The sequence below is a fragment of the Haliotis cracherodii genome, unplaced genomic scaffold, assembly GCF_022045235.1.
Source record: "Haliotis cracherodii isolate W230 unplaced genomic scaffold, xgHalCrac1.p SCAF_3, whole genome shotgun sequence".
In the NCBI taxonomy this organism is placed as follows: Eukaryota; Metazoa; Mollusca; class Gastropoda; order Lepetellida; family Haliotidae; genus Haliotis; species Haliotis cracherodii.
This window is the reverse complement of record NW_027266286.1, coordinates 69,051,106-69,123,194: the sequence shown is the minus strand read 5'-3', so window position 1 is coordinate 69,123,194 and position 72,089 is coordinate 69,051,106. Positions and strand designations below refer to the sequence as shown.

The 72,089-nt window shown below is 40.5% G+C and overlaps 4 protein-coding genes and 1 non-coding gene across 5 annotated transcripts; 2 read left to right on the top strand and 3 right to left on the bottom strand.

Moving 5' to 3' along the window:
* Positions 1–7,662: 7,662 nt before the first annotated feature.
* LOC139473871 (uncharacterized) lies at positions 7,663–9,923 on the bottom strand. Its single transcript, XM_071256655.1, has 3 exons — positions 9,686–9,923; positions 8,463–8,630; positions 7,663–7,892 (listed from the first exon to the last, which is right to left on the bottom strand). Exons 1-3 carry the CDS (start codon positions 9,921–9,923, stop codon positions 7,663–7,665), a joined length of 636 nt encoding a protein of 211 aa, XP_071112756.1.
* A 13,195-nt stretch (positions 9,924–23,118) lies between these two features.
* LOC139474958 (uncharacterized) lies at positions 23,119–24,219 on the bottom strand. Its single transcript, XM_071258161.1, has one exon. The coding sequence runs from the start codon at positions 24,217–24,219 to the stop codon at positions 23,119–23,121; it is 1,101 nt and encodes a 366-aa protein (XP_071114262.1).
* Positions 24,220–27,810: 3,591 nt separating this feature from the next.
* On the bottom strand, positions 27,811–27,883 carry Trnac-gca (transfer RNA cysteine (anticodon GCA)). The gene has a single exon. It is a non-coding gene; the product is annotated as a tRNA-Cys (tRNA).
* Positions 27,884–32,634: 4,751 nt separating this feature from the next.
* Positions 32,635–44,934, top strand: LOC139475663 (acidic leucine-rich nuclear phosphoprotein 32 family member B-like). The gene is made up of 2 exons (XM_071258851.1): positions 32,635–32,658; positions 44,638–44,934. Exons 1-2 carry the CDS (start codon positions 32,635–32,637, stop codon positions 44,932–44,934), a joined length of 321 nt encoding a protein of 106 aa, XP_071114952.1.
* Positions 44,935–57,556: 12,622 nt separating this feature from the next.
* LOC139475662 (uncharacterized) lies at positions 57,557–63,301 on the top strand. The gene has a single exon (XM_071258849.1). The coding sequence runs from the start codon at positions 57,557–57,559 to the stop codon at positions 63,299–63,301; it is 5,745 nt and encodes a 1,914-aa protein (XP_071114950.1).
* The last annotated feature ends 8,788 nt before the right edge of the window (positions 63,302–72,089 follow it).

Below are 72,089 nucleotides of genomic sequence, written 5' to 3'. Positions count from 1 at the left end.
TAATTCCGCTTTGAGCATGATTTCAGCTATACAATATATCATCGAGTGTCAGCTTGATGAACAATAAATCATTAAGACAATGTCCATGATCATAAGAAATCCTTGAGTCCATTGTACGATTCCGACTAAACTGACGTCCAAAAGAAACTTTACCTGAGTTTGAAATCACTCTTGCTCAAAAACAACAAAACATACATGCATGAAGTAAAATGTATTGAGAAGATCAATATATCAACATAATAAACACTGAAAATGACAAACATACCGCGACCGAGAATGACCCAAAGTTGGGTGTGGTACAAAACTCGAGCTTTCAGAATCATGGACAATAGGCAGAGTACATAAACAATCGGTCACGTTCAATAACAAGTCATTAGTAGCGTTTGTGACCACCAAATGCCTCAATACACGCAAAAACTCTTCGAAGCACAGAAAAAGTCAGTCGTCTGATAATGGCACGTGGGATTTGACGCCATTCTTCTTGGAGGGCCAAGATCAGTTCTTGCCGGTTGGCTGGAGAGTGTGGTCGTTGGTGAACACGACGATCCATCAAGTCCCAGAGGTGTTCTATGGGGGACATGTCGGGTGAGCGTGCAGGCCAGGGCAGGGCGTTGACGTTGTTGGCTGCGAGGACGTTAGTGACAATTCTGGCTTCATGGGCTCTAGCGTTGTCATGTTGGTAAATGACACCACGTGGCTGCTGTTTGAGAAATGGTAGGACAACTGGACGGAGAATGTTATCCATGTAACGCTGAGCTGTCAAGTTTCCGTCAACGATGACCAGCGGTGTCCTCTCCTGCCCACAGATCCCTCCCCGCACCATGACACTCCCTCCACCATATGGTATGACCTCCTGCACGCAACACGCCGCCGTTCGTTTACCCCTTCGGCGGTAAACACGTTGTTTTCTATCAGCCCTAAACACACAGAATCGACTTTCGTCAGTGAAGACAACCCTCTGCCAGTCACCTCGTTGCCAACGTCGTACAGTCCGGGCCCATCTCAATCGCAGACGACGATGTTGCGCTGTCAAAATCTGTACTCTGTATGGTCTAAAAGCACCTGATTCCATGAGCCCTGGTCTCCTGGCCACTGTCTGTCGACTAACCATGTGACCTAAGAAATTTGTCGCCAATGACGTCACAGGTGCAAGGTACGCAAGTACCGGTCATCATGGGGCGTGGTCACCCTGGGTCTGCCTGTTCTTGGCCTGTCAGCGGTCAGCTCTGTCTGTCTGTAACGTTGCATCAAGTTGGTAAAGGCAACACGGGAGCAACCGAAGGTTCGTGCAATATGGGCGTGGGTGGCTCCCATCTGTACCATACCCAAGGCTCGTTCACGTTGTTCGACTGTGAGTCGTGGCATTTCTTTTGTGTTATTTTAATCACTGTGGATGTCTGACTTGCCGTTACAATCGTTTTATACCCTTACCCGCACGTGCATTTCACTTTTTCGCGTGTTATCTCGCAAACATGTAACAGACGATTAACATTTTCTGCATACACTATTGTTGTATTTAGGTTATGTGTTTTAGATAGACTTCATCGAAAAAAAAATATACTTTGTTTGAAAATTATATTTTCAGTTGGTAACGTTTCTTTTGGACGTCAGTTTATATCATAACAAGTATTTATGAACCACTACCAAATAGAACCCGTGAAGATCCGGGGTAGAATGCTTGTAATAAGAGGCGACTAATGGGATCGGGTGGTCAGGCTCGCTGACTTGGTTGAAGCATATCATCGATCCAAATTACGTGGATCGATGCTAATGACATTAATCACTGGGTTGTCTGGTCCAGACTCGATTATTTACAGACCACCTCCATATGGGTGAAATATATTGCAGAGTGCGGCATAAAACAACCAACCAAGCCAACCAAATAGTGATGTTACCAGGTGTTCCCTACATTTCCACACATTTCTGATTATATCATTTATGAAAAATTTCTCAAAAGTCTGTGACCCAAGACTCCAGCTTTAAATGTATTTAATCAAATCCCGCTTAGCATCTGTGTTATTGCTGAAATGGGTGGACATGATCATTCCCCTTGTGAGAGATAGAGCAAGATTGAAACATTAATCTGTCACTTTCATCTTGGCCAAAACGACATCAATCTGTCTGATCTCTCTTCCAATCACATCAGACTCGCTGACTTGGTTGATGCATGTCATCGATCCCATTTGCGTGGATCGATGTTCATGATATTAATCACTCGATTGTCTGGTCCAGACGCGATTATTTACAGACCGCCGTCATATTGCTGGAATATTGCTGAGTGCAGTGTTAAACAACAAATCAACCAACCAACTCTTCCCAAAGGATATGCTGAGTAAAGAAGTAACCAACAGTTTTGATCAATGTATGAAATAATAGTCAATCATGATAATGTTTCATTTCTGTTTTCAATGGAACTTAAAGACTAACTTCTCAAAGAAAATTGTTTTGACGATGATATACTCACATGACTGTTTCCCAAATTGGTAATATTCTTTATAGTTTGACGTGTGACTTTCCCAACGCACTCCAATATATAATGGCAATGCATCTCTTCTGTTGTCAATTCTAGTCAGTCAGTGTTACAGTCAGTCCCTCGGAGATAACGATTTCGCATGATATGTGTATTTGATACATAAATAGGTAATACCGTTGCAATCGTTTCAGTTAGAGAGGTTTGTTGAAATAATCCATTCAAAGTGTTATGTTTAACTTTAATTGGCAAGACTGTTTAGATTGTTGCTGCTGCTTCGGTGGTCTAGATATCTCAACTGAGGCGTAAAGAAACTATACATCCCAGTTGATTATAAGGTGTTGCAGGATTGAGTGATGGTTAAATAGATATAATGAAATTTAACAACAGTTCTTTACATGTTCATAAGCAACAAACTCACCATACTTTCTCTTGTCCTTAGTTCATATGTCGACGAATTCTACTGTACAGTGTTTTGTCCCATTGCTCGATTCCGACTATATCATAAGCAAGTATTCATGTATTATGAAAGTAGATGTTGGCAAAATGTGTTCAGTTGTTCCTCTGAAAAAACAGGAGGTCATATGGCACAAGTCATAATAGAGAATTCATTGGATATCACCTATGTCACTGGTGTGTCAAATTGGGAAATGCCCCCACGTATCAACAACAAAACTGTTTGAAATCTTTGAGACAAGCATCACTGTTCTAAAAATTAGTGACACGAAAACTAACCGAAGTCTTCTTCAAAGAGACACTGAACGTAATTCAATCACATTAATCCTGGAATAGTTTGCACCCTGATGGCACATATTACCACATACAGACCAGTGTTGCCGAAATCCGATTCCATGTCGAACAAATGATTTCTTGCTGTGGATACAACGAAGCGGTTTCGAACTTAAACCCCGGCTACCGCTTGTCACTGTAGTGTGGTCATTAAAAGTCTGTAACTTAAAAAGATTCTGTACTCGATAACCCTGGGATTTAGTGATCAGGTTAAGACTTAGTTGATTTCATGACATCATTCATGCTTTCAGCCACTGGTTTTACCTGGCTGGAACCGATTTATTGACAGCCCAATGTTCTGTATAAAAACAGTAGGGTAAAATTGGAAATAACTTAAAATGTCAAAAACTCTAAGAGATAATAGTTTCTCGTAATAGCTGTATGATAATAATGAACGAATTGGGAACACATCACGACCAATGATGAAGTATGACAGTAAATGTTATGACCGTCAAAGATCTTGAAGGACGATAGGGGGGAAGATGGGGAAATTCAAACTTGAATTATTTGGATCAGTAATGACTAATAGCGCGACTTGTCAAACATTCATTCACTCGACGAGGCATACTGCGTCTCCCAAATTGAGTGAGTGAGTATGGTTTTACGCCGCTTTTACGAATATTCCAGTAATATCACGGACACCAGAAATGGGCACATCCCCCTATCATGTCCCAGACGTGTTCATTGGGGGGACACGTATGACTGCTTTCGCTATTTCTAAACAATATGTTGGTGGAAAAATGACGAGATTTCGTATATAAATATATTTCCTTCAAACAAACAAGTCGTCACGGTTTACAGAATACTGACATTAATCTTAAATTTTCTTTTGACATTGTATACATAGTGTTTGTTAAGTGCTTCTTTGAAAGATTATTAATACAATTTACATGTATGTTATATGGGTTTGATGTTGACCTTGATCCAGTCAGTCTGAATGCACACGAGAGTGATTTGAATCCTGGCTCAGGTCACTCGCGAGTGAATATTTTAGGGATTTGTTTGAGCCTGATACACTGGTGCTTGGAGTGAATGAATGAGTGAAGTGATTTGGGTTTAGGACCGCCTTGAATTTTACAGTGATGAAGCATTACGTTTTATCATCAAATCCACTTAGACTGGATTAATATTTTATTAAAAATGTCATTGAAATGAGAGATATTTTGATAAATTGTAAATTCGCAAACGATTTATAACATCTCTTCAATAAGCCTTGTAAATGAAGTGGATGTCAGTAAGCACATTGTCAATTCTAGAAAGTCTGCAGGACATATAACGACATTTGTTTGTAGTATAGGGAGCCAGTTCTATCATATTGTAGAATCCCCGCTTGGCTGAAGAGGGAACATGTAATGTATCACCCTGTCACAGGGTCGTAAAACCAGTCTAGTCACGGTCTAGTGACCTCATCGATTCCCCCTCGATTGCCCGGCGTCGTCACTGTTCGGCAAAGTCCGGGGGTTCCTTCACATTCATTGTAAGATAATTAATTATCCGTAAATGTTATTCTCTAGCGGTTTAACTGCATACTTTCACCATGTATTGATATAATATACGGTGTGTGATATAGGTTTATTATGTATTTAAGGTCAGTTGTGCCACTCAATAACTGTAGATATCTGGTTGTGAATCTTGAGTGGTATCGTTGGATAGCTATGTTCAACGCTCAACATTCTTACTTCCAGCTTCCTGGTTTTTCTTATGATAGAAAACACAATTTGGTTATCGCGCCAGGATATTGCATTCCCTCAATTGACCAGGTCACATTGTCCTCTACGACGTACGCGCACACGGGTTAAAACTCTTTGCAAAAATCATGTGTCTTCTTGTCAGGCATCGCAAGACTGTTTACGGGTCGATTGGATTCTGCGAGTCCACGGTCCATAATATAACTATGGCAACAGCAGGTTAGAGCCGTTCTCGTAGTATCATGTTTGTTCTAAACAGGTTGCCAATGAGGCCAAAATGTCCAAACTTTCTCCCTTTTTGTGAGCAGGGCGGCATGACGTCAACGAATGTCTTCTGTGACATCCTTAGCATAGCCGGAGGTTATATCTTTTTATATCAGGGTCGTATCAGAAGTACCTGATAAATTCCCTTGAAATAGTTCAAATTACTAGTTTCTAGAATGCAGACACAGGGGTAATACCCTAAGGATCTCAAAGATGTGTTTGGAACTTTGGAAAATTTTCCGCGCACACCTCAGCCTGATTCAATGTATGTGCGTGGACGTTTGTCTTTAACTCTTTGTCACATTTTATGCCGTAGACTTGCTTTGTGTGATTTGAGATCACAAACCAGGATCAGCAATTCCCGCAGATACTATACTGTGAGGGTTTTTCGACATTGGTCTTGAAGTATAAGGGGTTACTGATAGTTAAAAAAACCTCAGTAAATTAAGATTTTCCAAAACTTCAAATGTCTTCATTATTTTGGTGGCTTAGTCGTACTGTCGAATGCATATTTTCAGCAGCTTTCCATACATCTATAACATGGTATGGTTTCCAAAAGGGGGTTAGTGACAGCCACTGAGGCATTATGGTAGGAAGTTAGATCCGGGTTTAGACAGTACAGATGATATAAGTAATACTACTCATAACGGTGTAAAAACTGAATCAAAGGGTAGTTTCCTTGTGTTGACATTAAGCCATGATCAATTAAATATCACAATGTCAAAACATTTCCAAATCGAAGACATATTTTTTTATAAATTGATTATTTTCGATAATTGCCTCATCGTACACAACACGTACAAGCATCACGCACAGCATATACAGGGATCGATTAATAACACACAAGCATTGCTATGTACCAGACTTGATTATTCTGTGTAAAGATTCAATTATTATCCAACATTTATTTACCATCCTTCATCTATAATCACACCCTGATGTCTTCCTTTTGGTTAAAGGCACCACACCCACCCCACAAACCATCCTACACCTATGATCATGAAAAAACGCTTTATGACGGTAAAGGTATTTGCATCAAAAGATGGGTTTGGGTTATCTTGTAAGCATATCTTTGTTTTCTCAAAATGTCGAGCGTGACACTGACCAAGGCGGAGGTGCGGAACGTCACGTGGTCTTGACGTCGTAACTGAAACAGGATACCCCTTCTCTCCACCTCTGCCGTCTGCAATTTACCAGACACGATTGTAAATTCGCGGTTTACTAACCTTCTGGTCGCTGTTACTATTTTAGTAAGTAGAAGTCACTAACTTGTTTCTAAGGGTAAGTGGGGGCACGGGTGGCCCAGTCATCTAAGGCGCCGCGATTCGCTGTGCAGAGTTGCGTACCTTGGGCACGCCAGAAACCTATGATTGTGGGTTCGAATCCCGGATCGCCCAGATTATGTTTCTAGGTTTGTCAGCACCATACCCGTGCTCGTGGGTTTCACCGAAGTGGTAAATGTCTGAGACCTGCATCACTTCGGGCTTTCCACCCACATCAAGCTGACACGCCGTGATATAACTGGAATATTGTTAAAAGCGTCGTTAAAGCCAACTCACTCACTCACACTAAGGGTAAGTACCTGAACGCTCGGGGCACATACGCTTACACACAGCGTACATCACAACCTATATCACTCGAGACCTTTAACATGTTGATGTTGGAAGGGCACGCAAGCTTCTCTGTTCTGACACACGACAAACTCTGTCATTGATTTAAATTTGTCGTATAAATTCTTACAATCATAATGGATGAAGACCTTGTGAACAATGTCATAATGCGTGTATAGATTTTCAGTGAATCCGTAAACTGTATTCTTCATGCATGCCAGAATTTGGAATAAATGAACAGTAGTCGATGGAATTTATGAAACACTTTTCGTGGTGATGGATGACTAAACATGGTGGCATTAAGACCCGTGTCATTCATGTCCACACAGACCCGTGAAGATCCGTGGTAGAATAGATCTTCAGCAACCCATGCTTGCCGTAAAATGCGACTATGCTTGTCGTAAAAGGCGACTAACGGGATCGGGTGGCCAGGCTCGCTGACTTGGTTGATGCATGTCATCGATCTGAATTGCGTGGATCGATGCTCATGATATTAGTCACTGGATTGTCTGGTCCAGACTAGATTATTTACAGACCGCCGTCATATAGCTGGAATATTGCTGTGCGGCGTTAAACAACAATTAAACAAGCAAACACTGTCAAGGTTTAGATGTGTTGCAGAACCGCTTGCAGAGAGAACCTGCCCGTTTTGTACGGGTGAAATAGAACATGAAAGGCATGTTTTATCATATTGTCCACACTATGAAGACCTAAGGTTTTGTCTTATTTCCAAATACCGTTACATATGTTCTGATTTTGATAGTTTTAGTAATTTACAGAAAGGTTTCATACTGTCCAGCCCAGGATTGATTTATACAACTGCCAAGACCTGTATCAGATTCTAGTAGTTGCAATATGATGTTTCCTGGGGAATTGATACCTCACAAATGTACCATCTGGCACTAGCGCATACGTCCGAGCCCCAGTTTGGCTTTGCTATCTGCGCGGCCATACAGTCCCTGCCTTGTATCGGGTGCGCGCCACTCCATGCCAGAAAATCGCCGAACGATTTGCCACTCGTCCATTTCCAAATGCCAGAGGAGAGATGTCCCCCGATCCATTGACGTTCACCTACAACAAATATCATTTGTAAGGACTACTTGTCATTCTTAAAACGAGTGTGCTTCAACGCCGCTTTGGACTGTCCATGGCTTAAAAACTTCGAGTTATCTAGTTTTTGATGAAAGCGGAATTATGTATGTTACCAGGTCTAGTCTATAGAGGTTTGGAAGGTTGTTCCAAGGATGCACGACGCCAGCGTTGACAAACCAAACTTCATATTAATCAGATCATATCTTAAATTCGAAATCATTACCCCCAGAATATGTCTAAGGGATACATCTCTGCAAAAATGGTGCATTTGATGACGTGAAAGTTTTCAAAGTAGCGTTTTATCTTTTCTTATCAAACTTCTTTGCCCAATCCATTTCTTAATCGATAGAGATTCAGAATGTAAGAAGGTTGTTCAATCGGTAGACATTTACCAGAAGCGTTTTGATTGATTGTATGTGGTTCAAAAACTTCGACAGTCATCTAGTTGTGGATGAAAGTGGAATTGTATGCGTTACCAGTTCCAATCGATAGAGTGTTGGAAGATGTTTTCAAGTATGAAAGACTTCAATTCATGTCTGCATCATTTACCGTAGCGTGAAGCTATGATGTAAGCTTGATCCACCTTACTCTGGGTGTTGGCAGTTAAGAGGGAGCAAGATGCTTGTGCTGAGCTGTGTGTCATCGCAATTTGAACACCATAGAAACACAGCCACGAGGCCCTCTGAAACGTCCGACCTGCTGACTCATCACAGCCTTCTGAAAGTATACATGAAACATCTGCATATATAAACATCTAACCATGGGAAGATCTGTGATGTGTCCTAATGGCATTATTTATCAGCTGCCATAAACCACAAGGTCGCACATCATACATTATCTGCGTCCAAATGAGACGACCAAATATTCGAGAAATATCTGACATGACACTAGTCGTAATTTTCTCGATTGCTTGAACTGATCAAGTGTATTGGTGCTTGATGTATATTCCAACTATGTGGGCTTTGGTGGGGAAATTTAACATCAACATCAATAATACCTCAACTTGAAATTAATGCATATAGATCTATATCTGAGTGATTAGTAGAACAGTCTTGATGTAGCACCAATACATCTATCTGTGTGATTAGTTGAACCGCTCTGTAGCAGCATCAATAAATCCAGATCTATATCGGAGTGATTAGTAGAACAGTCTTGATGCAGCATCAATGCATCTAGATCTAAGTCCGTGTGACAGGTAGAACAGTCTTGAAGCAGAATGATTACATGTGCATGGTTATTATTTGTCTTCTCAATTGTCCTCGGCTGGCTGCTATCCTGTGGGGATTCCAAGAAAGAATATGCCCCTAACAACCTATTCTTGTCATGACATACAAACTCAAGCGCATCAGGGGTAGAGGCTCGGTAATTCAGCTGATTGTGTGCCATCATGCCCCAGCTGAGTGGTTCGTTGCACACTTGCTTGTGTGGACCAGACTCGACCATACAATTGGTGGAGCATCCGCCCGGAGAGATGAAGGTCGGGGTTCGATCCCCGGCCACGTCATACCAAAAGAGGCTACAAGATCGTACTTGTTGTTAACATGCCCGTCGCTGTATAAGTGCGTTAAAATTGTACGCGACGTTAATCCCCATTCACCTGACGGGTGATGTAGCTGGACTCTGCAACCGTCATATAGCTGTAATATATGGTAACTGAAGAGCTAAATAAAAAGCCATTGATTGTAACACTACAAGGTTCATACTTGCCGTGATAGTTACGGGACAAAACCCTACACAGCGAGTTGTAGTGAGATTCAACAATTCATACACACCATGCTTCCACTCGTAGTACAACACGCCGTCTAAAGGGGTTAGAGTGTCGCTCACAGCAGAGTAGACAACAGTATTCAAGTTACAGGTTCCATGGCCTTGGTTGTAGAAGAAGGAGGAACATGATGTGTTGTGGAAACACCTGGAGCTGCAGTCAACCAGGGATTCAGGTATCCACGACATGAGATTGTGGACAACAAGATTCGTCAGGGCGAGAGACAGAGTAATAGCGGGCACCATCTCCTCTGAAAATGAAATTTTATTAAAACTTTAATAAAACTGTCGAACAATGCCAGTCAAAGCTTTTCACTGATGTTGCTTGAAAAATATTGTCAGTAGATATATTGATTCATATTATTACAGACAGACGGACAGACAATTACAGACATTGTTCACATTATATGCTAGGAGTTGTAATGAAATGATATTTCTGTGGAATACTGCGACCTGAAAGCCTGGATTCTGTGGAAGTGTAAAGCTAATAAAAAAAAAGTAGACGACCCGTGCTGTCTGCTTTTGTTTTCCCAATCAGCACGCAGGAGTGCTTTACTTATTCTAAACAACAGGCGGTCGTGAAATCAGGCGAGACCGTTGTACCGAGGGTTCACTCTAATGTAATTCCAAACGGACTGCACTTTTACTAAGTACGAGGACTGGTCAAAATGCTCTGCGCCTGGCTAACTTTCAACTATTGGCCATAACAAAGTGAAAGTCAATGAAGTACATTGTTTGAGTAGTCCATTGTAAGTGTATTTGGTCTCTTGGGCCCATTTGTATGTTAGTGACAGCCAGTTGAACGTGACAGTGGTCCAAATGGACACAGAAATGGAAAAGAATGAGTACCGAACAGTCATCAAGTTTTTGACTTTAGAGAACATTTCTCCCCCAATAAATTCATGACCGCATGTCACAAGTGTATTACCATCGCTGAACTTGAGAAAGACACAGGTCTAAGCCATGGATCCACTGAAAATATTATTCATGAATATTTACAGATGAATAATATATCTGCTCGTCGGGTGCCAAAGTTTCTAAATTCTGATCTTAAGGAAAAACAGAACTGCCATTGACAGAGAAAATTTAGACCTAATTAAAGAGGGTTTCGGCAAATGCACAAAGAGATTAGTGAAGGGTGATGAAACACCACTGCGATCCCGAGTGAAAACGTCCATCCTTGGAATGTCACCATTCCACCTCTCCGGCACCAAAGAAATTCAAGTCTTCAAAATCAGTAAAGAAAGTTATGGCCACTGTATTCTGGGATGCAAAGGATGTGGTCCTTGTTGATTACTTAGAAAGTCAAAAGACGATTACCGGTGCCTACTATGCTGATTTGCTTCATCGCCTGAGAGATTCAAACAAAGAAAAGCGACGAAGAATGCTGACTGCTGCAGTTCTACCGACATGCAAAGGCTGCTGTGCGATTATAACGGTTCGAGGAGCGACCTCACCCTCCATACTCTCCAGACCTGGCCCCAGATGATTTTCCCCTGTTTCTGAATGAACAACTTCGTGGAAATCACTATGACGACGACGATGACATCAAAGCTGCCATGGATAGGTTTTTCAGGGTGGCTTTAGAAAACTTCTTCTTACTGGAAATGAAAAGCTTCACTATCGATATGCAAGAGTGTTTTGAAAAGCAGGGCGATTCTGTTGAAAATTTTTATATCAACACTTTTGCAGTTGTTGGTTTTGTTTGTTAGGCTGAGAACATTTTGACCAGCCCTCGTATTAGGATTTCAGAAAAAGATAATATTTAGTTCAAGCCCTACCCTGACTATAAATAGCCCACAAGGTGGCGATGTTTCAGTTCCGAACAGTGACTGTCAACGTAAACACAACCGAGTGTGGAGAGAACTGTACGGAAACACGATCACCAAAGACCGCCAAACTTCGTATCAACTTGAATGACAAACCTTGGATACCACAAATGACACCATATCTACAATTTAAGTCAATGAATTGTTTGTTGTTTTATCATAAAAAAATTAATCGATCGTGTTTGAGCGTCTGCATCAATCACAGAGGGCGGAGCTTATTTGGGGTTGTGCTCTAAATAGCAAAGCAAATGGACATGTGTACGGGTGAAACATTCGATGCATTTGTGGTCAAATTTTATTATGGTGTATATATTTACGGCAGAATGGCAGCACAACAACAGTTTCGGTAAATGCAACAGTAACGATACATAAATACGAAATTGACGTTAGTTGCATAAGTATTAGTGACAAGATTCTTTCAGTTCAATCCGAAAACGACAGATTCGCGTAGCATATATAATTAGTCACTTGCATTCAACAGTTATACCACACAAAAATCAGATTATATTCCTAAAGCTTAAAAGATTACACTGACTTTTTAATTAGTGTTTAGGAAGTGACCTAATTTAAAACACTAGAAGTAGCGCCAATATTGCTTAGCTTGACAACAATATATGAATATGTCACATGTACAAACATATATCAACAATGTATATAACCAACTGATAAGGCTAAATAAGTAACGAAATAAAACTCGATGTTTTGACCAGCATAAGGCCTATCTAGATAATATCGTACTTACAATAAACGAAAAATTCAATACACATATTCCAAGACAATTTTAATTATGGATTTCCTTTTCTTTCACGCAATCTTTATCTCATTAGATCTACGTGTGTCCCATGCATTTTTGGTTCTTTTGATTCGGATACACTTCGCGCACAAGTGTTGAAACACAATCTGGCATCACTTCCTGTTTTGTCCACACCAATCCTTGATATGCTGCTACGTTTAATGTCCGTTTCTTCAAGTCCAAGTATCTAGGATCTCCCCAAACAACTCGTCTATTCGGCTCAGTCCTGAAATATTTGTAGCGTTGTTTTAGAATCGACGAATTTCTGCAGCTAGGCGGGGCACCATTCCCAAACAACGATTGCCTGTGCTGTGTCACGCATGGTTGACAAAAGCAGTGTGAACTGACATCATCTCCTTCAACAGGCTTCACAATGGAATCTGGTTGTGACACTGATCCACAAATCCCAAGAATCGGCACTGAATTTGTCAAAATCTCTGTTGCACTTGCAAGGACGGCAAGGGAGGAGCCATCTTGTTAGTTCGAGTTGATATCAGGAAGGATGTATTCTTGAATTGGACGATAAAGTAATCAATTTCACAATTAAAATGACCAGAGGCTCCCATAGTCATCTCGAACAACTCTTCCGTCAAATTAAGCGTCACAGGAAAATGTTTTGTTTATTCATATTAAAGACAAGCGAAGTTGCAAAGTACTTGACAGTTGTCCTAAGCATTCATCCAATTTGGATGAGGGCACGGGGTGTGTTAGGAAATCGTGTGGTCGGAAAAGGGACAAACAACAAGTTTGTGAAAGTTATGAGAAAGAAGCCGCGGTTCAATCCACAGATACCATATACAGCATGTTTTTATAAGACTATTCACGGAAACATCTTTTCGAAAAATGCAAATTAATTCATTATTCCGAGGTCTTAACACTAATCACGAGTGTGTGTTGCAGGAATCTTGTGATGATACCGTGAAAGAGGCTGTGTGTATCACATTGTTGAAATCTATTGATTAGGAAGATTGTCGAGGCATTGACATTATGACAGATGCTCGTCAAGGATGGAGAAAATATACATCTGTGAAAAACATTCTTGCTTTGAGCAGCGAGACCATAAAATGTGTTCATGCCGATGTAGTAACAAGAGAAGAATTCCCCCAAATTAAGTAGACACAATTTATGGATAACAACTTCTTTAATACTGTAAATGCGACGTTTCGGTATAGCTACCTAAGCCGTTGTCCTTGCTTGACAACGGTATAAGTATCTATACCGAAACGTCGTATTTTAAGTATTAAAGAAGTTGTTATCCATAAATTGTGTCCACATATGGATGACCTTATGCAAATGATACTCTGCGTGCCACAAAAGGAATCGACAGGGAATTAAATCTGGGTCACAGGACCCGCAGTTTCGGCACAAAGAATGCAACTGTTTTGATAAACGTGAGCGTCCACATCCTCGCTCTTTTGACATGCGCCATGACGCTATTTGCGGGATTTGTGCAATCGATGATTGCGGGAATTTATGTCAATATTGCGGGAACTCCCGCGGTTTGGATGATGCAACGAATATGACAGTACAGTTGATCATGTGTCATTTGTCTTCTCTGATATGAGGAAGATAATGATGAAGGAGTAACCATATTCTCCGAAACGTTGTGGTCCTCATAATAAAGAAGTTGACATCCATAAATTCTCTTCCTTGGTGTATCACTTCTAAATGCCTTTCTAAGACTCCCCTCTTATGCATGACACATACTAAGGTACATCATGCATAATAATGTCGCGCCCATGGCACGATCGAGGAGACAGTAGTGTAACAGGGAATGAAGGAGTGGTTTAATTCTTCTTTAAACATGATTTCAGTTATATCACGGAGTGTCAGCTTGATGACCAATACATCCACAAAACCGCAATCATCAGAAATCCGTTGTACGAATCCGTCTATATTATGAGCAAGTATTTATGCACCACTATCAAATAGTGATGATATGTTCCCTACATAACCATACATTTTCCGAAAGTGATAACTTTATAATTTATGACAGATTTGTTAGAAGCATATGATCCTAGACTCGAGATTTTACGTTCAATAAAATTTAAGCAAATACAAATCACGCCCAGCATATTGTGTTTCTGATGAAATGGGTGGACCTTATCGTTCTCTTTGTGAGAGATAGCCACACTTTAATGTTTCCACATCTATCTTCTTGACCCAAAACGACATTAATCTGGCTGGTCTCTCTTCACAAATGATATGCTGTATTGCTTAAAGTGTTGATCGGTATGTAAAATAATAGTCAATCATAATAATTGTGATTTCATTTCTCTTTTCAATAGAACTAAAAGACTAACTTATCAAAAAAGAATTGTTTTAATAATTGATATACTCACATGACTTTTCCAACTATTATTCAATAGTATTATAGTATGACGGGGGATATTTCCAATGCACACCCATGTATATTCACTGTGCAACTGATTTGTTGTCTCCACAGTCAGTCCATCCTGCAGTTGCTCCCTTGGAGATAATGATTTCCCATGACGTTTGCACTGGATTCTAATAAAAATAATATCGCTGCAATCGTTTAAGTGATGGAGTTGTTTTTTTAAAAATTTCAATCAATGTGCATTGTTATATTCAAACAAAATTGGTAAAACTGTTTCGGTTATTGTTGCTGCTTCTGTGCCCAAGACACCTCAAAACTGAGGCGCAAAAGAAACTATCACCTCAATTGATTGTTTCATAAGTTTGATTTTTAATTATAAATATCTTAAGTTAGCGATATTATATCCAAAGAATGAATAGTACTTCAGCTTAGTCAGCATTCAAAGAATACTTCTACAGTAAACTACGGTTATAACGAACACGCTTATAACGAACTAACCGATATAACGAACTGACTTTTTAGTCACGACTATATGCTGTAGTTATGCTGTATATATGCTTATAACGAATTACGGTTATAACGAACTAAAATTAGTAGTCCCTTTGAGTTCGTAATAACCGTAGTTTACTGTACATTGTTTTTTTTAAATACTATAGTTTGATTTAAATCTTTGAAAAAAATATATAATAATTTCACATGATACACAACTGATCGTCTTATCTTTGAAAATTAATACATAATCTTTATTATAAAAATAACCTGTAATATAATGAAAACTTGTAACAAAATTTAAAATTTCGCATTATACACAACACTCTTAGACATTTTATCTTTGAAGATCCATTAATTTTGAGTGAGTGGATGGATGAGTGAACGAGTGAGTGAGTGCATGGGTGAGAGAGCGAGTGTTGTTTTACGCAACACACACTACTATTCCACCTTTATGACATCGGCCTGTAAATTTTCGAGTCTGGAACGGTAGCTTCCCAATGAGCCTACAATCCTAATGTACCTGCAGTTTTAAACAACATGATATGGTCTGATGGTCAGGATGACATGGACGTAATTTACCAATAATAATTGAACTTGATCATTGAAAGTGTAGGCAATCTGGGAAATGAATACAAATAGAGAACAATGTCATAGTCATAGTTTATGTTGTTTTATTCATGTATCATTTTAGTTTTTGTGTGCAAAATGATCAGTCAAATCACATCAAAGTAATACACAACTTATTAATGTCAATATGAAATATGTAAATTCACAATATGAATTTCATATTATTGTGTCATAGTCACAGTCAAATTCACAAACCTAAAAGTTTCTGGAGTCAAAGTTCACAAACTATTTTGCTAATTTAATCAAATGTCCAGAAGCGTCTAGGAACTGTAATGAGTCTTTCTTCCAGTCTGGAAGTGCTCTGATAAGTCTCACAAGCCTACACACTTACGAGTCCTAGGAAGGGGCACCGAGATCAAGATGGGCACGTTTGACCTTGTCCACAGCTTCAATGTTGTTGATGTAGGTCACAAAGGGCTAGATGTTTGGATGGGCCTTGGCGATACGATGCTGGAGTTTATTGTGCCATCTTTCCAAGTGATTCTGATTATGGGACCAAGTTTGCCATACTGTGTCCAGATTCGTGCAGGAAAGAATGCGCCGTAGTCCACCCAGGTACAAGTGATGTAGTCGTTAAAGTCTTCTCTGAGTCAGGACCTCCTTCCATAGCTGCAACCCATGGGTCTTGGACTAGGTCAAGTGGAAGAAGTGGTAGGGCAGCTGCTCCTCTCACATGGGCTTGGACTTGTGGCATCTTCTTGTAGTCAGGCGTGAGTCCTTTCTCGGCTACATTACTCCACACGGCTTCCAATCGACAAAAAACATCCTCGGACCTCCGCATCTGGGTAAACTTCTTCAACTGCCCTGATAGCCGACACCGCAAAGTCTGTTTGAATCTCATCAGGCGAAAGTTCATCTCCAACTCCAACCTTCACTACATCATTCAGGACCCGTGAAGATCCGGGGTAGAATAGGTCTTCAGCAACCCATGCTTGCCGTAAAAGGCGACTATGCTTGTCGTAAACGGCGACTAACGGGATCGGGTGGTCAGGCTCGCTGACGTGGTTGATGCATGTCATCGATCCCAATTGCGTGGATCGATGCTCATGATATATATCACTGGATTGTCTGGTCCAGACTCGATTATTTACAGACCGCCGTCATATACCTGGAATATTGCTGAGTGCGGCGTTAAACAACAAACCAACCAACCATATCTGGTGTCCCCCGCCGTGATATTACTGGAACATTGCTAAAAGCGGCGTAAAACCATACTCACTCACTCATTCACTGTCTGATGATTGCTTCGTCTGACAAATGGATTGTTTGACAATTGGGAGTTTACCCATTCAACATCAAATGGACCCTCACGTACAGTGATTAATCTAAATCAATATTAATTACTGTATAACAACACCTTTCAATGTTGTTCCGTTATCGTTTCGTCAACCAAGGCTTGGTTCTGGTTCCACACACAAATTATTCAACAAGAAATCATCCTTCAGAAGAAAATATTAGTAAGTAAGGATGCAAGTTTCTTCTATTAGTAAGTAAGGATGCAAGTTCATACCATCCCATCATGCGTAGTGTCTTTCACATTGTGTCAATATTCTCTGAGTGCAGTGGGTTCAACCTTGTGTCACGGAGCTATTCTCCTCAGGTCAGGATGCTATTATTCAAGATATGGAAACGTGGTAATAGGCTCGTGAAGTTTTATTATTATTAGCTAGTTGTAAATATTGATGAATATAAACCGGATCAAAAACCCAATTTACCTTGACAAAAGTGATCACTGATTAACTAAACCAGAATAATTATACAAGCAGATTTTCTAAGCAACTGTATAGCGGTGATAAAAAGAGTGTAGCTAAATCAACACTTAGACACGATAGTGGACTAGATACACAGACAGCCAATGAGGTCGACTGCGACCAATTAAAACTTGAAAGATCATCAAGTGAATCGAGTTCAAAAGTTGGAAATAAACACAGAGGAAGTATGCCTAAAATATGTCTCTTGGACAATAGAATAGACGAGAACGCCCGAGTGAGTGAGTGAGTGAGTTGGGTTTAACGCCGCTTTTAACAGTATTCCAGTTATATCGCGGCGTGTCAGCTTAATGTGGGAGGAAAGCCCGAAGTGATGAAGGTCTCAGACGTTTACCACTTCGGTGAAACCCACGAGCACGGGTATGGTGCTGAAAAACCTAGAAACATAATCAGGGCGAACCGGGATTCGAACCCACAATCATAGGTTTCTGGCGTGCCCAAGGGACGCAACTCTGCACAGCGAATCGCGGCGCCTTAGACAACTGGGCCACCCGTGCCCCCGAGAACGCCCGAATATCAAACTAGTCTGAAAGACTAAAGACTCTCACTTTGACTGGGCAAGGAAATACTAGACTTCTTAAACATACTAGGCATTTGACTTAAGGGATATCTAGACTCACAATCATTAAAAAAGGGTACTTGACCAAAAGAGTAACTTGATTCCAAATGGTAAATAGGTACTTGGCCTAAACTTGACAATCCCGGGGATGTTGGTTGTCCACGGATTACTGGAAAAAAACGGGATACGAAATATAAAAGCATAGTCAATAATGTTTAGCTCACAACAGCCAAGTCAAAGAGAAAAATGACCCATAACCTCTTACTAACGAGTCTAGAAAATCCCGCCACTGCGAGTAAATCAAAGTTACAAAACATTTTCCATACATGAATATGTTCGCATACATCTATGAGATAACATATATCAAATCAATACATGCTCTAACTATACAATAACACCGCTAAACGGGGCACTAATCTCTTACAATGAACGAAAAGACAAGGCGTACGGCGACCGCCGAATTTTGCCGAACGGTGACGGAAGCAGGGCAATTCAGAGTGAGGGAAGCGGTGCGGTCACAAGACCGTGATTAGACTGGTTTTACGACCCTGTGACACATGCTTTCAATAGTATTTCAGTTATATCATGAGTGTATCAATGAGTGAGTGAATTTGGAATTAACGCCCTTTTGTCGGAACCGTACTTCAGTGATATTACGGTGTGACAGATTAATGTGGGAGATGAGGTGTATATAGAATACTAAACGAGATGATCGTAAATCCCATACTTTAACATAGGCTTATAATAGTCGTTGCTCTGAGATTGCTTTGTGCAAGTGGGCCCAGGACATATTTGTTTGTCGCACAAAGAAAGGAGTATCTTCGGGGCAAGGAACACCCCTAATACTCCATCCTTGACGTAAGACCAAATAACACTGATATGATAATTGCATATGTTTTGTCATTATATTTTACAATGCTACTTGGATCGTTCCACAAACCAAAGGTTTAAATTGTGCCAAATAAACTCGATTGCTTGCAGTGAGTATGTGATTTGGGTTGAACACAGCTTTTGGACAGTATTTCAGTTATACAACGACATGTCAGCTTGATGTGGGAAGTAATCTCTCAAGCATACAGTTGCTGGACAATCACCACTTTGGTCAAACCCACGAACACTTGTATGTGGATGACAAATCAAGAAACACAATGAGGGCGAAAAGCCATTCGTGAGCAACTCGTGTTATTCCGGGACAAGCCGAATAGAGACTCGTGCCCCTCTCGTGGCCATTTTGGCGAGCGGGTTCCGTCTTTGCGCAAACGGGCATACCTGAAACAATTTTCAACTCGTTGCGTAATGGTTCACAAATATTTCCCCACATATTATGTATATTTCAGATGTAATTAAAAGCACATCGGGACATGCGGATTTATACAGTATGATTGAACACATTTAACCGTGTCATGGGTATATTTTTAGATGCAAGACATATGTAAAATCAAAAATTGTTTCTGAGGGATTCTTTGAAGAAGAACTTGAAATCATACGCGCATTCTGATTGGTTTGTCGTATTTTCGCACATAACATTCATCGATAGGGGGACGAGTCTTCTTGCAGTTTACGGAAAGGGGCGAGTGGTGACGAATGGGCGAAAAGCATTCCTGCCCAATCGTGTTATTCCGGGATAAGCCGAACAGCGACTCATAACCCTCGCGTGACCTTTTTGGCGACTGGGTTCCGTCTGAGCGGTAAGGGGCATAGTTGAAAGAACTCTCAACTCGTTGCGTATTCATTCACGAATATTTCCCCCATATCATTTATATTCCAGATGTTATTTAAACACATCGGGACTTATGGTACTTATACAGTATGATGAAACACATTTAACTGTATCGAGGGTATATTTATAGATGCAAGACGTGTAAAATTAAAAAAATATTCCCGATAGGTTCATTCTTGATTGGTTTGTCGCATTTTCACACGTTACATTTATCGATAGGGGAACCAGTCTTCTTACAGGTTACCGAAGTGGGCGAGTATTAACGAATGAGCGAACTGTCAAGTCATGTTACCACCATAGCGTTCGGGCACGCATAAGGGACGCAACTCTGCACTGCTAATTGTGGCGCTTCTGAAGGTTAGACAACTCTTGCACTCGCCACCATTTGAAGACCACAAATAAACATACTATGAAATAAGAAACTACTTTTATTTACAGTAAAAGGCAAAAACTGTCTCAAAAGTCATTACATGCTTGTGACCAGGAACGGCATTCGTGCATATTTTATTTGTACATACACTTTAGTAAATGATGGATATTTAAGGTATGCATGCCTGTTGTCAAATGAGGTCTAAATATAGTATGAGTGAGCGAGTTGGGTTTAACGCCGCTTTTAACAGTATTCCAGTTATATCACGGCGTGTCAGCTTAATGTGGGAGGAAAGCCCGAAGTGATGCAGGTCTCAGGCTTTCACTTCGGTGAAACCCACGAGTACGGGTATGGTGCTGACAAACCTAGAACCATAATTGGGGCGAACCGGGATTCGAACCCACAATCATAGGTTTCTGGCGTGCCCAAGGGACGCAACTCTGCACAGCGAATCACGGCGGCTAAGACGACTAGGCCACCCGTGCCCCCTGTCTGAATACAGGGTCTTGATAATATTGTTTAACGAAAGGAACGTAATACAAAGTTTGATTTCTAAATGCAGTTGAAATCGATTGATTCTAGGGCTTTGTTCAAAACTGGACAGACAAATTATACAGTTTAGCGACACAAGTTGACATATACTACTTAAGAGATTAAGGATCATCCAATTCTTTCCTATCACAATATGCAGTTGGTCATGCCAGATTATTCATAGTGATATGAAAGAATAAGGTTTTCTTAAGGTTCGTCTGAGTAGTATGTCTTATTATATACTGAAAGATGACAGTAACTGACCAAACACTCCTTTATTGATAACTGAAACATGAAAATACTACCATATGGGCTATATTTTTATACAGACCGAGTATCCGTTGATTGTTCACAGCGAACCAGTCATCACAATCGACAACGGTAGCTTAATGTCGTTTTAATTCGTGTAAGGTAAGAACGTAAGTCACAGCTATATTAAGGAATGAAAATATACCACTACAACCTTTGGAAATAGATGCTGGGCAGAGCTTGGATTTAAAACATTAAAACGCCTTTGAATCTTAAAAGAAAAAGAATCATGGCGTTTTGTATTGTGTACATACAAATTCCCAGGATTTGTGAGTGAGTGAGTGAGTGAGTTAGTTGGGTTTAACGCCGCTTTTAACAGTATTCCAGTTATATCACGGCGTGTCAGCTTAATGTGGGAGGAAAGCCCGAAGTGATGCAGGTCTCAGACGTTTACCACTTCGGTGAAACCCATGGGCACGGGTATGGTGCTGACAAACCTAGAAACATAATCGGGGCGAAACGGGATTCGAACCCACAATCATAGGTTTCTGGCGTGCCCAAGGGACGCAACTCTGCACAGCGAATCGCGGCGCCTTAGACGACTGGGCCAACCGTGCCCCCCCCCCCACCCCCCACCCCCCCCTCCCCTCCCCCTCCCCCTCCCCCCCCACCCCAGGATTTGTGAGTATACATGCATACTGCTTGGTGGGTCAATTTTGAATTCCTATATCATCTAAAGATAAAACAGATATTGCTTAACTGTAAAAGTAATCAATATATGCGTATAAGGTAAGTAAAATGCACTTGTAATAATAAAACATGTTTACTTCAACATGGCTTTCTCCCTGTTTACAGTGGAATGTACCATGTGGATCAGATGCACCTACACGCCTCAAACTATTATGGACATGGAAGAAATACACGAAAACTGGAAGCCATAGTGACACGATTCCTTAGGAAAGAAACAATGATCGTCTTTACGTACACATACATCCGATAAAACAATGATTCTGAACCTCCGCAGCTGAGCTACCCCGTCCCCCAATGCAACCCCACCCGTTCTATTCCACGTCCCTCATGACAACGGTAATCAAACTACAGTGTACTACGTTTATAACGAACGCGGTAATAACGAACTGACCGAATATAACGAGCATGTTTCTAGACCTTGAAATTTGTTGCATATACGATATATATAATCGTATATGCAAGAAATTCCCAGGTCTAGAAATAAGCTCGTTATATTCGGTCAGTTCGTTATAAACGTAGTTTACTGTAGTTTGATTATATATATACATTTAAAGGCCTACAGTTATTACGAACTAAAATTAGTGGAGGACAATAGTTATTGATTTCGACACAGGATGGGAAAAACGTAGCACTATTTCACGGTGTATTGGCAAGCACTAGAATAATATAAACATGGTGTCATGTGAGCGTCCCTTTTGTTCTAATCATCGCCAATAAAATCGATACGACTTGAAAACCACACCTTCCCACTGGTTTGGATGAATACAATTTGAAATGGAAACATTCCCGGGAAAAATTGCCATACAAAGAAAGATGAAACAAAGACAATACAACCTCCAACAGATCGACATTGAGTTTGATATGAATTTCTATTGTCTGTTTTAGTGAGTGGGTGAGTTTGGTTTTACGCCGCTTTTAGCAGTATTCCAGTTATATCACGGTGTGCCAGCATAATGTGGGAGGTAAGCCCGAAGTGATGAAGGTCTCAGACATTTACCACTTCGGTGAATCCCACGAGCACGGGGATGGTGCTGACAAACCTAGAAAGATAATCGGGGCGAACAGGGGTTCGAACCCACAATCATAGGTTTCTGGCGTGCCCAAGGAACGCCACTCTGAACAGCGAATCGTGGCGCCTCAGACTACTTGACCACCCGTGCACCCACATACTTGAGTGATCCAATCATACGGAGATGTTCTTTTCCTCTCAGAGCATCGCCATCTCGCTAATCCGGACGATCCGTGCCATGAGAATTGACAAATCTTGTCAATGGAATAATGTCCCTTTCTGCACATGTGGACGCTAGCTTCAAAGGACTACCCTTGCTCCGGATAAACAGTCCTAGCAAAAGTTCCGGGCTAATGGGATTTCACTATATATCCATTTGAATCTCAATGTTTTTTTACTCACTGGTCATATCTCTAAAGAAATAAAATTGGGGTCGTTGCAGTTTTCGTCCACTTTAGGCACAGATTTTGTTTCAGATTCGAAAAGGTCATCATCCCAGACAAGCGATTCCTCTTGAGGCCTGAAAGGGTAGCTGTCCCACAGGAGCGAATCATCCATTCTGCTGGCGTCATCAGATCCTTGATAGCCCCGGGGCTGAATCTCCAGGAGACGCTGCACTGGGGTTTGAGCCGAGAACCGCCTCTTCTCCAGGAACAGTGTCACAGGAGTTACTGGGTAATCGTGTCTGGTTGGAGAGAAGGGCAGCTTGCTTGGTGTACTGCGACCAGGCTTGATGGACGTCAGTCGTTCTATAGGCGTAGGGTGCGGGCGCCCATGGGCATAGCCTACCTTGGGTGTCCGATATGGAGTTGACGAGGCGATTGACGTGTCTCCATCTCCAGACTTCTGCCGTTTTTTCACCTGGCCAGGTTCTATTTCGGGAGATCTGTTAAGAGATCGGTTATCACATTCGTTCACGACAGTACATGAACACACCTCCTGTTCTCGAAAGGACGATCCCTGAGTCCGTATTTTGTATCCCTTAGGAGTAGTCCATGCAAGGTGGTAGGGGGAACAGGAGGCGACGGGGTCCATGTTAAAGGAGTCCACCATGGAGAGATCTATTCCTTCAGGGAAGCAGTCATTGTCGTCACTTTCAGAGGAATAGAGGTCGTTGTCGGGAAGATGGTCCAGGTCGATGTTCATGCTGGTCATTGATGCTAGTTTGACGGGCGTCTTCATCTTGTCATTTCTACGGAACTGGACGGAAGACCTAGTCTCGGTTGGACCACGTCTTATGTTCCGCAGACACTTCTTCCACAGAAGGCAGCCCACTCCGGCAAGAACCAGCAGTGAAAAGATCACTGATGATATGATAACTGGGACAGTTCCGGAGTCCTCGCTGTTGGATTGGACACATGGCTGGATCAGACATGACTCTGGTGCCCTTTTGGACATAAATCGGACTCCGTCGTTTTCGTGATAAGTTGGATCAGTTCTGTTGCTAGTGATGATGTTGCCTAGCAACGCAACAATGAGCGCGGATATCACTCCTCGACAAAACATTGTCCAGGCTGAAATTATAATAAGACGTTCCGACATTATTTTGTTAACTCACATTGTATATCATCATGCTATTGATTAGAGGTAGAGGGGCGCCGTAATTCGCTGTGCAGACTAAACGCCCTTCTAGTGACTGAGTGAGTGATTGAGTTGGGTTTAACGCCGCTTTTAACATTATTCCAGTTATATCACGGCGCGTCAGCTTGATAATGGAGGAAAGCACGAAATAATTCACCACTTCGGTGAAACCCACGAGCGTGGGTATGGTGCTGACAAACCTAGAAACATAATACGGACGAACCGGGATTCGAACCCACGATCATAGATTTCTGGCGTGCCCAAGGGACCCAACTCTCCACACATGAGCCGACTTGAGACCCTTAAACCCGGACCCTCAACCCGGACCCCTTGAGACCCTTAAACGTGCACAACCCTATGATCATGGGTTCGAATGCCGGTTCTCCCTGATAAGATTCCAGGTTTGGCAGCAGTTTACTGGGTTTCACCCAGTAAGTGGTTAACGTCAAAGACACGAATCACTTTGAGATGTCCAGCTACTTTAAAGCCGTATTAAACCAAACTCACTCAAATATTCTACTTTTTCGTGTAGCCTGTGTACATTTCAGATATTTTAAATTGGGTAAAAATCCCTCACTCAAACTTTTTTAAAAAACAAAACCTCTGGCTGGATATCATACAAAAACATTTATGTAAGGTTACTAAGGTCTGGGGTGCCCTAACCCAGGCAAAATGTGAAGGGGGTGGGGGTGTTACGCGTGGAAGTCTTTAATTGAAGTGAAATATTGACGATAAGATTCAAAACACATTTGATCTTCTCCTGATAGCCGTGGGAGTCGTTCTACGCGATATCAGTGTCAGAGTGAGTGAGGGAGTTTGGTTTTACGCTACTTCTGAACGGTATTTCATTTGCATCATCTTGACGTGGGAGGAAAGCCCAAATTGTTGTATTTCTTCGACGTTTGTTGGTTTTGTGAAACCCACGATGACGGGCATGACGCTGAAAAACCTAGAAACACGATCAGAGCGAACCTGGAATTCACACGCACGATCAAACGAGGTTTCTTTGTTTCTAGGTTTCTGGTACGCCCAAGGGAGGCAACTTTTAGACAGACAGACAGACACACAGACACACACGATCAACGATCGCGGGTTTGTGGCAAGCAGAAGGGACACTCACGCAGTTGCACAGCGAAATGCGACGACTACGACGACTACGACGACTAGGGCGCCACCATGCCAACCGTGCCAACGACATATCGTCACGTCACGACATAAGTCACGGAGTCGTACCATCCCATCTCGATAGTCGCTCAGCCCCTGGCTACAAGCATGGGTTACAGCGGGGCAATTACTACCCGGAAAACATGGGATGTTTACCCTGATAGGATGTGTCAAATACACAATTATATCACCGCATTTTAAATCATCAAAAGTACAGAATATCCCCTAACAAATGTGTACATTCACCGATGGCTGAACAAAGATTAAGTCAATATCAAACTTACCTTAAGATTGTGAAGAGAATGTCCTTTTAATACCAAGGTTGACAGTCTTAATGTTCAATGTGTTAGGGTTCATCCCAACGATGACAAATCAAAACAAGACTGACAAGTCAGAGATTTATTGTTTCGATGTTTTGGGGAAACTGCACGTGCATGCTGAGAAGCGTGCATCCTCACTCGCCGCGTGTGTCATGAATCGTGAAAGGGCTTTGTGTTACATAACATTCAATCGACCTATTCATGCCGACAACTGCCGAGAGTTGCCGGACGATGACGACGACAACAAACCTTAGATGAGGGCACGGACGTGGATAGGTCCGTGGTTAGGGTGTGTGTATGTGGGGTGGGGTGTGTGTATGTGGGTGTGCGTGTGTGTGTGTGTGTGGGGGGGGGGGGGGGGGTTGTAGGGTGGAGAGGGGGTTAGGGTGGAGTAAGTACGGGTGGGTTGGGGGTGGGAGGGCTTACATATGTTAACGAGATACTCTTACTAAATGTCCGTAAACACAGTGTACAGTATACTAAATGTGTATGCTTATTGTCATGGAAGCGCATTGACATACGCAAATGCTAATTGTATACACACTGTTCGTATGGGTACAGGAATATCTGCATAGGTGTAGGTAGGTATTAATACTTATGTCGTCTCCTAGACCAGCAAAGGCTGGTGAGACCACTCCAAACCCAGAACCCACATGCGGGTGTTATGTATGCATATGTATAAGAATGTATACATGAGTACAGGTATGTATGCATGAGTACAGGTATGTATGCATGAGTACAGGTATGTATGCATGAGTACAGGTATGTATGCATGAGTACAGGTATGTATGCATGAGTACAGGTAGGTATGCATGAGTACAGGTATGTATACATGAGTACAGGTATGTATGCATGAGTACAGGTATGTATGCATGAGTACAGGTATGTATGCATGAGTACAGGTATGTATGCATGAGTACAGGTAGGTATGCATGGGTAATGGTAGGTATGCATGGGTAATGGTATGTATGCATGGGTAATGGTAGGTATGCATGGGTGATGGTATGTATGCATGAGTATAAGTATTTATACTTGGATACGGGTATATATGCATTGGTATGTATATATTGGCACCAGTATGCATTGGTGAAAGTATGTGTACATGGGTATTCGTATTGGTAAAGATGCATGCATGTAGATCTGTATGCATGACATAGGTATAAATACATGGGTATGTATGTAATAGTATGCAAGGGATTGTAGATGTATGCGTGCATGGGTACAAGTATGTTTGCGAGAGTAAAGGTGTGTTTGAATGGATGGAAGTAGATCGGTACCAGGGCACATCACATGAGAAATCACACATTAAGCCCGTGACCTACCAGTTCAATGTAACAAAGAAGTTACCTATGTTATATGTGACGTGAGGTGAGGTGGGGTTTATTGCACTTACATAGCGTATACGTATCTGTGTGCGTGAGCGCGTTCCTGCTCTGTGTGTGTGTTTGCTTGTACTAGTCCGGACCTATGTTGGCTTTGTAAAACGTCCTAGCCCACGATACAATACCGCAGATTAACATGGATACCCAACTCAGTCTCCGAACCGACCAGTCCTTTTTTTATCCCATTAAAACTGTAGAGACAGTATAATGTATGATTCGTTTTCTTCTTTGTTTGTTTGTTTGTTTGTTTGTTTAACGCCGCACTCAGCAATATTCCAGCTATATGACGGCGGTCTGAAAATAATCGAGTCTGGATCAGACAATCCAGTGATTGACATCATGAGCATCGATCTAGACAATTGGGATACGATGACATGCAACAACCAAATCAGCGAGTCTGACCACCAAATCCCGTTAGTCGCCTCTTACGATATAGTCGCCTTCAGAATGTTGAGGACTGTCAACATGATATATATATATATATTTTGAGAAAATCTCAGTTGTACCTATATGACATATATCGTTCAGTGATAGTTCGATGGTACAGACCCAGGTGTAATTAACCTTATTACAGAATAGTGAACCGATCATGGAATGCCTGACAAGTACAATCCATTTGGAAAGAACACTGATATATAAATAAAAAGCTGAGGAGGCAACCCGGGATCGAACCGGGGACCTTTCGATCTGCAGTCGAATGCTCTACCACTGAGCTATACCCCCTTACTTATACGCATACGCACTTCTAACGAAGAAAGTAAAACATATCGCGGCCGAATAGAAACAGGTGGTCGTTACCTGGTAGCAAGCTTGATAAACAAATTCGTTAAAATTATCCTTTATCTCACTTTTTAAATCGCTACTATTTCACTAATGTATTTCCCACCCCCAAAAAATAAATCGTATAGACAATAACGGTATGTTTACTAGATCTGATATTTGATCATTCGTTGTGACGTGGCGTTTCTGGGTTCCATTTCTAAGGGAGCCTACTCTTCCTCACTTCCCACAGGTGCGTAACCTGGATTTGCCTCCCTTAGTATGTTGAAATGCGATCAGACTGCAAAATCCCTTCAGTCCAAACGAGTTTTCTTCCAAGAGGTACGAAGTTCTTCTAAAAATATTTTATTTAATCAAGCTGCAGGAAACGATTGTTCTACAGTCACCGACTGCCACAACAAGATCTTTATCTCATATTGTTTTGCGGATTGTTACGAATCGGGACGTCTCGCCATTGCTTTGGTGGTGGGTAGTTTGTTGTTTGTTGTCGCTGACATGGTTGATGCGTGTCATAGTATCCCAATTGCGTATATTGCTGCTCATGATGTCAATCACTGGATTGTCTGCTCCAGACTCGATTATTGTACAGACCGCTGTCATATAGATGGAATAGCGTAAAACAATAAACAAACAAACATTAGGGTCCTCAGTACCTGCAGATCAATATTTACATGTGCCAGAATGTTTGTTTGTGCGTTTAATTGTTGTAAAATTTAACATCGCACTCGGGCTCGAAGCTCGAAGCTGTAGTCGAGAATAAGCCCAGGGTATGTGTAACAAGACATTGGAGATGTAATATTCTTTATGATAGGTGTTTTGTTTGTTTGTTTAACGCCGCATTCCGCAATATTCCAGCTGTATGACAGCGGGATGTAAATAATCGAGTCTTGACCAGACATCATGAGCGTCCATTTACATAATTTGGAAACGATGTATCAACCGAGTCAGCGATTCTGACCACCCGATTCCGTCAGTCGCCTCTTTCATCGGAGACACAGCACTAACACTTCTTCTAGACGCTCATGGGATTTGTTGGCTGCACTCAGCAATACATCATGAGCATTAGGATACGCAACTAGGGTACGGTGAAATGCATCAACCATGTCAGCGAGCCTGACCGACCGATCCCGTTAGTCGCGTCTTCCGGCAAGCTTGGATTGCTGAAGACCAATTTTAACCGGAATCTTCATGGGACAGGCGCACGTGGGACCGGGCTTTAGCTCGTCAGCATAGTCCCTTCACGAATTTCTGACCATTATTTATATATTTATCAGTCAAATCTTGATTTTTAATCATTTAAAGGAGGACTATGCCCCACCATCTGGCGCTATCCATGCCATCCATATCGTCAGTGTTATAAGCTTCATTGTTAACAGTGAGTGAGTTGGGTTTAACGCCGCTTTTAACAGTACTTCATTGTTAACAGCTAGAGTGATGCGTGAAATATAATTTCAGTGTACATTCACACAACGTATGTTTGACGGACTTGACTCCAACCTGCTGGGACTGCAATGTGGCCCGGGCCTAGAGCCCTTTTGATATTACAATTTACTGAACATGTTATTCATAGGTGATGAAAATATATTAATTATTTATTTGAAATATATGTAATCGGAGCTGGTACAGTCTCACTTTTTTCACGTATGGATTGCGTCTACTTTTCTCTTAAAGAAAACAGTTGCAAATTTTCTGACTTAAAGATATATGAGCCTTTTGTCGTTCCTTCATGGGATGCTACTTGAAATCTTGGCTGAAGCGATGTAAAAGCCAGTCTTCTTTTTATACACCAGACTAGAGTAGACTGTTAAATATTTCACAAAACTCGACAACCAAGGTCATTCTGTGTCATAGTTCTTGTGTCTAGGAAACGATGGCTTTCCCTGGTCGGATATGGTTCCTTCAAGCATGAATCATTTTTACATAAGCATTGAAAGAAGTAGCCACTAACGGTTATCTGTGCGTTCAGGGACTCTGCAACTGCGCAGTTGAATCGACCATTAACTGGCTGAAGCGATTACGGCTGCTGACACAACTTGTTTCAAATGCCACTCGGAGGCTTTATTTTAAGCGGAGGCAATGAGGGGGTTGGGTCAAGGCTGTTGCTTTCGCCCTGACTTTTTGACTTCCGCACACCAAACATGTTTTCTCTTTCCGCATTTGGGTAATCTGCATACTGTCACCAGTGCAAATATGCACATGGACCCTCGCGGAGAGCCGGGTGCTCGATTTCATGCACCATGACCTTGAATTGCCTGGTGGTTGCATGCATTTTGTCAGGGAAAAGATAATAATTATAATTTAGGTCATGGACAAGGTCAGAACTATTCTGAAACGCAGATCCAATTCTTTCCTGTATTGTCTCGAGCAGGTTTAAGTGTGCGTGTGTTTATTGTCCGGCGTTGTATTTAATAGAGAGAATATGCTGTTATAGATTGTCCTGTGATGGTTACCGTAAAATAATTTCGATGTTCGTTTCACATCAGGTTAACGCGTGAGTGAGAATTGTATATAAAACTGTGTTGCCGGATTTCATGGCAGCTGGTAAATTATTATAGGAAAGCGAAGAAAAAGTGGTTGATTGCATGAGCAGAGAGGAAGAGAGAGAGATTGTTTTCTGGCCACTGAGATATAACTGCAATACTGTTGTTTGCAAAAAGAAATACATTCAATCTAACTGAAAGCGTTAATATTTGATCATATTCATGTATTAATGTGTTACCTTTCGTTCGGATTAACGGGTTTTTTTTATATCAATTTAAAGGGGATTCCTCTCTATGTGAAGATATATATACCCGTTTGTATATCTCTTATACCCGTTTACCCCATCCGTGTTGATAAAGCATCTGCCCGGAGAACGGAAAGTCGGTGGTTCGATCCCCGGTCGCGTCACACCTAAAGGCGTTAAAAGATTGTACTTGTTGTTACCGTGCCTGGCACTCGGCATTAAGGGGCTAAAACAAGGACTCTCGGCTCGGAATCCATATAATATACTATGTCTGTGCGGGGTATTCATGTTAAAATGCGGCATGGTATCTCGGCTAGCACTATAAACCGCCATAGGCTCGGACAAGTACAAGCAGCCACACACATCGCTATGCAGGGGCAATAACTTTGAACGCAACATTTCACTTCGCTTCACCTCACCTTAAGTTCATAATACTTTAACGTCAATATTCTTTTCGATCGTGGATACTAGTATTCTGTGTGCTTATTTCATAACGTGCGTCCCGCTTACATTTTCTTAAATATTAATAAAGCTGATACGGAAGCATTGAATGCCTCTTTATGCCCAACAGCATGAGTCTGTCGTAACCACCTTGCGGGGTGGGTTACTGGGAGCCGGCCGGGCTATCAATGCAACAGGGGACTTTTTTAATTATAAACTCCCGCTGCACAAGCGAAGCCCAGCGCTCATAGCATTAGCACAATGAACGAGCTGTCATGTCAATTTCATGTCGTGACACGGTTGACACTTCAACTTTTACAAAGAGAGTGCACTGAAATCTTCACACGGTCCGTAAGATCTATACAGCCCGTGTCTTGCGTGTGTTGTTGTTTATACGTGACGTAACGTTTCGCCATAGGCCATACTTTATGGACATATATATATATATATATATATATATATATATATATATATATATATACATATATACACACATATCATTACATATACATATATATATATATATATATATATATATATATATATATATATATATATATATATATATATATACACACGTACATATAATAATATATATAATGTGTATGTGTATATATATGTGAAGAGCTTAGAGCCATAAGGGCCAATGTCATGTGGAGTCGTTTTGAGAAAAGTGATAAAAACACATAATATTATGCATGTTAATGAACTTTGTTTTCCCAGATAAATTCCTAGACATTAACATTAATTTGTGTAAGGGTGGAAAGGGACAGTGTCTGTATTTTGGCCCATTTTGACCCTCAGGCATTTGCATGAAATTTAACATGTGAGATTGATAAACTACTACTAAAAGTACAAACACATGCTATTGAAGTACTTTTAAATGATTTAAACTAATGCCAACTTTGTTAAAAAAGTTGAAATATGATAATAAGGTGTCCAAACTTTCAAAATCTCTCTCAGACAACCAGTCTCAACCACAAACGGAAATTAGAGCTAAAAGGGCCAAAATATAACAAAGTGACTTTGGCCCTTTTGAAACTTTCAAAAACGCATCAATAAAAACATACAATACTTTTTCTACAGGTAGACAAGAACTCATAGAGGTTATTTATGCAATAATATGCAAAAAGGGCCAAAGTGCATTTTGGCCCCTTTTAGCTCTAAGCTCTTCATGTATATATATAATATATGTTTGTTGTTAAACGCCGCACAGAGCAATATTCCAGTTATATGACGGCGGTCTGTAAATAATCGAGTCTGGACCAGACAATCAAGTGATTGACATCATGAGCATCGATCCATGCAATTGGGATACGATGACGTGCATCAACCAAGTCAGTGAGCCTGATCACCCGATCCCGTTAGTCGCCTCTTACGACAAGCACAGTCGTCTTTTACGGCAAGCCATACAGTTTTGTGAACACATTGTTGTTAACACCGCTATCCCTTTATACCTGGCAATAACAAGCCCAAATGCTTTACTTGCTTGTTGAGCCACAGTTTTAGCCGTAATATTGTAGTCTAGATGGTCATCCAAGAGTTCACCCATGTAAGTAAGTATATCTGTAAACAGTTTCAATTGGTAAATCATCGGCTTTAAAGTACCTTGAGATCTCGGCACAGAAGGGTTGCGGAAGTGCAGAACTTTTGATTTGTCGGCATTGATACCTATATTATTAGTTTTACACCATGGACAAAGATAGTTGAGAAGGCCTCGCAAGTCTTAATCTGGTTCTGCCATCTTTAATATATCGTCGGCATAAAACAACTTACATACTAGCTCATTGTCAATCTAGATGCCTATATTAAGGCTCTTCAACATCAGTGCAAGGTGATATGAACAAATTAAACAACAGATGAGATAACAGACATCCTTGCTTTACACCACTGTTTACTTGGAACCCTTCAGTTTTAAAACCGTTCAATCTTACACAACTGCTAGCATTCCTGTGCATAGCTCTCAACGACTTTTCCCGTTAACACCAACAGCTTCGAGCTTTCTCCGCAAATTTGGTTCTATCGATGGAGTCATATTTTTTTAAGTCTACAAAGGCGGCGAACGTGGTCAACTTCTTTTTTTCTGTTTTCCACAATGGTAGTCAGACTTATTAAATGATCAACGATGCTTCTCCCCTTTCTGAATACATTTTGCTCCCCAACAAGGAGATTATTTTCCACAGCCCAACTGGGGAGTCTGCCGTTTAGAACGTGGCAATATATCATCTATACACATGATGTCAATGTTATACCGCGGTACGGCAGAGGGTCTCTCTTGTCCATTGTATTTGGCTTGGGAACAGGTTGAATGATACCACGACTCCAGAGTGCATGCATTCGTCCACTGTTGTAACACATGTTCCAAAACTAAAAGGTATAAGATAAAAGTTTTTAAGAATCTCGATGGGAATCTCGACCTCTCCTGCTGCTTTTCCATTCTTCATCGATCTGACTGAGAATTCAATTTCAGCCTCGCTGAGTGGAACATCAAAAACAGAATTCTCGTTTAGTACCGGGTGACTGTAACTTTCTATATCATGGGTTTGGTGTCCTTGTATATTCACCAGTTTAACAGAATCCGATTTCCGTTTACGGAGTACATCTTTTCTGTCACTTGACAATGACCCATCATCCCGTATTATCTCCATGGGAATATATTATTGACCTACCAATTGCCAATACCAATTTCCCCGACAAATTTCCAGAAATAGCTTGGGTCATTATTTTCAGAATTTGCAGTTTCGGTTTGTATTTTTCGACGGCCGTGGCGTTTCGCTTTCTGCACATTTCTGTCAAATAGTTTCCTAAGACGTGCGTATTCATCTCGCTGGCGTCGCTTATTAACAGCACTAGATTGTAGAAAATCAGACTCTTCCGCCCACAGTTAATTCCATTGTATTGATGAACAACTGACCACCATGGCTTACTCGTTCTTCCTATTTTATTTCGATTTCTGTATCTCAGCTTTATAATCTTCTCATGCATTTCATCTTTGATCGCACTGCTGAAAATATCATATGCTGAGTGGATGTTGTCTTGTGACGCTTCAGCCAACTCAAGGTCAGTGATCAGCAAATCTAAAGCATCCAGGATATCTGTGTCTAACACTAGATACTTCTTTGTTTTATTTGTTGTTTTACGCCGCACTCAGCAATATTCCAGCTATATAACGGCGGTCTGTAAATAATCGAGTCTGGACCAGACAATCAAGTGATTGACATCATGAACATCGATCCATGCAATTTGGATACGATAACATTCATCAACCAAGTCAGCGGGCCTGATTACCCGATCCAGTTAGCCACCTCTTACGATAAGCATAGTCGACTTTTACGGCAAGCATGAGTTGCTGAAGACCTATTCTACCCCGGATCTTCACGGTTTGTCTAACACTAGACCGTATAACACTAGACAGTCAGGGGTCTGGTCCAATAAGAATTTAGCGTATTTCTCTGAACATATACCCATCTCCAGACGACTATCATGCAAGGCTTTCTTATACACAACACCGCGCTCACATCTACTGGTCTCCTCTCTGGTACGGCAATTAGTAGAACCCTCTCCCTCAAATGTATCCTCCATGATATAACCTACTCTCATTAATGAAATGTTCTCTTTCCCTGCGTCACAGCTATGGAGCCGAGACAAAGATATCCAGACCATCATAAACTAATTAGGGTCCTATCCAAACCTCATAAATATAATCACTGGAAGTCGTACTTCAGAACTTCAATAACAATAACATTTACCTGGATCATGTATTCTCTTAACACCATCGCAAAAGAATATGTCGACGCAAATGGGCGTATAAATAAGATGGATCTGATTGATCACAACAGTACTCATATTTTCCTACAAAATCACATCTAAATAAGAGACATTAGCGAGTATATATCAATGTGTTTAAATATTTTTCTATAAAATGCTCTCCTAGTTACAACCTCCAGTTTCAGCTGAAATGGGTCCTACCTGGGTCAAAAGTTACTTCCCTCCGAAATACGTGCGTCAGGGGTTGCACACGAGTGCACAAGGGTTGCGTCACGCGTTGCCCATGCGTGTAAGGGGAATGCTTTTCTGGGCAGTCGTGTATCATGACAATGCAATAGCTATATCACAGCTAGGTCACGGTTCTACTACATCGGTCTGATATAATGGGATTTAAAAGTAAACTAATGCCAATAAGGCCCCGTGTTCTCTTTTTTCACAGTCCTTTTGTGAACTACATAGTGCATCTTCCCGAGGGAAGGGCGCTAACTGACAATAAAAGTTCAGTTCCAACCTTGCCGAACTAGGCTGGAATAACCAGGCAAGATCGTAGCGCCCCCAGTGTCAATAACGAGTTAAGTCCCTTCTATTGCCCTCCTATTGGCCAGTCATATCACTTGCATTTGTTTCAAACAAGATGGCGGCGTCCAGTCAAGACGATCTGATCTATATTGTAATAAGAAGGGTCTTTCCCTGCGAAGTGCATCAAATCACTTGGGCACCTTTATTAAAAACATGAAAAGATTTGGAAAATATCTCTCGACGCCCATTTGGCTGTGCTCATGCTTTGCAAATCCTGCAGTCGACCAAAATCTGGACGTTGAAATCCATGCTGTTTACAAACCGGATGTCTAGTTGGTTACACCATTTTGATTGGAGTGAGTCAGTTGGGTTTTAACGCCGCTTTTAACAGTATTCCAGTTATATCGCGGCGTGTCAACTTAATGTGGGAGGAAAGCCCGAAATGATGCAGGTCTTAGACGTTTACCACTTCGGTGAAACCCACGAGCACGGGTATGGTGCTGACAAAAATAAAAAAATTATTTGGGGCGAACCTGGACTCGAACCCACAATCACAGGTTTCTGGCGTGCCCAAAGGGACGCAACTCTGCACAGCGAATCGCGGCGCCTTAGACGACTGGGCCACCTGTGCCCCCCATTTTGATTGGACTATGCACAGACTCGTTAGTCCAGCCAGAATGTAACTCCGGAATTCCAGCGTAGTTGGGCAATGGTGGACTTTTATAGTCAGGTAACTCCCTTGCCCTCGGAAAATGGACATAGTGTGATTCATTGACAATTGTTTCTTACATCTCCAAACTGTAATACTTTAATCAAATACGAATATATGTTTGTTTAATCTCAGCCCCCTATAGATAACTCTACACAAAATCTACAATGGTCGTGTTAAATATATTTTTTTAATCGCAGGTTCAATTGATAGATATTTCAGCAGGCAAACCAGTGACCGATAGAGTAAATGTCAAACCATGGCTCAGTGGTATAATAATACAATTAAATATGTCCAGGTGAAGGTTTGAGAGCGTTTTCCCTACTATTCAGAGTCAGGTCGTCAGGGTCCCATTCGTGGGTGGCCATATGTATCGTTTGGCTGAAAATATATACTACTCAAAAGAAGTTTAAGAACTCTTGATTTTTTCATATTACTATAGCTAATCTAACATACCTCAAAGGAAATTAAAGAAAACTGTAGTCACATGAAAGAAATTTGAGAGTTTTGAGCATTAGATGGTGAGGTGAAATGGGGTTTAACGTCGCGTCCAAGATTATTGCACTTATATAGCGACGCGCGCGTGTGTGTGTGTGTGTGTGTGTGTGTGGCTGCTTGTACTAGTCCGGACTGATGCCGATTTATAGTGCTAGCACACTGAGGTACCATGCCGCAGTTTAACATGAATACCCCACTCAGACACAGTATACTGACTCCGAGCCGACTATTCCTTGTTTTAGCCCCTTAATGTCGAGCGCCAGGCAGGGTAACAACAAGTACCATCTTTTAACGTCTCTTGGTATGACGCGATCAAATCCCGGACCTGCCGCTCTCCGGGCGGACGCTCTACCACTAGACCACGGAGGCGGTTTGAACATTAGAAACATAAACCTTTGTTTTTTCAGTATATTATCTTCGGATAAAGTTGCAACCCTTTAATTTGATAAACAGTCTTGTTATTTAATGTGCATGATGTGTGTATCATTAATGTTTCTTTTGTTAAAAATTCAGATAGATATAAAGATATAGAAATATCATAAGAACATATGTAAAACCTGATTCCTGCAATGGTGATATTAAAATGTTTCTTGAGAAATTCATTTTCAAATATTTTAATTATGATATTCACTTCTGTCCAACATCAAAATTAGATGAACTCTTATTTCTGAAAGATGCAATGCTCCCTGCATTTACCGCCATAGCTCGTCTGATTTCCTCCGCAAGAAGACAACAAGTAGCCAAGCCCTCCGTCTCCAGTTCTACAAGTTAGGAGAAAAAAGTTTCGGTGAAAATTTAAACACCATTGCAAACCTGCATATGCGCGGCACGCAGAATGTGCAAGTGTGATAGTTTTTATAAGAAGCCCATTTTAAAACAAAACAACGGCAGCTAGATTTCACACGGCCCAAGTGAAGGTACAGCCCGTGTGTGTGTGGCGTATGAATCATTGGTCATAAGTGGCAACTATGCTTGTCATAAGAGGCGAATAACGGGACCAGGCGGTCAGGCTCGCTGACCTGGTTGATGTCATAATATACCAATTGCGTCGATCGATGCTAATGACACAAATCACTGGATTGTCTGGTCCAGACTCGATTATTTACAGACCGCCGTTATTGAGCTGGAATATTGCTAAACAACAAACAAACAACTAAGTTTCATTGTTCACGGGTCGTTTATTTCATCTCATATATTTAGTTCTCACTGGATTTTCACCGTCTGGCTGTCTCTTAAAGAATATTTCACTCACTCACTCTTCTCACTCACTCCCTCACTCACTCACTCCGTATCTGCAATTCTACGATTCAGCCTCATAACCAAGAAGGCGACTAACGGGATCGGGTGGTCAGACTCGCTGACTTGGTTGAAGCTTGTCATCGAAACCCAATTGCGTGGATCAATGCTCATGATGTCAATCACTGGATTGTCTGGTCCAGGCTCGATTATTTACAGACCGCCTTCATATAGCTGGAATATTGCTGAGTGCAGCGTTAAACAACAAACCAATCAACCAAATCATAACCACGAGGCTAATTCAATCGCCTCTAGGATCATGTAGTACTTTGTGATTGTTCAAAGCGTCTTGTTTAACATAAAGATTAACACACTATTTTATCAAAATTATATGAAAAACCTTTTCTCAACGGTTTCAATATACTCAGATAAATTGTCACCACAGTTCATAGATTTAGATTGAGTGAGTGAGTTGGGTTTAACGCCGCTTTTAACAGTATTCCAGTTATATCACGGCGTGTCAGCTTAATGTGGGAGGAAAGCCCGTAGTGATGGAGGTCTCAGACGTTTACCACTTTGATGAAACCCACGAGCACGGGTATGGTGCTGACAAACCTAGAAACATTATCGGGGCGAACCGGTATTCGAACCCACAATTATAGGTTTCTGGCGTGCCTAAAGGGACGCAACTCTGCACAGCGAATCGCGGCGCCTTAGACTATTGGTCCACCCCTGCTCCCCATAGATTTAGAAAGTTTGTCAACATAGTTTATGTACGTAGACAGTTTGTCACCATAGTTCATACACTTAAACAGTTTATGCTTAGAAAGATTAACATTTGTCACCATAGTTAATAAGCATTGACAGTTTATAACGATATTGAATAAGGAAATAATTGTTTTCATTATTAAAATGTTATTGGTTGTATTCGGGACAGTTAATAGTTTCTGAAAACGTGAGCGAAAGCTGTATGAATATTTGCGGTTCGTGGTTATCTGTCCAGGCAAATTTAACTCTTGATATATCACTCTCGTAGATACGAACAATTTGCACATGCGCTCATTAAACACCTGTCAAACATCGTGCAGACCGACCTATCAATACATTACTCTCCATCGAAACTATTTGCATGACTCCGCCTCGTTTGTTTACATAGAAATAGACATTGATTGATTGGTACCGACCCTAACAGAACTGACGTGTGTCTACATCAATGTGATAACATAAACTACACTGCACTGGTTACCCATGGACGCTAATGCCATAATCTGCCCTAAGTTAAACTTGTGTTTCAACCCTATGCTAATACTGTACCGTGTGTTACAGCTATCTGTTAATGGTGTGCAATATGTTACATCTATATGTTAATATAGTGCCCTGCGTGAACAACTGTCAATACTGTGCTGTTTGTTTCAGCTATCTGTTTTAACTGTGATCTGTGTTCCATCTATATGTTAATAATGTGCCCTGTGATACATCTATATGTTAATAATGTGCCCTGTGTTACATCTATATGTTAATAATGTGCCCTTTGTTACATCTATCTGTTAATACTGTGTCCTGTGTTACATCTATATGTTAATAATGTGCCATGTGTTACATCTATCTGTTAATAATGTGCCCTGTGTTACATCTATCTGTTAATAATGTGCCCGGTGTTACATCTATCTGTTAAGACTGTGTCCTGTGTTACATCTATATGTTAATAATGTGCCCTGTGTTACATCTATCTGTTAATACTGTGTCCTGTGTTACATATATCTGTTAATAATGTGCCCTTTGTTACATCTATCTGTTAATACTGTGTCCTGTGTTACATCTATATATTAACACTATGCCTTGTGTATCTATATGTTAATATAGTGCCATGCGTGAACAACTGTATGTCAATACTGTGTTATATGTTACATATATCGGTTTTAACCAGGCCCTGTGTTACGTCTTTATGATAATAATGTGCCCTGTGTTAAAGCTATCTGTTAATGGCGTGCTATATATTACAACTATCTGTTATAGATATGCCCTGTGTTCATCTATATGTTAATAATGTGCTCTGTGTTACCTCTATATGTTAATACTGTGCTACATGTTACAACTATCTGTTATACCTGTACAATGTTATAACTATTCTACATATAATATGTTATAATTGTGCCCTGTGTTACAGCTATCTGTTATAAATGTGTGCTGTGTTACAGCCATCTGTTATACATGTGTCCTGTGTTACAGCTATCTGTTATAAATGTGTCCTGTTTCAGCTATGCTGTTATAAATGTGTCCTGTGTTACAGCTATCTGTTAAAAATGTGTCCTGTGTTACAGCTTTGTTTTTATAAATGTGCCCTGTGTTTCAGCTATGCTGTTATAAATGTGTCCTGTGTTTCAGCTATGCTGTTATAAATGTGTCCTGTGTTACAGCTATGCTGTTATAATGTGTCCTGTGTTACAGCTATCTGTTACAAACGTGTCCTGTGTTACAGCTATTTGTTATAAATGTGTCCTGTGTTACAGCTATATGTTATAAATGTGTCCTGTGTTATAGCTATATGTTATAAATGTCTTGTGTTACAGATATCTGTTATAAATGTGTCCTGTGTTATAGCTATATGTTATAAATGTGTCCTGTGTTATACCTATCTGTTATAAATGTGCCTTGTGTTACAGCTATCTGTTTTATATGTGTCCTTTGTTACAGCTATCTGTTTTAAATGTGTCCTGTGTTACAGCTATCTGTTACAAATGTGTCCTGTGTTACAGCTTTGCTGTTATGGATGTGTCCTGTGTTACAGCTATCTGTCACAACTGAACAATGCAACCTATTTGTTACAACTGTGCGCTGTGTTACAACGGTAATACCGTGCTGGACGTGTGTCACAACTACTTACATTTATATTATTGTTTCTAGTTACAACCATCTGTGATAACTGTACCATCAATGTAATTATCTGTAAGTATATCGATGTTGTCTGTGTACGACATGCTACCAGAGAGGCGGGATCGGGAAACAATTCAACCACTCAAGCGCGAGAAACATTTATCTGTAATTGCAAGTAACTACAACACACGAATCACACGGGTAGTATCATAAAAACAAACAAACGTTGCGTCGCCTGTTCTGTGACCTCATGCCTGTGAACTGATGCCATGCTCTCTGTATCTAACTACTTTTTTATCCACAAATATCAGATTCCGTGTTTACGGCGAAAAGCAGGCAGTCGTGGTGGAAATTGAGGTCGCTCCTAGCCAATAACAAGTGGTTTCAATTCCCGCGTTTTTTATCCTCGCTGGGGGTCGATTTACAACTGTGCGCGTGACCTAGTTGGGACGTAGTAACCTAGATTTTCTCCAGGCACGAGCAGTTTCCCGCCAAAACTATACATACGTAACTCGCTTGTCATGCCCTTGACTTCCAAGATTAGGGGGTTGTTTTGTCCTTCACGGCGCGAGAGGATATACCCCCCCCCCCCCCCCTCTCCAACCACCACCACCACCATCTTAACAACTCCTGAGATTTGGTTTCATATCTACATAAAGTACACGTGTTAATGAGATATAAGTTAAATTTATGGTTGATGATTTTGAAGGTATTCTACATTAAGTCTGTCTATATTACTTTAGTGTGGCTAAATGACAACCATTTACTGCACGAAATGTGTTTGTTAAACATGTTCTACAATACCTTGTATAATGGGCTATGCCTACTCTACGTATCTGGCTACACCCAATTATCTGTGTGCTACGTGTTTCCATTACCTGTTGCATGTGGATCTGCTTCTCTCAACACGTGTATATACCTCTCACTGCTTGGTTGTAGTCACTCCAGCTTGTTAAGGTTGTGAGAATCTACTTTGGAACGTTGCTCAAGGCAATAAACCAGTTGTTATCCATGAAGTTGTATGTTTTCTTAGGTGTTGCATGTTTGTCGTACAAACCTTCGCGAACAGGCCCAGCGTGACCTCAAATCTGTAAGCACCATACTCTGGGCTGGTGCGAAGTTTAGTGGACATGTGGGCTGGTGTGAAGTTTAGTGGACACGTGGGCTGGTGTGAAGGTTAATGGACACGTGGGCTGGTGTGAAGTTTAGTGGACACGTGGGCTGGTGTGAAGTTTAAGTGGACACGTTGGTTGGTGTGCAGTTTAGTGGACACTTTGGCTGGTGTGAAGTTTAGTGGACACGTGGGCTGGTGTGAAGGTTAGTGGACACGTGGGCTGGTGTGAAGTTTAGTGGACACGTGGGCTGGTGTGAAGGTTAGTGGACACGTGGGCTGGTGTGAAGTTTGGTGGACACTTTGGCTGGTTTGAAGTTTAAGTGGACACGTGGGCTGGTGTGAAGGTTAGTGGACACGTGGGCTGGTGTGAAGTTTAGTGGACACGTGGGCTGGTGTGAAGTTTAGTGGACACGTGGGCTGGTGTAAAGTCTAGTGGACACGTGGGCTTGTGTGAAGTTTAGTGGACACGTGGGCTGGTGTGAAGTTCGGTGGACACGTGGGCTTGTGTGAAGTTTAGTGGACACGTGGGGATGCCGTGAAATGACTTTCAGGAATCTGATGCATTCCCATGCTTCTGTGGCAGTATTGTACAGATGCCAGACCTGGTGTTAAGGGTGTTAAGGGTGTCATGGGTGTTAAGGGTGTCATGGGTGTTAAGGGTGTCATGGGTGTTGCGCGGCGGTGTTATAGTCTGGTACAGTCCAAATGCTCTTGTGTCGTTTCTTAAATATTTCTAGACACAAGCATTAGACATACATCCTCTTATTTTATCCTTACTGTAAAGATACAGAGGAGAGTGTGGTGTTAATCTGTCTTGAAATATTTAAGCAACAAGGACCTGTGATATTATCTGAATAGAAACCTGCACATCAGTGATGTTATTATGTACCATTGAAACCGGGACACAGTTATACTGTACATGTGTAAATGCTGTAAAGCCACTTCTTATGCTACTACTGCTACTACTACTGCTACTGCTACTGTCACTGCTGTTGCTACTAATACTGCTACTGTCACTGCTACTGTTGTTCCTACTGCTACTGCTGCTGCTACTACTACTACTACTACTACTACTACTACTACTGTCACTGCTACTGTCACTGCTAACCGGAGAGCGGAAGGTCGGTATTTTAATCCCCTGGCCGCGTCCCCTGGTTATAAGATGGTACTTGTTTTTACCCTGTCTGGCCCTCGGCACAAGGACAGGTGGGCATGGGGTCAGTATTCTGTGTCTGTGTGGGGTATCCGTCTTAAGCTGCGGTATGGTACTGCTAATACTGTAACATCTACAACTCTTAACCACGCGCATATTACCAGCTACAACCGCTACTACTGTTACTATCACAGTCACTGTTACAATTGTGATCATTGCTTCTACTAACGCTACCGCTATTGATACTATTACTTCCACTACTACGACTACTACTACTACAGCAACCACTTGCAACATGTCATTGTATCCCATCTGCGTGAATCGATGCCCATGATGTCAATCACGAAATTGTATTGTCCAGACTGGATTATCTAAAGACCGCTGTCATATAGCTGGAATATGGCTGAGTGCGGCGTTAAACAACAAGCAAACAAACAAGTAGCTACTACTACTACCACCACCACCACTACTACCACAATACTACCACCACCACCACTACTACTACTACTGCTGCTATTACTAATACCACTACCACTAGCACTACCACTACTACTACTACTACTACTACCACTACTACTGCTGCTCCTGCCATTACTACTACTACTACTAGTACTACTACAGCGTTGTTTACAACTTCTCAAGTCAATGCTGGTTGCAGACAAGTGCCCACTTCAGAAGACACAGACACTTCTTAACATTCGACTTTCCGTTGACCTACTTACAACAGTCTTCATAATTCACGCTGATATTCATTCCGTGTTTGTGAATGACGGGACGTCATAATCTATTTCACACCGGTGTAGATTTCCTCGTGCCGGGGCGCAGCGTAGTGAAATATAGCGTGTATTTTCACAGTTGACTGGCATCTAGTCAAGCATAACGGAGAATGTGTGTCTGACATTGGCAATACTGCACGACATTGACAACAGTAGGCAGTATATATCATGATATATATCACACTGGACAGTTTTGTTACCGTGACGACCGTGTGACGCTCCTAAGTATTAATGTTGCCGTCGCATATAATGATGATTTATTTGAAAGATGATAAACCCTTCATGTGGCGTGAGAAAGAAATTAAAGAAATTAAACAAGTCTTTGTAACTGTTCACAACTATTTCGAGTAGGACAGCGTCAACTTGAACTTGAAACTAACAATTATTAAGTATGCTGTTAAAACCTGTTGTCATTTCCTTCATATTTATTATGATGGATACGCAAGGCCATGCCACTCTGCGAATCGAGAAGAAGCACGATACAGGAGTTGTCTCCCTTTGTCCACGCTTCGTCCCGTGCTTCTGTCGCTAACTGACACGTGAGCATGTCCACAGAACATAATTCTCTATTTCTATGTTTGTTTAACGCCACATACAGCAATATTCACGCTATGGCAATAATCAAGCATGTGCAAGAGAAATTAGTGGTTGATATTATGAGCAATGTCCAATACCGTCGAAGTACGATGACACACTGTCAACCAAGTCACGGACGCTGACTGCCCGACCTGTAAAAGTCGGCTCATAGACTTACGCCAAGCATAGATGGTGGGGATCATTTATAACCCGGAGTCCCTTTGAGGTTATACTTGACATCATCATCATAAAATTATTTACCTTCATGACAAGAAAGAAATGTTTATGATAATGATGACGTTGGTGAGGTTGATGCTGCTGTTGATGAGGATGATGAAGATTACGACGACAACGACGGCGGCGACGACGACGAAGAAGACGACGATGATGATTATGATGACGGCGATGATGATAACGATGACGACGGCGATGATAATGATGACAATGATGATGACGGCGATGATAATGATGATGACGGCGATGATGATGATGATGATGATGATGATGATGATGATGATGATGATGACGACGACGATGACAACGGCGGCGACGACGACGACGATGATGATGATAATGCAGTTGATATTGACTGCTTCATTATTTGACAGGATATAGTGAAATAATTTGTCTTCATGACTGTGGACATTTACATTTACTTTTTGTCTGGATAATATTAGTATTATATCAAAGAGTATATTTCTTTCTTAAGTGTGTTTAATACAGTGAAGTAAGTAGTGTTTGTCATGTCAAACAATATGAACATATAAAATAGCAAGCAACTTGGTCCTCTCAACGGTACGCGGTTGTGCCCTTCCTGTCGGTACATTAAGTGAAATGACTCATTGATTGATAGATGAGAGAGTGAGTGAGTTGGGTTTAACGCCGCTTTTAACAGTATTCCAGTATTCCGGCTTGTCAACTTAATGTGGGAGGAAAGCCCGAAGTGATGCAGGTCTGAAACGTTTACCACTTCGAGGAAACTCACGAGCATGGGTATGGTGCTGACAAACCTAGAATCATAATCGATGCGAACCGGGATTCGAACCCACAATTATGGGTTTCTGGCGGGCCCAAGGGACGCAACTCTGCGCAGCGAATCACGGCGCCTTAGACGACTGAATCACCATCAAAGAGCTACATTATTACCAATGTATCAGTGTACACTCGATTTCTCAGCTCCCAGGGGATTATACAACCTATAGAAGGTTACCATCTCATCCTACCGGGTACCCACTTCATTATAGGGGCGGTCGGGTAGCCAAGTGGTTAAAGCGTTCGCTCGTCACGCCGAAGACCCGGGTTCGATTCCCGACATGGGTACAATGTGTGAAGCCCATTTCTGGTGTTCCCCGCCGTGATATTGCTGGAATATTGCTAAAAGCGGCGTAAAACCATACTCACTCACTCACTCACTTCATTATAATATCTTCAAATATGTTAATATGTTTAATGGAGTCGGAGTCGTGTGGATTAGTGAGATTTAATTTGAATCTGTAGGGTATAACTCATGTCCCCGTTAATCCTAACAATGCATATGCTGTCCTCTTATACGTATACTTAACTAAACGTCGGCAAAAATAATTAGTCCCCGAGCTTGTCGTAAGAGGCGACTAAGAGGATCGGGTGGTCAGGCTCGCTGACTTGGCTGATGCATGTCATTGTATCCCAGTTGCGTAGAGCGATGCTCATGATGTCAATCACTAGATTGTATGGTCCAGACTATTTACAAACCGCCGCCGTATGGCTGGAATATTGGTGACTGCGACGTTAAACAACACACAAAATGATTATCCAGAGTATTGAATCTCGAATGTATTATGATACATACCCTGGACTCAGTCTCGACTAAATCTTCATGTTGAGCACGATTCGATAACACGGTGTCTGCAATAGCCATCCTATCATATTACACGCATTAGCGAGAGACATTCTGTGCGATGTTACTGATACTCGTCGTCATGGAATGGATATATAAGATACTGGATCACGGAGGATGCCAATATTTCAGCCACACACACGATGAAGTTCCTGAAGAAGAACTCACTGATTAGCTAGCTGTACCGTCCGTGTTATTTTAGATGGCATCCCGCAACATTACCCGATAAACGGGGTTTGGGTGGGGGGGATAATTGGGTCCAGATTAACTAGGTCGTAGTGTGTTTGTTTCAAACTTAACTAGGCATCTAACATGACAATAGGAAAAGGACCATGAAATACTCATATCCCAGGACAATATGACATGTTCGGTTGTGTGCAAGGCAAGGAATTTTGTTTTCAAGATCTGCTCTGGTCAAAGTCGTTTCTATTGAATCTCGAAAAATACAATTTTCAAAAATCCCAAACTATCAGAAGGCACATGTTTACCACTAGACCTATCTATGTGCCAAGTTTGGTGAAGACATGTTGTACGGTTTTTAAGATCTGCTCCGGAAAGGAGCACTCCCGCCATTTTCAGTCTAAATCAAATTTGTTGACATGGAAACTCGAAAAATATTTTTATTTTTTTTAAATCCAAAACTATCAATAGGCACCAGTTCACCGCTAGACCTAACTATGTGCCAAGTTTGGTTAAGATATATCTCATGGTTTTTGAGTTCCGGAAACGAAACAAATGTGACGGAGGGACGGGAGGACGGACGGACAGCACCCATTCCTATACCCCCCTTCTACTTCGTGGCTGGGGATAATAAACGATAATTTATCAAATGACAGGGGATCAGTTAACTGCGCCGATTCCCACCAGCCTCCTGTTTGAGACAACGCATTTCGTGTCGTGATGATGTTCGCTCGATGTGCTCGGCTTCCGTCTTGCATTCAACTCCGCCGGTCAAAGAGACATGACTTGATTAAAACGCATCCTCTTTTCTTCTAGTTTTCACTTTCCCACGATGGACGTAGTGGTCAGCCCTGAGGCCGGACAGAGACGCTGCAGGACACCCTGCTCACATTGAAGACCTCCCAAAAAACTGCCCCTCAGTCTCCAGTGTACACTGACCAGGCCCATTTTAATGGATACATTATAATTGAGATAAGTTTATGTCCCGAATGGATTTCACCGATACAGCTGGTGTTCACACTGAATATGAAACAGTGTGTCCGCACTGAAGATAATTGTTTCTGAATGAGATGTATTCCTCGATACTTTAACTGATACATACATGCAAATATGAAACAGTATATTTTTATTTTTGATAAAAAAAATTACACATTTGCATGTATGAATATCGTTTTCTGATAGTGAAAAGGATTACCCAGGTTTTCAAAACACAGATGAATAAATATAAAATTCAAGAATTTGTATTGTTCAGAACACCCTCGTATAGGACAGGGTACAAACTATCTACATTTGGGAATAAATATAATTATATACATGAGAGGTAGATATACATAATGTACATTATATAGAGAGATATTACATATTATTTGCATTCATGATATATATACATTCATATACATGTATATCATGAGGTGGCTGGCAGCGTACACTTAGTGTAGATACTGTATTGATAAGTCAAGTGTAGATACTGTATAGATAAGTCAAGTGTAGATACTGTATAGATAAGTCAAGTGTAGATACTGTATAGATAAGTCAAGTGTAAATACTGTATTGATAAGTCAAGTGTAAATACTGTATTGATAAGTCAAGTGTAGATACTGTATTGATAAGTCAAGTGTAGATACTGTATAGATAAGTCAAGTGTAGATACTGTATTGATAAGTCAAGTGTAGATACTGTATTGATAAGTCAAGTGTAGATACTGTATTGATAAATCAAATGTAGATACTGTATAGATAAGTCAAGTGTAGATACTGTATTGATAAGGGAAGTGTAGATACTGTATTGATAAGTAAAGATTTAACGTCATATCTAGACGTTGTCTATAAGATAGGGTCTTTTGATAAACATGTTTGAGATAATTTGTATAACATATTTTGCTTTGTTCAGGGCAGGGGTTCAAGATACTTGCACAAACTTCATTATCATTTTGGCAGTTTAATAAATCCAGTGTTTGAAGAAGTAACTGTCTTTCGTAACCTTAAATCGGACAGTAAGAAGAAAGTGTTTTTCATCTTTATCTTGTTTAAGTTACATATTTTTCATATTCTCTGGTCCACAAGTGTGTAAGTGTATCTGCCTCTTTCAATCTCCAGATTATGGCAACTGTATCTTAATTTCTTAATATATGATAAGATAAGATAGATAAGATAATATTTATTGCAGAAACGTTCCATTACGGGACAGATCCAATTTTAAAAGTGAGTGAGTGAGTATGGTTTTACGCCGCTTTTAGCAATATTCCAGCAATATCACCAGAAATGGGCTTCACACATTGTACCCATGTCGGGAATCGAACCCGGGTCTTCGGCGTGACGAGCTAATGCTTTAACCACTAGGCTATCCGACCGCCCCCAATTTTAAAAGACAAGACATTATGATTCATATATACATATATACAGACATACATAATTTACATTCCTGAAGACACATACAAAAACAAAACATCATTATTACATATTTGATGATATTATTAAACATAAAATGTCAACGGTTGATTATGAAGGTGTATTTATTGTTTGAAATGATGAAATGAAAAGTGGCACATTTCAATCACAACGAATCTACCACATCATTAAAATGTTTTGTTAAATGTCTTTAATGTATTTGTTATTTGACATGATCTTGTAAATAAAGATTTAAACAAGGCCAGTGACGATTTAGAGCTAATACATGTTTTAGAAAAGTATAGCGTGGGGCGTTCAGATGTGAATGGCAAGCACAAATCCTTTTCCTGTCCTTGGTCTTTGTCGAGGATATAAAACTGGAAATCAAAGAAAACGTAGCAAAGAAAACGACATGCATTAATATTGTTAATATATGGATTCGTTAGAATCGCGTTGGCGTCAGGTGCTGTGTGTTTTGCGGTGATGTTCTGCTAACTCACGATCGCAATTCCTCTCATTCCAAATTTAGGCCATAACGGCATTTTTGCACCACCTCTTTACCACATAAATTGTCATTAAGGCATTCCATGGTTGGTATTTTCAATTGCGAGAAATTGATGTTTATTTGTCTAATGACATATTCCACAGTAGTCCAGTCAGATACCCAATGTTTTATGTTTGTGCCAATCACCACCCCCTTCCCCATCCTACCCCCACCCGCCTCTCACACACACGAACACAGGAATGTGTTTTGGACCCTGCAGCGTATCCAAAAAAAACCTGCACGTCGTCTTTACTTACATTCTTCCATGAACCTTGAATCAACGAAGCAAAACTTTCTATTGTCCCCTGTCCATGTGCGTCCCATTTGCCAGACCAGGGGTCATCTGAGGTCAGCTTGGAGGCGAGAAACCCCTCTAGGGTGGTAGTGGTGGGGGTAGGGGAGGGGGAAAGGGTATCCAATGCCTCCTTCCAAATATCGCTTTAAGAAACACATGGTAGCAATTAGAACCCGTCTGTTATCGAGAGATGCTATCATGTGACCTGCCTCTTTTTTTGTCGTCGTGTTCCCCTTTGTTCATTTAAAAAATGAGGCCTTTGTGTATAATTTGAAAGTAAAGAACTTCGGGAAACAAAAACAAATAGCCTTGGGCTGAGAAGGCATCATTAGAGACAGGATTTTCTGCCTCGGTGTGAGCGAGAATCGTGTAAGTCTGAAGCAGAAACCAGTGAATGTGATCATGGATCCAAGTCCATAGACTTCTTTTCATCTGCTGACAAAGAAGTTTGATCAAAGATTATGTTTGATCTTTGAGAGCTGTTTGGGTATTTTTTGTGGCACTTCGGCGTAATTTGTTCCAAGCGTGACAAGGTTTGATCTGACTTTACAGAGTTTTATCAAAGCTGTCGTGTTTTTTGTTGTTTCGCGGGTTAATGTTTTCCGTCTCGTCATTGCGGATGGAGTGTTTAGCACGGATATATGTTTTAGTTTGAGAAAGAAATATTCACTTACGCGCGATTACATGCATATGCCAGGAAACAAAGTCAGGTTTTGCATCCAACGTAGGACATATGGATAAATATACCTCGCGGGGGTGGGACCTGACCCGAGTGGGCGTTTGAAGTATTTTGTCTTCGGTCACTACGCCGTCTTGATATTAGCCACTACGCTGTTTCGTCTTTAGCCACTACTCTGTTTCGTTTTTAGCCACTACTCTGTTTTGTCTTTAGCCACTACTCTGTTTCGTCTTTAGCCACTACTCTGTTTCGTCTTTAGCCACTACTCTGTTTCGTCTTTACCCACTACGCCTTTTCGTCGTTAGCTGCTACGCTGTTTCAGCTTTTGTCGCTTCGCTGTTTCGTCGTTAGTCGCTAAATATATGAGTTTTAATTCTTTAGTCGCCATGCTGTTTCGTCTTTAGATGTTACGTTGTTTCATCTTTAGGCGCTACGTTGTTTCGTCATGAGCCGCTATGCTGTTTCGTCTTTAGCCGCTAAGTATATGATGTGTTTTTTTAGACACTACGTTGTTTCGTCTTTAGACGCTACGTTTTTTGTCATTAGCCGCTATGCTGTTTCATCTTTAGCCGCTTAGTATATATGATGTTCTATCTTAAGCTACTACGTTGTTTCGTCTGTAGGCGCTATGTTGTTTTGTATTTAGCCGGTACTTTGTTTTGTCTTCAGCCGCGAAGTATACGCTGTTTCGTCGTAAGCCGCTACGCTGTTTCGTCGTTAGCCGCTACGCAGTTTCGTCGTTAGCCGCTACGCTGTTTCGTTTTTAGCTGTTATACCGTTTCATCATCCGATGTTACGTTGTTTATTTACCTGTTAATACAGCCTTCGTGTTTAGTTGTTACACTGTTTCGTCTTCTATTGTAATGTTATTGACTCTTTAGCTGTTGTACTGTTGTTGTTAGCTGTTGTTAGCTAAAGTTGTTCTTTTGTTTTGTCTTTAGCGGTTACGCTGTTTAGCTTCCACATAACTTAAAACTCCACCTTTTTCGACAGACGTGGAAAGTGAAATATCTCCTCACCTCTCCACACTGAGTCACCCCCATTCACTGTTTGGGGACGTCTATTAGGAGATAGGAACTTGAAATACTATTTCGTCCACTGTCGCAACACGCTCATTGGCCTTTGTTGTTTGTGAGTGAGTGAGTGAGTGAGTGCCAAAGTAGTTAAGCGAGTGGTTGATTAAGTGGCTGAGTGTGTGAGTGAGTGAGTAAATGGGGAGTAGTTGAGTGAGTGAGTGAGTGAGTGTGTGAGTGGCTGAGTGGCTAAGTGAGTAAGTTGAGCGAGTGGTTGAGTGAGTGAGTGAGTGAGTGAGTGCCAAAGTAGTTGAGCGAGTGGTTAGTTAAATGGCTGAGTGTGTGAGTGAGTGAGTAAATGGGGAGTAGTTGAGTGAGTGAGTGAGTGAGTGATTGAGCGAGTGGTTGAGTGAGTTGTTGTCATATACAGTCGAATCCCGAACCTAACGAAAATCTCGAACCTAACGAGACCGTGTTGTAACTTCGAGATATTTGGAAATTCGACATAACGAGGCATGATAGAGATATAATGAGTCGGTCGGGACCGGAGAATAGGTTCGAGATATAGGTACATTCGAGATAACGGTTGTCGACCGTTGTTGAAATAGTGCTGAAAGCGGAGTAAAACAACATTTACTCACACGCTACGTAAATTAGAGTAAACATGTGCTGGGAATCGAACCCCTTGACAAGCAAACATTTTCTCATCTTCACTACCCATAGTCCCAGGATAAAGAATAAAATATTATGAATAATAAGGTTAAAACAAATAATCAGTGTACTAAGTTTATAAACTGTCGGGCAAAAGAAAATATTCGCCCATGTGTGATGGCGGCTAAAATGAAACAAACAAGAAACGTTTTTTCGATGGGGATGTCTTTGATACGAGGAACATGATTATGTTTTGGAACTGAAGTTTGTAGTGTTTCGGCGACTGTTTTCAGACTAGTGGCGATTGTAAGTTTTGGTCAAATCCAATTTTCAAGTGGATATCTTATTCAGCCCGGCTGTTGACTTTCTGTTCGATCAATAAACACAACTAACGCTAAGTCGCAGAATCATATCTCGTTTTAGACGAGTGCACTGGTTCTGAAATGTATCCATATATTGTTTGACATAGATCTGAGCGTGGTTGCTAAATGTCTCTCATCTCACTGCCCTTGAAGGCTCTTATCACCTTGTTATCTACGCCTGTGCAGTGAAACACATTACGGTGAAATCAACAACCTGAAATACATTTCAACACGCCCGTTACCAACGCACGTTGAAATTTACATGACAATATATGTGATGACTCAGTATATGTTTGCGTGTCCCCGTTGGGTATAAAATAACACTTATGTCCTCGTCAATGACTAAACGTCTCAAAACTCAGTAAACGAGATGCACGCGCTGGGCTTTAGACACGTTTGCGGTTTGCAAACAACAGGTCTATATAACTTGTCAGTTTCACACTGTGTTGTGTACATTTCACCCCCTTCAGTGTATTTTGCTTCGTCATTCCTTGTACATTGCAGCCATCGGGACAGGGATGACGATGTCGATATCTACCACGTATGTTCTGCCTGATGTAGTATTGTGATATATAACATAGCTAAGCTATAACTCGCAAAGAACAATGAAGAACGAAGCGTGGTTTATTTTACGATTCAACATCGTTCTGTCAAGAATCAAGAATCAAGGCTTTTTATTGTACAGACCACCCTCGTAGGGCAGGGTACAGACTATCTACATATGGACATGTATATAATTAAAGACATGAAAGGTAGATATACATGATGTACATTATACATAGAGGTATTACATGTTATTTCATTTACATCATATAAACATTTATGTATATCATGATATTGTTGGCAGCGTACACTTAGTGTTGATACTGCATTGATGGACTAGAAGAGAATTTCTCATGGTCTCAGCTTAAACATGTGGAATACAGTCCTGGCAACAAGACTTGACCATTCTTTTGGTGGGTTCATAAATTGTTTTAGGAGGTTGGTTCTATCGGTCTGGGAAGGGTCGCCTATTTCTATCAGTGAGATGAGATTCCTCCTAAGGTCTGTATACAGTGGGCATGAGAGCAAGAAGTGTTCCTCATCCTCCACGGAATGGCGTCATGACGTCATGACGTCATTTCTGGAGATTTGAACATGCACTCGCAACTTGATGACGTCGTAAATTGGACGACGTTACTAGGGAAGAGCCTTGTGAGTTGTTCCCCATATATGTCGTTGGGCAATGCAGATAAACGCAACGACCGGACGATCGCATTCAAAAGCGGGAGAGATATGACAATATGTATTGGGAGAAAAGGTACAGATAATCGACGTGGAAATTGTGAGAAAATGCTGGAAAGATTAAATTTAATCCCCCTGTTCATAAAATAGACTTGTCCGACATTTCCGAGATCAGATTCTATTCAGGGAGACATCATTATTTTGATACGGGTAAATATTTTTAAAGCTTGTACATTTTATTAACGTCCTTAAAGTGGTTGTACATGATATTGATATCTCATATAAGAAATAAACTACCCTTAGTCGTTGTGTATCGTACAATAAAACACTGCAGGGAGAATAAACCACTCCCGGCTACGCCCTATAATCTATACTCACTGCCAAAAGAACGCGAATATCATACACGTTGGTTAATACGTGTATATGAAGACTTAGTCATATTCAGGACATATTAGATTGGTTCGGTACACAATCGAACATACTGCTATGTTGTGTGAGTGAGTGAATGTGTGTGTGTGCATGAACGCATCACATGTGACGTCATAGATTCATGACTCGATATGCACCATTTGTCTCGTGCAGGATTAGCGTGTAAATGTTGGAAATCACGTGCAGCATATCGTGATAAGAATAAAGACAATGTGGTAACACTTGACTGATTGTTCGTTTTTTCACTAAGAGGTACGCTTTGGAAACATCTCTTCTTAACGTACATACCTCTCTATACATGTATGTCTTCTGCGGTTCGCGTTTCAATAACACAATAACACTCCAAATAACAATACAAAATAGAATGTCTTATGACTTAAAATTATCTATAATGAGGATTTCAGATTTATTTGAAGTTACATATATGACAGCAGTTTGTTTCTATATTACCTGGTGGATTCTATCGAGCATCTATCGTGAGTGAATTTGTTTTTACGCCGCTTTTAGCAATATTCCAGCAATATCACGGCGGGGACACCAGAAATGGGCTTCACATATTGTACCCATGTCGGGAATCGAACCCGGGTCTTCTGCGTGACGAGCGAACGCTTTAACCACTAAGCAACCCGACCGCCCCCGAGCATCTATCGAACAACCTACTTATCACGTTACACACTGACTTCGTAAAAGTCGGGGGCGGTCGGGTAGCCTAGTGGTTAAAGCGTTAGCTCGTCACGCTGAATACCCCGGTTCGATTCCCGACATGGGTACAATGTGTGAAGCCCATTTCTGGTTTCACCCGGCGTGATATTGCTGGAATATTGCTAAAAGCGGCGTAAAACCAAACTCACTCACTCACTCACTCACTCACTCGTAATAGTCAGAATTTAATATATCAGGACCATTATAATTTTCTTTAAATTTTAATGTCTATAGAGCATACTGAAAATCAGAATGAACATATAGGATCAGACATTTAAAATATAGTTTTTTGTATTAGATATACACAGAATGTTGAAAATACCAACTTATCGTTATTAAACAATAACAGGCACCATGTGGTAAGCCTTTGAATGCTATGAATACCACTTCTTTTATCACTTATATATGAATAATCACATAATCCGTTCCTTATGGGTCAACTCCTATTTCAGGCAAGACCGAGCGGGGGTGGGCTTATATCTGATACGCTGATAGTTGTTTATTTTCTTTCGCTTTGCAGCACAATTCATCAAGACCTATTTCCCTCCAAATAGTCCATTGATATGAATGAAAAATATACCGACGCTCCTGATAATGTATACTTCGACAGCAGGCGCTGGGCTATATATAAGAATCTTAATCTCTTAAATGTTGACGGGTGACATATTTATGTGCCGTATATCCGAGTAAATGATTTGTACTCCGAATCGTTTGATATGCGACGGCATCTGTTTGGAAACGATCACTAAAATGTTGTAAATTGTACATTTCAATCACGGTAGTGTAGATATCACGGGCTGAAATTGATTAAGATTACAGATTGTGACATTAACGTTTTACTGTGTAAATATGTAACATATTAAATCATGATGAATATAATATTATAGCTAGTCCATAACTATGGGCATATATATTCATGTATGGGCAATACAATTTCCATTTAAGCTATATATAGGCATTTTAAACCTGTTTTTATTAAATGTGTGACGGTATAAGTCATAAAATGCTCACAACAAATACATATTATAGCCGATGTGTCGTTACCATATGAAAGACATGTACATGATTTACCTACTCCGTTTATGCATAAAACCAATCTATCAAGCCGTCAGTCTGTTTATTCATCCCTCCGCACATCCACCAATCTGTCTATCTGGCTGCGGCATAACCCCGCTAATCCGAACACCCCGCATCTCAGACCAGTTTTGTTTGTTGTTTAACGTCATACTCAGCAATATTCCAGCTGTATGACGGCGGCCTGTAAGTAATCGGGTTTGGACCAGACAATCCGGTGATTGATATGAGGAGCATCGATCACGCAATTGGGATACGATTACATGCTTCACGCAAGTCAGAGAACCTGACCACTCGACATCTTCTCACGCGCAAGTGCACTTCCCGGAGTGCTGGTGCCTGTATTCACCTACTGACTTGTATAGCCTATCGATGAAGTTCACGATTACATCCATATGTATATTTACTAGTATGTAAAGTGATTGAAGAACTTCCACTTGCCTTTGTTAAACTTTTTCAGAAGTACCTTCTGCAGAGACAGTCAAGCCACGTTAACCAGGGCGGTAATATTCCCCTTGGAAATAGTCCTGATAAACATTAGTGTTAGAGCCGAATTTTAGGTATTTGTGGTTCATTGAGAATCCTTTTAATTGAAACTTTGTTAGGGTTTGTATGTGTGCATGGATGTATGTGTTTAGTATAATTATAAGATAAAACATTAGAAACAGCCAGCTCTTGCTGCCAGTGGCCGTTTCAGGCTATTTTCCCAGGGGTTGGTGACAGCAATAGTATAATGTTGCAGCTAAGACTTTAAAGTTAATTGTTTTGTGTGGAGTCTTAGAGGTCGTGACCTGATCAACAGCGATAAGCATCCCACAAGAATTTCAGATATATAGCTGGACGAATGAGTGTGAGAAAGGGAGGAGAGAGTTTTAAGATACGAAAGAAGTAAGACATGTTTCTAAGAGAGTGTAAGAAGATTGTGTTAAGGGAATAGAGGACATACGGTTTTTCAACCTGTCCGAGCTACTGTCCGAGCTACTGTCCGAGCTACTGTCCGAGCCACGGTACAAGCTATCCTGCATTTATCCTGCAACTGTGCTGCGACTGTTTATTATATTACGACTTATTCTTGGAGTGTGTGATATGTTATTCAATCATTGTGTGGATATTCACTGGATTTATGGAATTATGGTATATGGAATTTGTGAAGTTTGAAATTAAAGACAATATTAAAGTGCTGGATCGAGTTGAAACTTTGATATCCTCTATCTCCAATAATTAGATAATTTAAGAGTTCACATTAAAAGTTGAAAAACCCGTGAAAATCCGGATGTGAACCTAAGACTTGGACATAAAGAAGATTGTGTCTCCATTCGTGAATTGGCAACAGGATCCTGCAAAGTTCAAAACGGATTAACACAGATTGGATTAAGGACTCAAAGTCGAAGTAAGGTATTTTATTTTCTCAAGAAGTTGAGATTGTGAAGTAAATGTGACTTTTATGGTTTTATCAATGCGTGATAAAAGAACTTACGGGTAATAAGACTACCTGTTCGAGTATTGAAGTGTGTGTTTATTCAGAAATAAGCAAATACATGAGGGATTATATGTCACTTGAATCGTGTATACACTGAATTGGACTTATCACATAGGATTACGGAACTAAAGAACTGTAAGTTACATCAAATATTTCAAGATTATTGGAACTGGTGTTGAATTGATTTGAAATCATGGCAAGTAGAACATTGAGTGATGCTGTTACGAGTGACAAAGAACTGATTCATGAACCTTTAAGAAATGCTAAATCATTAATAACTGAATCAAGATTAAGAAAACAGACTGAAAAGGGCCAAAATTATGTTTTGAACATGGCACAGGATAAAATGAAATTCTTATACAAGCAGGTTTCTTCAAAGATAAAGGACATTGAATACTTGATGAGCTCTGATGCAGATTTAGATGCCGTCAAAAATGAATTTGAAGATTGGAAGGAATTATGTGACAAGTTTCAAGAATCGGCTAAAGCTTATCATGAAAAACTTCATAGCCAATCAGCTAAAGACGATGAAGCAACTTGGTTCCAATCAAAGCTATGCACCTTTTCGCAGTTTGAAAGAAATGTTACCTCCTTCATTAAACATTACAGTACGGGAGATGACATTAGACCAGAAGATAGCGTTTCTCAAGTTGGATTACCTAAGGGTTCAGTAATCTCCTCTGCCTCCTCTGCCAAAATGGAGATCCTAGCGAAAAGGGCCGAACTTATTGCCAGACAAAAATGTTTAGAACGAAGACACCAATTAGAAGAAGAAGAAAACAGATTAAAACAAAGACGAGAAAGATTAGAACTTGAGACAGAAGTAGAAATTGCCGATGCCCAGTATGAAATTTTTGACCAGTATGACCGAGAATCACACAGTTCTCGAAAACCAGAAAGTTCACTAAGGCCCTTCAAGCAAGTAAAGACCCGAAATAAAGATTTGAACCCAGAAGCTGAAGAATTTACCCCTATTCAGAGTACAAACCTACAGGTTGGAGTCCACAATTCAAAATTTGATGAAGTATGTAAGCAACAGAATGAGATAATCCAGCTAGTGGTAGAACACCAGAAATTGGCCACGCTACCCACTAGGAAGATTCCTGTGTTCAGTGGTGACCCACTACAGTTTAAGCCCTTCATACAAGCATTCGAGCATGGCATAGAAGATAAAACCATCAATCCAAAAGATAGGCTCTATTACTTGGATCAGTACACCAACGGTGAACCGAATGACTTGGTAAGAAGCTGCTTATTCATGAACCCTGAAAGTGGCTATGAACAAGCCAGGTCACTTTTGGATAAGAAATTTGGGAACAAGTACAAGATAGCAACAGCTTACATGAACAAAGCATTGAAATGGCCGGCTATTAAGTCAGAGGACAGTGAAGCACTCAACAGCTTTGCTGTATTCCTGACCAGCTGTGGAAATACCATGACCGATATCGACTATCTAAGAGAATTAGAACATCCAAAGAACATCAGAGAGTTGATCCAAAAGTTGCCATATAAGTTAAGAGAAAGATGGAGAACAGTTTCGTTTAATATCTTGGAAAGGAGAAATGTCACCTTTGCGGACCTTGTTGGTTTCGTAGATAAACAAGCACAGATCTTGTCAAGCCCATTGTTTGGCAATATCATCGACGACATCCAAGTTCAAGCAAGACCAAAGATGAAAGAAGCGCCAAAGAGATATAAGAGCTTTGCTACCGACACATCAAAGTCTGAATTAGGTCAAGAAACTGCCACCAGGGCAGCCTACCCAGTTAAACCAAAATTGATGACATCTGGTAAGCCATCTGCAACTAGCGAAAGAACAGCCAACACGTCTAGAGCATTCATCAAGCCATGCTGGTTCTGCAATGAGGACCACACCATGGAAATGTGCAAGGGAATGCAGTGTAAGACGTTGGATGAGAAGACTGACTTCTTAAGACCAAAGGGCTTGTGTTTTGGCTGCTTACAATTTGGACATATGAGTCGCGAGTGCCCCAGCAGATTGACATGTCATATATGTAAACTGAGACATGCAACCTGTTTTCATGACAACGGTAAGGACAGAGAAAAGAAAGAAATGGACCAAACGAAGCCAAGGGTTGTCACAAACAACAGTTTGGCTACGAGTGAGAGCGGGGACCACAAAGACTTGAGCTACATGCCTGTGGTCCCTGTTAGGATTAAAGTCAACTCTGGTGACAGATATGTCAAAACATATGCCTTCCTTGACAACGGCAGTTCAGCGACCTTTTGTACCAGCAAGTTGGCAGAGGAGCTCCAAGTCACTGGAAAGATGACAAACATAGTTGTCAGCACCATGACTCAAAGGAAAACTGTTAATACCTCCATCCTATCAAATCTAGAAGTTGGTGACATTGACGGAAACAATTGGGTCAAACTGCCTACTGTCTTTACACAGGATGAAATGCCAATTTCCACAAGCACAGTCCCCAAAGAAAAGTTCATCCATCAATGGCCCCATCTACAGGACGTCACACTACCACCTATAGATGCGGAGATAGGACTCCTTATTGGCAACAATGTCCCAAGAGCAATGGAACCGTATGAGATAATCAACAGCGATGGTAACGGGCCCTATGCAGTCAGAACCATTCTTGGATGGATTGTAAATGGGCTAGTACAGGAATTAGAATCTCCCAGTGAGATCTCAGTAAACAGGACTGATGTTCTTGGAGACGAGAAATTGGATCTTCAGTTAATAGGATACTTCAACAGGGAGTTCAACGAGCGCATCAGTAATGATCAACCTGAGATGTCAAGAGACGACAAGCAATTCTTAGACATCATGAACTCCTCAAAGACACTGACAGGAGGACATTACCAGATGTCACTCCCATTCAAAGATGCCCAATTAGATTTGCCCAACAATAAAGTACAAGCTGAGCAAAGAGCCATTTCACTAAAGAAGAAATTTAAGAAGAATGAAAACTTTTATGAAGACTACAAGGTATTCATGAAAGATCTCCTGGACAAAGACTATGCCCAGAAAGTACCAGAGAATAAGAAAGACCGTAAGGATGGAAAGGTGTGGTATATACCACATCATGGTGTGTACCATCCAAAAAAGCCAGAGAAGATACGAGTTGTATTTGACTGTGCAGCAACTTTCAGAGGGAAATCTCTAAATGACCACCTTCTACAGGGGCCGGATCTAACCAATACCCTACTGGGAGTGCTCCTGAGATTTCGCCAAGAACCAATAGCTCTGATGGCAGACATCGAAGCTATGTTTTACCAGGTTAGAGTCGAACCAGACGACTATGATGTTCTGCGGTTCCTATGGTGGCCCAATGGAAACTTGGATGAAGAATTACAAGAATATCAGATGAAAGTGCACTTATTTGGCGCGGTCTCATCACCAAGTTGTGCCAACTTTGCCTTGAAAGAAACAGCGAAGGACAACATGGACTTGTTTGGCAAGGAAGTTGTTCATGCTGTTGAAAAGAGTTTCTACGTGGATGACTGTCTTACTTCAGTCCAATCTGAGAAAATGGCCATTGAAATGTCACATAAGCTGAGAGAAATCTGTAAGAAGGGTGGATTTCGCTTGACAAAATGGATAAGTAACAGCAGAGCTGCAATAGAATCAATCCCAGGAGAGGAGCGAGCCAAAGAAGTTAAAGACTTGGACATGGATGATGCTTTACCAATCGAGAGGGCATTAGGTGTACACTGGTGCGTCGAATCAGATACATTTAAATTCCGGATTGCAATCAAAGACAAACCAATAACGAGAAGAGGAATACTGTCAACTGTCAGCTCCATCTATGATCCATTAGGATTTGCAGGCCCTTATGTTCTCAAAGCAAAGGGAATTCTACAAGACCTCTGCAGACTTAAGATAGGATGGGATGACGTAATCCCCGTTCCCTTGCAGAAGGACTGGACCAAATGGTTGTCGGAACTACGCAGGCTTGAGGAAATGGCGATTAGAAGATGCATTCAACCAAATGATAGTAATCAGAAGATGGTATCTCAAATACATCATTTTTCGGATGCCAGTGAAACAGGTTACGGAACTGTTTCTTACCTAAGACAAGTCAGTAGCACTGGTCAAATTCATTGTGCATTTCTCATCAGCAAATCAAGAGTTGCCCCACTTAAGCAGATCACGATACCAAGAATGGAGCTATCAGCCGCTACTTTAGCAATACGGGTAGACAGTATGCTCAAACGAGAGCTGGAAATGCCAATTGACCAAACTTACTTTTGGTCAGACAGTATGTCAGTTTTAAGATACATCGCCAATGATTCAAAGCGATTGCATACTTTTGTGGCAAATAGGCTGTCAGTAATTCATGAAGGCTCAAGCCCATCTCAATGGAAGTATGTGGACACTCAGAACAATCCTGCTGATGAAGCATCTCGAGGACTGTCAATAGATGCATTTCTGAAAGATACCAGATGGCTCTCTGGACCAAAGTTCCTGTGGGAAGATGAAGAAATGTGGCCTCAACAGACACACATTTTAACAGATATTCCCAAGAAAGACGTTGAATTAAAGAAGGTTGCCCGAGTCAACTTGATAGACTACAGCAAGCCATGTAAGGAAATAGACAGCCTTATCAGTCACTATTCTGACTGGTTTGCACTGAAGAAGGCTATCGCATGGGTGCTCAGGATACGGGAAGTACTCCTGGATCGCAGTCAAAAGAAGAAGGCAGGCTTAGCACCTCAGCAAAGCATGCCTGTAGTGTTGACTGTTAAAGACTTAGAAAATGCAGAGAAAGCCATTGTTTGCTATGTTCAACAGCAAGACTTTTCAAGTGAACTTGAAAGACTTAATTCAAACAAAGAGCTTGATTTGAACAAAGGTAGTCCAATCTCCAAGCTTGATCCATTTGTAGAAGATGGTGTGCTTAGGGTGGGTGGAAGACTAAGTCGAGCTAACATGCCCGAAAGCTCCAAACACCCAATGATTCTACCAAAGAAATCGCATGTCTCGGAACTGATAATTCGCCATGTTCATCGTGAATGTGGGCATTCAGGCAGAAACTTTGTACTTTCAAAATTGTTTGAGAAATATTGGATTATCAAAGCCAATGCAGCAGTGAGGCAAGAAATACACAGATGTGTAACTTGCCGACGCAATCAAGTTGTAGCAGGTAATCAAAAGATGGCTGACTTGCCAGCTCAACGTGTGACTCCTGATGAACCTCCTTTTACCTTTGTTGGAGTGGATTACTTTGGTCCATTTGATGTAAAACGTGGACGAAAGCATGAAAAAAGGTATGGAGTTTTGTTCACGTGCCTCACAACGCGTGCTGTGCATATAGAAGTGGCGTATAGCTTAGACACTGACTCTTGTATTAATGCATTGCGCCGTTTCATGGTTAGAAGAGGTCAAGTCAAAGTCATCAGATCAGATAATGGTACCAACTTCGTTGGAAGTGAGCGTGAGCTCAGAGAAGAGTTAGAAAACTGGAACAAATGTCAGATTCATCAAGAGATGTTACAAAGAAATGTTGAATGGACATTCAATCCTCCTGCTGGTTCCCACCATGGCGGCGTGTGGGAGAGACAAATCAGAACCGTGAGAAAAGTGTTGAGATCTCTGGTAAGAGAACAAACGTTAGATGATGAAACTTTGCGAACTGTGTTGTGTGAGGTAGAGGCTATTATCAATAATAGACCTATCTCCAGAGCATCAAGTGATCCAAATGATTTGGAAGCCCTCACTCCAAATCACTTGTTGCTCTTGAAAAGAAAACCAAATTTGCCACCAGGTATGTTTGGTATGGATGGTCATTATCCAAGACGGAGGTGGCGTCAAGTGCAGTACATGGCAGATCTGTTTTGGAAGAGATGGTTAAGAGAGTACTTGCCATTACTACAGGAGCGACAGAAGTGGGTGAAGCTTAGAAGAAATTTGAAGATTGGTGACATTGTGCTCATAGTGGACAATACTGCACCTAGAAACTCTTGGTCGATGGGCAAGGTTGTGAAGCTTATGCCTGACAGAAAGGGTGTTGTAAGACGGGTTGAGGTGAAAACCCAGACAAAGGTTTTGGACAGACCTATTAGCAAGCTATGTTTGCTTCTAGAGAGTGACACTTAAGCTGTGTTTTGAGATTGTGTGATGTGGACACTGCCTTAAAGACAGGATCAAGACTTTGAGGCTTATGAAGTGTTGACAGTATAGAACATAGGATGTAATTCCTGTACAATGTTCAATGACAATGAGCTGTCTTGATGTTAAGATGAATGGCATTGATCAATATTGTATGTTTACTACATTCATGCATAATGTAAAAGACTAAGATTTAAATAAGACAGACAGGATCATCTTATGTTATAGAATGTAGTTATGCAGCTAATTACAGTTGCTTAGGAAGACATTGTTGTACATTCAAAATTCGCTCTGTCCATGAGTTCTTGGTAATTGTTATAGTCAAATACAAGTAACAATTAGGGGCCGGAATGTTAGAGCCGAATTTTAGGTATTTGTGGTTCATTGAGAATCCTTTTAATTGAAACTTTGTTAGGGTTTGTATGTGTGCATGGATGTATGTGTTTAGTATAATTATAAGATAAAACATTAGAAACAGCCAGCTCTTGCTGCCAGTGGCCGTTTCAGGCTATTTTCCCAGGGGTTGGTGACAGCAATAGTATAATGTTGCAGCTAAGACTTTAAAGTTAATTGTTTTGTGTGGAGTCTTAGAGGTCGTGACCTGATCAACAGCGATAAGCATCCCACAAGAATTTCAGATATATAGCTGGACGAATGAGTGTGAGAAAGGGAGGAGAGAGTTTTAAGATACGAAAGAAGTAAGACATGTTTCTAAGAGAGTGTAAGAAGATTGTGTTAAGGGAATAGAGGACATACGGTTTTTCAACCTGTCCGAGCTACTGTCCGAGCTACTGTCCGAGCTACTGTCCGAGCCACGGTACAAGCTATCCTGCATTTATCCTGCAACTGTGCTGCGACTGTTTATTATATTACGACTTATTCTTGGAGTGTGTGATATGTTATTCAATCATTGTGTGGATATTCACTGGATTTATGGAATTATGGTATATGGAATTTGTGAAGTTTGAAATTAAAGACAATATTAAAGTGCTGGATCGAGTTGAAACTTTGATATCCTCTATCTCCAATAATTAGATAATTTAAGAGTTCACAATTAGTCCGGATTAACGAATCATGGATATAGAAAATTTCATTATACATGTAGCAAAAGCCGGGTGAGTTGGGTGTCCGGATTAACGGGAACCGGTCTAACGACGTTTCGCTGTATTCAGGGGTTGTTCATCGCTTTATTTCTCCAGATTCTAACTACCAGTGTTAGTCTGTCTTACAGACCCTGATACAAATATATCAAATACAGCCCATGCAAGTCTACAATGTTTGGCAAGTCTAGATTTCTGCAGTATCTGAAAATGAAGGGAGTCTCTGGGCTCCTTTTTGTTAAATTTTTATTAAGATAAGTTAACAACATTTTTTTCTGTACGATATGTTAATTTCAGAGAGAAAATGTTAGTCTATACCAGTGTATTAAACCCAAGTTATGTGTCCAAGGCACGCCGCCATACATCTACATATGGATTCTAGGTGCGATCAGCTCCCTAAAGGAATATCGAGTTGTGACCTGGCCGACGTGCGTCATCATAGCCCGGTGGGTCTTATATCGGTGCTCGTTTTATCAGCCACTGGTTTGCCTTTCCCAGATTCGATTATGTACGCACAGCCATCCTCAAACTTGTGGCGTAAAACAATATTCACTCAGAACTGAAGCTTTTGCTGCCATATTGTATTAGCGTTAGAAGCGTCCCAATTCACGAAAAATACATAATTTTCAAGACTGATAACAACATTTGTGTCGCTTTAAAAAATCTGAACCCACCAAATAATATGTTTAGCGTTTGGAAGTAGAGCAATCTGTCGTCAAGCATCTATAAGTTCTTGTGTAGCAAACATCACTTTCATTGTATGCAAACGTGTGTACATTTAAATCACTGGATATACATAGCTTCAGAGATATATACATACCGCGTTCTGTATAAACATTGGACTCTATCGCTTTCAGTGGAGATAAGGTGTTAATTTCAGCCATAAACCTATCAGAGCGCGTGGCAGCTAAGGAGCACCTGAACAAATATTTTGACTGAAATGTACATGGACTCTCGACTCGATTTGCCAGTGACAGAGATAAGGAATGAAATCGACCTCCGTGGTGTCAATATCACGATCTGAAGTGACAGGTGGAGATTGCAACACTTCTGAGACAAAACATGAAACTGAAAGCAGGTTTCTAAAAGCGTTTAAATTAAATCTTTGTAAAACGCACATCGTTCATGTTCATCACATTTAAATCTCCAAAGATTCAAGGTTCAAGATATCTTATTGCATAAAAGTCCCTGAAGGGGCAGTGTATAAAATCTATATTTCAAAAATAACATATTTTACACACATAAAAGGACTTACAAAATGTCACACAGTTAATAATATGCAAAATAACCTCAGTTATATACAGGTACTACACAAATCATAATGTGCTGAATAAGAACTACAATTTGCCTTTGTGTATGCTTTAGTATGAATTGGGATAAGTACAAAATATCAATAAGTCAGCACAAGTATAAAAAGTCAGTATATTTTTTAGTGTGTATAGTGTATTAGTCTATCTCTCAAACCCTTGAGGGTAAATTACATAATAACTGAACAATTAATATCCAAAGTCCAGATCGCCTCAGCTCAGAAATAAATAACTGTGCTGGGCTCAATTTGGATTTTACATTTTATTTGTAAATAAATATTTCTAATGCAGCTGATCTCTTGTTTATTGCAGAGTACAGAGTAATATTTGTCACTTCTCCTTTACTGGACGCTAAATAAGTAGAATAGGTCTTCAGCAACCCATGCTTGCCGTAAAAGGCCACTATGCTTGTCGTAAGAGGCGACTAACAGGATCGGGTGGTCAGGCTCGCTGACGTGGTTGATGCATGTCATCGATCCCAATTGCGTGGACGATGCTCATGATATTAATCACTGGATTGTCTGGTCCAAACTTGATTATTTACAGACCGCCGTCATATAGCTGGAATATTGCTCAGTGCGGCGTTAAACAACAAACCAACCAACCACTGAGGCAGCGTTATTTTTTTTCACTGGTGTCTTGATTAAAGCTGACTACAGAAATATTTGTTATTTGTGTTGTTTCACATCAACTCCTTCCTTTCTGTTTTTCATTCACTTTACAAACAAAACACTCTTTCTCTTTCCCACGTAAACACAAGCAAAAATCTAAACAAAAGCATCAAACACAAACGTACAGTTCATGTTTGCGTGAGTAATGCAATCTCAACATTGTGGCCGGCAAATCCCACGGCTCGCTCCCAGTCTTCCCACCGACGACCAGCATAATCACCATATTTCCCTCGAAAGTGATAATTTTCATATTCACACATTCCAAGAATCGTTCTAATTTTTACAATTGAAATCAACATCATTATATGACCTAAGTACGTGTTTCAAATCCCTCCTCATCCTCCAAGGCGACACAAGCAGTGTAGTAGATACTTATCCAGCGTGACAGTGTCAAAGGCCCGCGAGATGCATGGCTTTTCCTCACAGATACAATAGTGCGACAAGGTTGTAGCTTCCCTCCTTCATCATGTAGTATAATCTCCTAAAATTATCAGATACTTGACTCGAAGACACCAGTCTGCCCAAAGCGTTGACCATATTAAAGGGGTAATTTATTTCCGTAATTTACCTAATTTGTCATCCAAGAAAGGGCTGTCGGACGTTTGAAATTTACCAGGCATTTTTTCCATCCTTGCGACTACCGTTTATCTCGGTGTATCAACTAAAATACTTCATTAGGTCTACAGTTACGTGCTAGTAAGGAAGCGCGGGTGTTCCATTACAAGAGAGATTAGATAGATTTACTAAAAGGACAAGATTAATTGTTTTGCAATGAAAAATGAATAAGATTGGTTAAACTAGATAAGCTTGGCAAATTAAGACGAATAGCCTTGTTTCCAAATCTGAGTATATCAGCTGGCGTTTGTGGCTTGGTCAAAATTTGTGATTTTCAAACACGTTTCTCACAGGCTGCTGTTGGGGGGCATTTCTGGGGAATCATAACGTTTCACTCTTGTTTAAAACGGATGTAACATTTCACAATAACTCAAATGACGGATTTCCGTTTGACATGAGATGACATTCCCTGTTTTCAAACGAAATTAGCGTGGTTCTGGATACTTGTCTGACAACATTCTATACTTGGCTAAAAAATGAATGAAAGCTTTTTCAAAATGCACATAATAAAATAACCTGCTTAAATTTGAAACATATAACACAATCTGTATTTTCATGAATCACATAAAATAAAAAATTTAAAAAAAGTTCACAATTTTCAAAATTAAAACAATAAGCTTTCTGTAAAAACAATATTTTTTATTTGTTTGCATTGGCTCTAAACGCGGTATGTCAAAGTTATTGTTATAGTAAACAGTTTGTTTGTCCGTGATGTTTCGTTATTGCAGTATTGTATTTTTGATATTGTTTGTATTTACTCTAAAGGCCGTATGTCAAAGTAATTGTGATGGTAAACACTTTGTGTATCCATGATGTTTCGTTATTGCAGTATTGTATTTTTAATATTGTTTGTATTTGCTCTAAACGCCGTATGTCAAAGTAATTGTGATAGTAAACACTTTGTTTATCCGTGATGTTTCGTTATTGCAGTATTGTATTTTAATATTGTTTGTATTTGCTCTAAACGCCGTATGTCAAAGTAATTGTGACAGTAAACACTTTGTTTATCCTGATGTTTCGTTATTGTAATACAGTGTCTACCGAGACGCGATAACCACCTGCCTCGTCTCTATCAGATCCGATTAGCACATCGTTTAAGCCGAAGATGCGACACATCGTCGTTGGGGGTATCATTAAAGACACGGCCAAATCCATGTTATGCGCGTATTCCTTGCCAGCTGTCCATTAAATTGAGACTTATGCTCAAGTGATATTTGCACGTTTGTTTTGACTATTTTCGGTCGTGTCGTACACGCTAATTATGTTCAGGTTATGAAGCCAATTAGTGTCAAATTAGTCCAATTTCTTGGAGCCATGTGCAGCTATCTAAATGCCAAATCTGATGAAACAGGCGTCCGAATGCATAGGTTTTAATTCAAAACAATGCCTGTGTGTATGGGCACGTGGTCAGCTGGTGCTTCTAACTATGTGCAAGTACACGCATCAGTGCATGTAAATATCACCCAGTACACTACACTTTGTATATAGATACATGTACGCTCCACCGGTTCATTTCAATTAGTCTGCAATCAGCAACTTCTAGAATACTTCGATAATGCGCCTTCTCTAGTGCAGTTTGAATGCGATCTACGAATTTGATAAAGTAATGGCGCTTTCAGACAAATGGTAAATAATTGACCGAATGTAAAAATGATAATATCCATACACGTATTTCTCATATTCTAAATATGAAAACTTGACATACATTTTAAAATCGAACTTTGATCAATATGCGAAGCGCATTATCTAATTTGTTAAAATATAAATCAAATAGACGTAACCAATTTCGTTCAATTTGGTACAAAAAAGCCAGAATATTTCTCTATAAATTTTATATTACACAAAATAACAGTGAGTGATTCCCCCCAAAATAACATTTTAAAAAATGTTTCATTTCAAAAAGGTAATATAAAGGTGCGATTGTGTATAAAATTTAAAAGATCGGCGTTTTACAAGCTTCACCCCTGCTAATATATGCTTCCTTTCTATGACATAAATCACTCATGGTCACAGTCCTTCCGATCTTTCACGTCCCTGTGGTCATTAGAGGAGTACGGAACACAACCTGCGGGCTTTTTCTGACCACTGTCCTCATAAAGTACACATATGTATATCTATAAATCAACAAAAACAGAAAGATAAATAGATTTTTGGGTACTTGTGACCCCGAAAGGAGCGCCTGTTGCCCTTAGTGGACTGAAAATGGCGCCGGGTTGGGTAGGGAATGGTTGTGTTGGCATATTTGAGTCTCGTCGTTTGGAGATATTACATGGAACGCAATGTCATACATCCCCAAGTCCTTGTGGAACATAGAATTCATTTGTTATATGTGGTAAGAACGCAGTGTATATCGTAAACCTGTCAGCTATGGACGGCCATAACTGACAAATGGGAACTAACGAGGCAAAGACATATTTTCCAGGAAAGTCAGAATTGTTGGTAAATTGGGCATACGCATGATATTCCGTTCTCATTGAGTTTCGGGATTTCATTGCTAGATCAGAGAGTTCACGTGCCCCAATAAATTATCAAACTACTTAACATTGACCAATGATAAAAACATAATATTCCGATCGTCTCGTTTTGGTTGATTACATTAAAACTTTATTACCTTGAAGTCCTGTATACTATCTAAGTATTTATTGGTTTATCTGCAGTACAAGACAAGCAGCGTTTGGTTCATGTACAAATTCTTACGGGACAATCGAATGTCAATATATGTCAAGTTCGATTTAATGGGGGTGCGGGTCCTACCGTTAGAGTGGGACATGATTACCCTTTTCGCAAACAGCTGGTGTCATCAATGATTTTCAGTGATCCATTCATATCATTTTCACAACTATGTTGCCTTGCACGCCCTGTGGAATATGTTTTGTCTTGTATCGAGACTGGTTACTCTCTGGCCTTGATGTTGTACAAATACAAATATACAAGAACTTAAAAAGTCAGGACTTTGTCAGATCTTGTTTTAATGTCTTGTCGTTCATTTATTGCATTATTGTCATATTTTAAAATGTTATTCCCAGTGGCTGACCTAATCATCTAGTCTTGCAACGACTATATAAGGAAATTATTATGTACCATTTAACAGTAATATAAAACAAACACATACCACTCCATTTTAACAAACATTAAAATTAAAACCAAACATCAACATCAACTTATTTTCTTCATGTTTGTTTGTTTGTTTGTTTAACGCAAATAGCAATATTCCAGCTATATGACGGCTGTCTGTAAAATAATCGAGTCTGGACCAGACAATCCAGTGATTGACATCAAGAGCATCGATCCACGCAATTGGGATCGATGACATGTACTAGTATCAACCAAGTCAGCGAGCCTGACCACCCGATTTTCTTCATGTAAAATACTGGCGGCCTGTGTAGACTGGCTTGTTACCAAGATACAATAACCAGGATATGTTGTCTTTTCGTTCGGGGGCTTATCATTATGCGACGAAAGTACGACAGATCTGACCATATCATCGAGTCCCAGATTCGCCCTAAATATGTTTCTGGATTTATCAGTACCATGTTCACCAGCTTTCCTGCTCAATCAAGTTGTCACGCCGTGATGTAACTGAAGTCATGTTCAAAGCGGCGTGAAACCGAACATCCTCACTGGCTCATCATTTCTTATCTTGTTAAAAACACACACACACAAAAAAAAAAAAAACACACATAAAAATATTGTTTAGCCATTGCTGAATATCATGATACTGAAGTTGTTATCCATCATTATACTTAACTGTATGCATGAAAGTGTACTGCGTGTTTTGCCGAAGGCTTAGACTAACATCTAGTCTCTGAAATGAACATGTCGTACTGAAAAAAAAACAGTTGTTCAATTATCTTAAGATATAAAAGGGAGTCCACAGACTCTCTTCGTTTTCAGATACAGCAATTATCTAGACTTGCCAAACATTATAGACTTCATGGGCTGTATTTGATATATATTTGTATCAGGGTCTGTAAGACAGACTTATGGATTTATGATCGTTTAGCAATATTCATTAAATATGACAGGTGTTAAATATTCTACTGATGTCACAGGATTTTACATCATCATGCACTGATGACTTCTGATATGATTAACTCCACGTCCGTCTAGCGTTATGCTTAATTCTATTTGTCTTTCTCCTTAAAATCAAATTAACAAGGGTCGTAGAGGTCAACCTTGACGCACACCTATAACTCGTGACCCATTCAACTGACCATAGGACACAACACGCATTTGTAAGCAGAAAATTATCATCTTCTTCGGGCTGGTAATCTATTGTCCGGCAACTGTGAATCCGCAGACCTTTGTGTCTTTAATTAGACAAGTGTTACAATATAACGACCGGCTATGGGCAAATTCTTGACACTGGCTCCACTTTTGTTGTTCAGTCTGTCGCCACCTTGTGGAAAGAATAGGAATTAAAGTACCCCCTGTGACGATTTTAAGATCTTTGACCAACTGGGATTTTCATTTACTAACACGGATGTTCATTTTCGTCATTGTGAAATTGACAATTATTGTTGAAACTCCGTTCATCCAGATAATATTTAGGTCAGGGTTCAAGGGTGATTTATTACTAAATTTGGCTGGAGGTCAAATGTTGCTGATCTTTCTTTGTGACCATCGTTTGATGTCGAGAAATCAAGGAGATTATTTCACATTTGAAGGAAACAAAATGCATCAATTATAATTAAACCCTGCGGATGTCTAGATTAAATATTTTCTACCTTGGAATATTGAATAGCTATTTTATTAGTCAAATAAATATAAACGACAACACTCTTTCCATATACACAAGAAAGCTGAGACGATTCTATGATTCACACTATAACACATAATTGTCTTTCCAGTCTATTTAAACGATGAATCTATAATATATATCTAAAATATGAAGAACGGTTTGCAGTAGCTATAAACTAATGCGATTTATTGCAATTCCATGGTGGTAACAAATCCAGAATATTTACACTGTGGTCTGTTCCCATGGTAAAAGAAAGGCCAAAACACTGCATAAAGAGCCGATAAATAGGGAGGAATTGTTATAAAAAGTTACTTCCCTGGTCTGGTTTGTGGGCTGACAACA

Excerpts from the sequence above, each read along its gene's own strand:
- LOC139473871 (XM_071256655.1), bottom strand. The coding sequence starts at position 9,923 with ATGGTGCCCGCTATTACTCTGTCTCTCGCCCTGACGAATCTTGTTGTC. Across the intron at positions 8,631-9,685 it reads GTACTACGAGTGGAAGCATG|AAGGCTGTGATGAGTCAGCA; the intron begins GTGTGTATGAAT and ends GTATACTTTCAG. Across the intron at positions 7,893-8,462 it reads CATCATAGCTTCACGCTACG|GTGAACGTCAATGGATCGGG; the intron begins GTAAATGATGCA and ends TATTTGTTGTAG.
- LOC139474958 (XM_071258161.1), bottom strand. The coding sequence starts at position 24,219 with ATGTTTTGTCGAGGAGTGATATCCGCGCTCATTGTTGCGTTGCTAGGC.
- LOC139475663 (XM_071258851.1), top strand. The coding sequence starts at position 32,635 with ATGGTCATCCAAGAGTTCACCCAT. Across the intron at positions 32,659-44,637 it reads TCATCCAAGAGTTCACCCAT|GTTGATGCTGCTGTTGATGA; the intron begins GTAAGTAAGTAT and ends GACGTTGGTGAG.
- LOC139475662 (XM_071258849.1), top strand. The coding sequence starts at position 57,557 with ATGGCACAGGATAAAATGAAATTCTTATACAAGCAGGTTTCTTCAAAG.